This window comes from Eucalyptus grandis, chromosome 4 (genome assembly GCF_016545825.1).
Source record: "Eucalyptus grandis isolate ANBG69807.140 chromosome 4, ASM1654582v1, whole genome shotgun sequence".
Lineage (NCBI taxonomy): Eukaryota > Viridiplantae > Streptophyta > Magnoliopsida > Myrtales > Myrtaceae > Eucalyptus > Eucalyptus grandis.
This window is the reverse complement of record NC_052615.1, coordinates 22323843-22395931: the sequence shown is the minus strand read 5'-3', so window position 1 is coordinate 22395931 and position 72089 is coordinate 22323843. Positions and strand designations below refer to the sequence as shown.

The window sequence follows — 72089 nt, the reverse complement described above, 5'->3', positions numbered from 1 at the left end:
ATTAGAGATTTTTAAAGACTCAACTAAAATTGGATCCAAAAGGTGAGTCTAATTTAAATGGGTCAGAACCCACTTCCAACTAATTTAAAATATCAAGTGGGTTAGAACCCATTTCCAAGTTTCCAACCCAAGCCTCACACTCTATTCCCTCCTTAACTTTATAAAAATATATTTTTTAATAAAAATCGAAATTATAATTATTTATTATATTTCTTTTCTCTTTTTTCCTTTCTTCTTCCTCCTTCCTTAGTCAGTGGCCAACACGGTGATAGCCGATGACCAGCCAAGCAAGGCTAGAGGCAAGGTCACCAACAGTTGGCAAGGCTCGAGTCTCACCGAATCTAGTGAGACTCGAGCTTGCCGACTACTAGTGAGGCCAAGCTTGCCCGATGTATGGATCAGCGAGACTCGAGCCTTGCCAATCTAGAGAGACTCAAGCTTATTGGCGTCAAGTGAGCTCGATCTCATTGAGGCCAAGGCCTCACCAATGACTAGCGAGGCTTGAGCTTGCCGGCGTCAGGTGAGCTCGAGCTTCGTTGATTTGGCGAGCCTCGAGCTCGTTGGCATCAAGCAAGCTCGAACTCACCTATGGCCGATCACTAGTAGTCGTCATGGCTGGCCGTTGGCCAAAGAAGAACAAAAAAAGAAAAAAAAAAAAAAGTAATTAAAACTTATATTTTAAAATAAAAATAATTAAAATTTCGATTTTTAAAAATATTTAAAAAAAAAATTATAAGAATTGTCCATTAAATTTGTATCTTATGAAAGTGTTCTAGAAATACCATTTTTTTTATAAATATCATAAGAAATAAGCTTTCTTAGGTTTAGTAAAAGGTTTTTCACATTTTTTATTTTATTTACTAATTTTTTTATTGTTTAATTTACATTTTAAATTTGATGTGAAGTTTTTATGCAAGTAACATGTATGTGAAGAGCTTAAAGTAAATCAAGTGGGTGGGAGTGGATTAGCCTAAATTAAGTTAAATATTAATGTGTTTCGACAATATGAGTTGGGTCGGGTATGGGTCGAGTATGAGTCAAATCAAGTATGGATCGTCAAATTTACATTGAATTAAAAGGTGTCAAAACGGATTAAATGGGTTAATATGATTTGAACCATTTTCAACCCGACCCAACCCACTCATTTGATGGCCCTAGTAATCACGAAACAAGCACTTGTGGATAGAAAATATTTTATTATGATTTGTCTAACCTCTTACATGCATCTTCGAAAGTCAAGGTCTTTGTTTAATTTTTTTTTGTAGGTGAAAGTCTTGGTCTTTGTTTCAAAGATATTTGATTTCTATGCAAATGATCATGAAACGAATCTTTTTTAATGCTTTTTATGGAAAGAAATTAAACTCATATTGTTTGTTTGAGTGGATTATCGGAAGGTCATTCCAAATAAATAAAGCAAACATATAAATATTCAATCTAGATAAAATATACACAATAGTACGTGTGCCCTACTAAAATGATTCAAATATATATAAAATATATATATATATATATATATCTAATTTATAATATATAAAAAAAGGACAATCGTGTGCACAAGTATAAAACTTCAAAATCCAAATTTAAAGTTCTAAAGTGTCAAGGCCCACATGGAAAATTTAAGGGAAAATCTTAAATAAGGATCCAAAGTGCCATCCTTTTCTCGAAAGAGGATCTGAAGTGAAGTTTGTCTCAAAGAAGAACCCAAAGTGGTCATTTAGTCTCAAAAAGGACCTCACTCACCGGCCGGTGAATAGATGCATCTCCGATGCATATTTCGGTGGCCTAATTAGGGTATTTTCATCTTCTTCTTTTTCATTTTTGGTTGCCTCGTTCATCTTCTTCTTCATCCTTGTTCACTTCTTCTTACTCAGATCAAGAACACTGGACTTAGGGAAAGGCCGGCGAGCACTGACTGTTGATAAGGTTCAATAAGGGCTCGAAGCCCATCATTAGTAGTGAGAGAGGGCTCAACGCCCATTGTTGACAGCAGGCGAGGGCCATCGAGCCCTCGTTGGCCGTGGGGGAGGGGGGCCGTCCAAATTGAGGCCTTATAAGGAGGTCCTCGAGGGCAAAAGGGGTAGCTGTAGAAGTCATCGATTTGGGAGTGGTGGTGAGAGGAAGGGATGAAGAAGGCGACGTGGGCATCCCAATCGTAGTCTTGGCAAAAGATGAGGTTGTTGGTGGAGCGGCGGGCGGAGGCGGGGGACGTCACCCCTCACCGGCCCTGGGCGAGGGCTTGCCCACCTCACTGGCCACTAATAAGGGCCAACGAGGGCCTATAAGCCCTTGCCCGCAACCGATGAGGGCTCGACAACCCTCACTGGCTACAGCTAAGGCCACCCTTGCCCACGGCCAATGAGGGCTTGGCAGCCCTCGCCTATTGCTGGCGATGGACGTCCAACCCTCACCAACAGTCGGCACTTGCCGGCCCTTTCCAAGTTCGATGTTCTTGGTAAGAAGATGAACAGGGGATGAAGAAAATGATGAACAACGCCACCATTGACCCAAAAAATAATAATAATAATAATAATAATAATAATAATAATAATAATAAAGAACATGACAACCGAAATTTAAAAAAAAAAAATTGGACAAAAATACCCTTGATTAGGCCACTGGAATATGCATCGGAGATGCATCTATTCACCGATGGGCGAAAGAGGTCGTTCTTTGAGGCTAAATGACCACTTTGGGTTCTTATTTGAGACAGATTTCACTCTAGGTCATTTTTTGAGAAAAGGAATGCACTTTTGAGTCGTTATTTGGGATTTTACCAAAATTTAATGCTGTGTGATTTTTCTTTTTGCACAATTTTTCTATTGAACCTGTAGTCTCAATAATGCTATGGGTTGTGTCTATCGATTTTTACCATATCTATTAATTTGTATATGATTTCGGCTAATGTGATGAGATATGTATGTATCATCATACTATTATTTGTTGGCCATTTTATCAATAAGATTGTACGTATATATGATCTTGTATCATTTAATTAATGCAACGTATAATTGATTCTCAAAATTGTTTCCAGGAACAAGAAGCTACTTTTTTCTACTTCTTGTTTCTGTTCCAAATCTAGTCCCGGGAACAAAACAAAAAATTTTACCAAATACATTTCTATTTTTTTTTTGTTCCCGGAACAAAAGAAAAGAAATTTTTGTTCCGGGAACAAAAACAATTTTTAACAAACAAACCCTAATTTACCGTGAGAATAATAATCTATTCTAAATCACAAAAAAAAAAAAAAAACAAATAATTATAAATTATTGTTGGGTCTACTTGTTTCAGAATTTATTACTTACAATAAAATGTTATTCTCATTAGCCCAAAGATCGTAATGCTAGCAAAGCCCAATTTTCTTTCCTTTAATTAAGCTGAACATAGATACATACTTGATTTGTAGCTGATGTTATGAGGCAATTCTTTTCCCAAACTAGCAAAGAAGAAAAGGAAAAGGTAATATGGTTGTGGCAAGCTGGCTATGTCCATATGCTCCATTCTTCGTCCACAAATAGTTGAATGATGTTGATGTTGAAGCAGTCATAGGCCATAATGATGAATTCATCAGCTAAGGTCTTGTTTTTTCTGTTCTTTGCTGCAAACTGGTTGTACAGGAGATGTTTGGGGCAAGACTCATGTTGTGATCCAAAACAAATTACCGGTTATTCATTGCAAATCAAAGGATGACGATCTTGGAATTCATGATATAACGAGCAGTTGGGAATTCTCATTTAAACCCAATTTATTTGAGATGACCTTTTTCTTTTGTGGTTTTGCATGGCGGGTCAATTTCATTGGAACGAACAGACAATATGTAAGATCCAATTTAATTTATGGAAAATTTTTAAGAATTTATAAGATCCATTTTTATAAGAGGAAGAGACTAAATTCGATTTCATCTTTTTTTTTCATGTTGAATAGCCCAATTTGTTCTGGTTCGTTTCATAATCGCCTCAATACCGCTCGATTTATAATTTCCTCAAACAGAACCGAGTAAAGTTAAAACTGATGGGAATCCCTTGACTCGACTTTCTCTCTCGACATGCAGAGCTTTCTCTCTCGACATGCAGAGTTCGAGTTTGGGTATCCCCCTTTATCTGTGGTAAACCCAGATATCACCATACACAACCAGCCTTCATTGCTCTAATCGGCCCTAATTGTACCGATTTCTCTCACTCCTCTGTTATTTTACCTTCCTCTATAACCAAACCCGAACCCTGTTTTCAGCGATTCCCGTCAATATCGTTCACATCTGCGGAGGAAGTCCCTGCTGGTCGGCACTGTTTCCATCGCCAAGGCCAGTTGAAGCTCGCCATCAACTTCTCTTCTATGGCTGAGGTTCGCTATCCACCATCTCAGCACGGATGGGTTGCATGCATGATCTAAGGTGCTTCCTGTCCATCTTTCCTCTTCGGTTTCTGTCTGATCTCTATCAGCTTGCTGCTATTGGTCCGATGGTATGGGTTTTCTTCCGATTATGGTATAGCAACAGCTCCTTCGACTTCGTTCAGTACTCTCTCATCTACGACGTATGGCTTCGGAAAGTCATGAAGAATCGCTCCGCTTGACTGCTTTGTGCCAACGACTTGGCCGGTTATGTTCTGCACATGAAATAGAAGTATGGGAGGAGGAACCAACACCAGCAATTTTAGCAGAATGTAGGCTAACTTTAGTCGGCAAAGTACTAACACAAACCTCTGTTCATTTCCTATCATTACAAAGTACTTTAAAACGTATCTGGAAAATAGACAATGTAGATTTTGCTCAACGAGAAGGAGGCTTATATTTGGCTAAATTTCGATCTGAAAGTGAGAAGCAACGAGTCTTGGATGGTGGTCCTTGGCTTTTTTCTGGTAACTTAGTCTGGTTCAAGCCTTGGGTCCCTCACACGCCCTTACTATGTTATGACTTTACCTGTTGCGCTTTTTGGGTACAAGTCATTGGTCTGCCCTTGGAATGGACTACGGAGCCGATGCTAAGGAAGGCCGTTCATCAGCTTGGCAGGGTATTAGAAGTCCGAGTGGATTTTAAAGAAGGCTCGGCTTTACGGGCAGGGAGGGTTAGAGTGGAGATCAAGTTGGATGAACCTCTCACAAGTGGCAAACTAGTGCGGATTGAAGGGAGGATGTTATGGCTAGACTTTCGCTATGAAAGGCTGTCTTATTATTGCTACTCATGTGGCAAAATTGGCCATTATGCTACATATTGTACAGAGTATCCTTTTGATGAAGCCAAAATGGATGGGAAAGAGAAGATGGCGTTTGGTCCTTGGCTAAGAGCGGAAGTTCGCCAATCTAGCCCTTATTGGACTGCATTCTATAACCCCAACTCCATCAATCAGGAACAGAATGAAGAGGCTATACCTGAGACACCTCCAGCTTTATTGCTACCTGCTCCCCTCTTGCCCACTACATCTACTGGAATTGCAGTTCACATGGACCCACCTGTGCAGCCTCATCCTAACTCCACTACGACAGCAGGGTCACCACAGCATTCACTTCATAGGAGAGGTCCCACCATTACCACAGCTCTGATCCCTGCACAAGACAAACAGAAAGCTCCGATCAGCAATCTCCTGGAGGATCCTCTACTGAAACCAAAGCAAGCTACTAGACTAATTCCTAGGGTGGCACCAGCGAAGAAACAGAAAAGATATGCCCCATATGAACTGAAAATTGTCCTTCTCGACAACTTTGATGATGCTAATTTGATGGAAACACCGGTAGTTGACGCCTCACAAGAGAATCAATGGGCTTTAGTGGCTGGCCCCAAACAGCCACCGCCTTACAAATGAAGATGGTTTGCTGGAACTGTCAGGGTTTGGGCAATCCCCTGACAGTTCAAGCTTTAAAGGCCTTGACGGCCAAAGAAAAGCCCGATTTTTTGTTCCTCATGGAGACTAAAAACCCTGAGTTAGTTCTTCAGCGTGTACAAAGACGCTTACGTTTCAGTCACTTGTTTGTGAAAAATCCTAGTGGTTTGGCAGGAGGTATGTCAGTTTTTTGGAATGACAATGTGTCCGTCGACATCATGAGTTCCTCGGCGGATTTTTTTGATATGATCTGTCGGGATGTACAGGAAGATAAGCTTCTGAGGTTCACCTGTCTCCATGCCCCATCCTCCTACCAGCATAGACAGATGCTATGGGATCAGCTACGCTCCATCAGCACACTTAACACTCTCCCCTGGATCTGCGCCGGGGACTTCAATGAGATCCTATATGATTGGGAGAAAGTAGGCGGGCGATCCCCAGACAGGTATAGACTTCAATCCTTTCGAGATGTCCTCAATGACTGTGCTTTTATGGAGATTGCAAGTAAGGGATGCAAGTTCACGTGGTCAAATAATCGAGAGGGTCCAGGATCGGATTAAGGAAAGGTTGGATCGTGTGTGCACACCGGAGTGGCGTCTCCTATACCCTCACGCCCAAGTTTTTGCGCTGCCTCCCACGGGTTCGATCATAGCCCCATTATCATCTCCACATCACCATCTTATCCGAGGGCCAACGTAATTTTGTCTTTGAGGCTTATTGGAACAATGACCCGGAGTGTCGCGAGCTCATTGCTAATACCTGGAATTCAGCCGACTTGCGCAGCTCCAATTTACTATGCAAACTCAGGATTCTCTCTTACCGGCTACAAAAATGGAGTAGATCCAAGTTTGACAATGTTCAGTTGATGGTACCGGCACTACAGCAACAGCTCCAATCGATAATTAATAAGCCTTCTAGCTCCAATACTGACGCTGCAGAAATTGCCTCTCTACGTGAGAAAATCAGGAACCTTTGGCAGCAGGAAGAACAGTTTTGGGCTATGCGCTCCCGGGTCAACTGGCTACAGTGGGGTGATAAAAATAGCAAGTTTTTTCATGCCACCACCGTACAACGGAGACAGCGTAATAGAATCGGCATGTTAAAGGATGACAATCTCAACTGGGTCAGAGAACTCCCGATTCTAAAGGAGATGACACTTGATTTTTTCTGCCGATTATACACTTCCGTGGGTTCCCGTGCTTATAGTCCGATTCTTGCTCAATGTCGAGCCATAGTAACGACGAGATGAATGCCCATTAGCTGAGGTTACAATGGAGGAGGTCGAGTTGCAACGTTCCGGTTAGGTGCGACTAAGGCTCCGTGTCCCGATGGTCTCAATGGACTTTTTTACCAGACACATTGGGATATCACTCAACATGACATTTTCAGGTTAGTTCAGGACTTCTTTACTTCAGGGGTTATGCCTGTTGAGCTTAACAAAACAGTACTTGTTCTAATTCCTAAGATCAACCACCCTGAAAGTCTAGATCAGTTTAGACCGATAAGCCTCTGCAACTTTGTATATAAGATTATCTCTAAGGTATTGGCGAATCGTCTGAAACCTTGGCTAAGCGATCTCATATCTGTAGAGCAAGCTGCGTTTGTGAGTGGGCGTCAGATTCAGGATAATGTGTTAATTGTCCAGGAGCTTATTCATCACTTTAAGACAAGGAAAAGGAAGCGGAACTTTAATGCGTTACTCAAACTAGATATGCAGAAGGCCTACGACAAAGTTGAATGGGATTTCTTATTGGACTATCTCCTTACTTTGGGTTTTCACCCCTCCTGGGTTAGACTGGTGATGCAATGCATAACTACTACTTCCTTCAGTGTTCGATTTAATGGGGAACAACTGACATATTTTCGACCATCGAGGGGGCTACGACAGGGCGACCCGCTATCGCCTTATATCTTCATTCTAGTGACAAATCTATTATCCACCCTTCTGCATCAAGCCCTCAATATGGGCAACCTCCGTGGTATTCAACTAAACAGGTTCTGTCCTACACTTTCCCATCTTTTCTTTGCTGATGATTCCGTGTTTTTCCTCAGAGGTACACTTACTGAATGTCAAAATCTGGCAAACCTGTTGAATCAGTATTGTCTAGCAACTGGCCAAGTAATTAATAGAAATAAATCTGGAATGTTTTTTCCGAAATTCTGCCCCTTTAGTCTTCAGCATAATCTTGCGGCTGAGTTTCGAGTACCAGTCTTGCAGAAATTTGGCAAATACTTAGGTATGCCTTCTGATTGGGGAAGATCTAAACATGACATGTTTGGTTGGATATTAGGGAAGGTGAATGCAAAACTTGAGGGTTGGAAAGAGCTTTTATTGTCGAAGGGGGGAAAATAGATCCTACTCAAGTCAGTTATACAGGCTATTCCGCATTACGCTATGTCAATGTTTAAGCTTCCTATATCCTTATGTCGCAAAATTGAACAGAAGATCTCCAATTTTTGGTGGCGGAATACTACAAGAAAGACTGGTGTTCATTGGCAAAACTGGGAATTACTCAAAACCAGTAAGTTGAATGGTGGATTAGGTTTTCGTGATTTGATCGCTTTTAATGAAGCCCTGCTTGGTAAAGCGTGCTTGGCGCCTTCTACAACAACCTCAACTTGTTATGGTGTAGGCTGTTCAAGGGTCTTTATTTCCAAACCAAGGAATTTTTGTTTGCTTTGAGAATGGTACAAGACCCTCTTGGGGCTGGCGCAGTCTTATATGTGGAAGGGATGCCATCTTACCTAAGGTAAGATGGTCGGTGGGGGATGGCAGAAATATTCATATCCGCAATCACCGCTGGCTGCCAACGGCACCATTGGCGGTCCACCTAGAAGACACGAACCAGAGTGGGTGGGAAGTCTTATTGACCAAGTACACCACACCTGGAATGTTCCTCTTATTTCAGAACTATTTGATAGCAGCACTATGACTGAAATTCTTAAACTCCCAATCAGACCATTACATGCCAATGATCAATTAATTTGGACAGCCACCAAGAATGGACAGTATACAGTTAAAAGCAATTATCAGATTCTAGCAAGCAGCAAAACGAAGCAGAGACACCACCAAGCATCAACGTCATATCAACCACCCACCATTCTTTGGCGTAAACTTTGGACACTTAACACAGCTCCGAAGATCCGTCAATTCCTGTGGGCAGCATGTCACAACGCTCTTCCTACCAAAGATCAGCTCTACTCTCGGCATATTACCCCTGATCCCATATGTGACATTTGCAAACAGAACTTACCTGAAACGGTGGAGCACTTATTTTTCTTTTGCTCATGGACATCCGGAATCTGGAATCACTCGCAGCTCAACATCACAATCTCTCCTCAGACTATTACTCGCCTAGATGCGTGGATCACAACAAGAGCAATAGAGTCGAAAGCCGTACCTAGTTTGCAGCAGATCGCCCATGTTCTGTGGAAGATTTGGTGCTCCCGTAACAACTTTATCTTCCGCCGAATTTGTCCCGACCCGGTGCGTGCATGTGCGATGCTCTAACACAGGCAAGAATTCAGACCCTTTCCTCCCAACACGACCAGCGAACTAATCATTCCCGAACAGGGGACTTCTCCGCACACCCGTCACCACAAATCTGGACACCTCCACAACGTGGAGTCCTCAAATGTAACATAGATGCCTCCCACTTTCCAGGTAATTCTCATGGCACTATGGCCTGTATCAGCAGAAATCACCAAGGAATTCTTACCGATGTCTATACACAAGAAATCACAGCAGCTTCAGCATTTCAGGCAGAGGTTCAGTCACTTACCCTCACTCTGCAACGTCTGCTACACCAAGGAATCCATAAGGAGAACATCATTATAGAGAGTGACTGCTTGGCTTTGATTGAAATCCTTCAACAGAACTGCACGCCGCCGTGGGAAGAACGAGTCCTCTTTGCGGAAATCGACAACCTCCTCTCTCAGTGCCCTAATGTGCGTCTTCAGCATTGCCGAAGAGAGGCAAACGGAGTTGCTGATTGGGCCGCCAAAGCCCATGGGCGATCTGACTTGGCCCATAATTGGAATATATTTCCTCCCTTTACGTTGCAAAGTTTGGTAGCTGCCGAGGCTATAGCCTCTGGTTGTAATATGCGTTTCCCATGTACTGCTACCTTCCAGTAATGAAATACCTCTGTTTCTGACCAAAAAAAAAAAAAAAAGTTAAAACTGATGTCATGATCGGCACCCTTCCTCACACTTGCGATTTGATCATTCAACGAGGGGTGACGGATGTGGAGCACCTGGTAGTGGGGGTTTACAAAGTAACCATAAAGTTTTAACTTTTAATGTTTGAAATTTTTATTTTTATTTAATATTAAATCATTCCGGCTAAAATTTACATAATGAGCAAAATCAGTCTTAAAAGTTAAAACAATAAAAAATCGCTTGCATAAATTTTCCTAAACTTCACATAATTTCTTGGATTATATATGTAGAAAGACAAATCGGCGGAAGACGGCTTACCTTTTTTCGATGCGCAAATTTTAATTGACCCCGGGAAAGAACGTTGAATTGCGGATGAATCACGAACAATATTACCTCACGTTAGTTTGAATGTAATCACGAGGAAAACATCCGATTTCCACAGTGTAAATGGTGATTGTTCTTGTAAAGAAGAAATGGAACGCCTTCTTCTTCTTTGATGGAAATGGGAAAATAAGGAGAGGAATTTTTAGCATGCGTTTTGCCAAACCTCACCAACAGTTTTCTTCCAAATTTTTTTATACAACTCCCTTCACACCCTTTCAAGAGGTGCCTTTCCATCGTAACATATCAAGACAAAACGGTGTGTTCCAATCACACCCATCATGGACATACCGTTTAAGTACAACAATATATAACGAGAAATAATATATTTTTTACTATTTATGAATTACAAAATACAATGTTTGGTTTCGATATGCTTCAATTTGTTTATTTTACTAAACTTCATTATGAGTTTAAATCAGATTTTTCATGTAATATCACCATTTAAAAGACCCTCGAGCGCTTCTAATTATTTCAATTAAAATATCATTTTATTTTTACGACCGGAAATGCAAATGCCAACGGAACAAAACGACAAGCGGGTTGTTTCCGTCTAGACCGCACGTTCGCTCTTCTTAGCGCCTTGCTTGTTCTTCTTACCGGCTTCTGCTGATGTCAAAACTGATGCTGGTAATGGTGCATTTACGGCGATCTTACCATATATTTTCGTTTCGGAGTCTCGTTTTTTCTCGTTCCGTTGCACGTGAGCTGGTCGGCTTCTGTCTTGAGTGAGAGGCATGTGCTTTTCTTGGGCTTGTTTCTTGAATCTGTAGCGAGGCATTAGCATCTTGAGATGACCCGTCTTCTCAATTCGTTGTTAGAAACGTGGCTTAACCAAATGAATGGAGTGCGGCAAGAGAGTTTGGATGCATTGTCACCTTGCTAGGGCGTTCGCCTACCCGGAGAAGAAACTCGAGTTTTGGCGAGGTTTTACGTAACTGGTCGCATCTCAGATTCATGACAACCAGCAAGAGAGTGCAAAATAGGAGCAAGAACAAGGGGGTGCATGATCTCGAAATCACCGCCGAGAAGCATAAAATGATGTCTAAGGTGTTGGTTCTGATGGAAATGTTTAAGAAGGAACCCAAGATTTTAATCCTGTGAGGTTGGTAGATCGATACCGGAAATCAATTGATTTGCCCAAGCCACACGGTAAAGTGGATTTTATTCGGAAGTCACCGAAACTGTTTGAGTTATATAAAGATCAGAAGGGTGTATTGACTATAGAAAGAAGAGGAGAGATTGATTAGGGAACACTCTGGCAGCTGCTCAATACGTGACCAGGATGTCGATGATGTTGGTCGATAAACAGCTTCCACTGGACAAAATTGCTCATTTAAGGAGAGAGTTTGGTTTGCCAGCTGATTTAAGGAGCAAATGGGTACACAAGTATCCGCAGCACTTCAAGGTGGTTAAATCTTCATATGAAGTTAATTATCTCGAGCTCGTAGAGTGGATTCCTGCTTAGGCTATCACAGAGTTGGAGAAAGCCGGATTGTGGGTATCAGATTCTGCCCCTCATACTCCAGGGTTGCTTTCCCTGTCTTTCCCTTGAAGTTTGCTGCCAGTTACAAGAAGGCGTATAGATATGGGGGGAAGATTGATCACTTTCACAAAAGGTCTTACTTATCTCCTTATGCTGAGGCACGTGGCTTCCAAGCTGGGTCGAAAGAATTCGATAAGAGGGCCATTGCAGTGATACATGATTTACTTAGCTTCACAATGGAAAAGAGGTTGGTAACCGATCACCTCACCTGCTTTTGAGGAGAATTCATGATGCCTCAGAAGCTGATGAGACTCCTGTTGAAAATTTTTGGTATTTTCTATGTCTCTGAGAGGGGGAAGAGGTTTAGCATCTTCTCTAGAGGAGCTTATGAAGGTGTGGAGTTGATTCAGAAAGGTCTGCTGGTTATTTGGAACGAAAAGGTCCTAAGCGTTATTGGTTATAGAGGGAGGAAGAGAAAGATAGAAACTTTTGTGGAGTCATCGGATATGGAAGATAATGATTTTCTAGAGGGTTGCTATGTGGATGGAGCCATTGCTATGCATCTTGACCAAGATGAAGCCATTAGTGAATTGGAGGATATTGCAGGTAGAGACCGCTCCTTCATGGATATTAGTGAAATTGACAACGCATACAAGCCTCATGATTCAATTTAAGGTCAAATGTTCTTGTTTGAGCTGTCAAGATAAATGCTTTTTTAGTCTTTTTCTTCACGAGTTTTTAAGTTTTGAATACCTGCTTATAGATTTAATTAGATAAGCTCTGCTTACATCTATAAACCAAGTCAACCAATAGCAAATTAATCCATCTCATTCCTCGTTAGTCCTAAACATTGCCACCAGAACACCTGAAATTAATAATTCAGAAAGAATGTGCGGATAATGCTTTTGGCAATTGTTAGCTTGCCTTGCTGCTAGCAAAGACATCTGAAGCAGTCTATGTACAGTGACGGGTTCATTCTTAGTTATTGGTCCGACTTAATGAGTGCTGCCATACTAATCTTCTATTATGAAGATGAACTTGCCACCTTGCATTTGAATCTCAATTGTTAGGTCAAAGAGATGATTATTTAATAGCAATTATGGAGAACATACCCTCTGCCGCTATGATGATTGACATTCTCTCTCTTGTTGTTACAAAGTAGATGCCGAGCTCACCCTGCAGTAGTGCCTTGTTCATCACTGTGCACGGATATTCAGGACCACAATATGTGAGACTGCCTTTTGCAACATGCTTTCATTTGCTTTCTAGCCGATTGCCTGTTCCGCAGGTCTTGTAATTTCTCTTCACAATCTCCATCAAACTATTGCAAACTTTTCTTTTTTGGGTTCTACTAGAGAACTTCTTTTTGTTGGATCTTAGAACCCAACACCAAACAGAAAGTAGTTTTTGTTACTCCTTGTTTATGTTGGGCTGTGTTTTAAGGTCGATTCATTTTAGTAGCTCACTGTTTTGTTTTGAAGAAAGAAATAGGAGAGGCGCTGAAAATAGCAAAACAGTTTTTCAATTTGAATGATAGATGGCTTTCCACAGCTTTTGGTTGTGTGAAAATGACATTACTAATGTGCATTCTTTCTTATACCTCATAGCTTGAATTGCATTTATGATTTGTTACATGGGCTAGCATATGCTTGATGCCATTGTGCAGTAAATTTCTTTTGCTTATCAAAAGAAAATTCTTAGCAAACTCACTGGAGATGATGTCAAGTAATTTGCTTCCAAATGTTGTGACTAGATTTTTTCTCATGCTCATAAAAATCATGATATCCAAAACTGTATGTGATAAATCAAACTGCCACTGTGTAGCTAAATATATTGCACTGCATCATTTTCTGGTTTTTGCTTTATAACAAAATCCAATGGTTGATATATTTCACTTCTTTTGATTGCGGCGATCAGATCTCTACTTAAGCCTGACAAAGTCCTAAGACCTCTCAAAAGCATGTCATGCTTTTCTTAAGACTTACCGTTGAATACGAAAATTTAAAGGGAAAGGTCAAGCATTTGTCATAGTTTCAACCAGAGCAACGACAGGAGTAATGTATCGTGGAGGTTGAGCATCAACCCCATTTGGAGCACCATGAAGGTTTTCCAGATCTCATTAGATCAAGGAGCATCAATGTTTATCAGTTATAATCACTTTGCTATCATCTTCCTTCACGTTGCAAAAGTATGGCGTGCATTTCATATAGTCATATCTACTTGTTTTAAGAAGGGATTGGAACTGTGAATCAATGTTTCAAACTTGGGCCGGTCAGAGAACTATTTAGGTTGCCAGTTTGGTATCCAAGAGGTTGGACTAGGGGTGAACTGGTGATGATGTCATGAGCAAATGATTATGGGTATGAATGTTGTTGATTGAACCCATGAGTCGTTTGGCCTAGGTGAAATGCCAGTGATCCGCGGAGTTGAGTGCTCGAGTTCCTCCATGTGCAACACAATAGCCTAAAGCCCAGTTCTGTACCTGTGAGACTCTAAATCTGGGTGGATCCAATTTTGAAGATCGAATTGTTTCGCTGGTTTAGTGAGTGAACTAGTGTTCAGACTAGTTTGATTTGACTTTTGCCAAACTGCCTGCACATACTTTTTAAGTTTTGGGTGAATAGATCTAAGGGAAAAATAATGGAATTGGCCAAGAAAATGGGCAAAAGCAACGCTTTATGATCAAGTGAATGCAGAAAGTCCAAAGGAAATCAACATTGAAGACTTTATAGTCTCCGAATGGGCTTGACATATAGCCATTGCAATCCTTTTGACATATAGCATCTAAATATATTTGGCTGAGGTATATTAGACACTACAATCGTTTAAGTCAACACTTTTTTCTTTTTGCATCACCCAATCTATAAGGCGAGCAAATCCTATTGGCAAAAATATATGACATGACAATTCATTTAACGAATAAGTCAAATTTGAAAGAAAAAAAAAATGAGGAACTTGATTAAAAAAAGAAAAGTTTAGCTACTAGATTATAAACTGAATAAATGTTTTGATAATTTCAATGTCATTATCCTCAATTTCTAAAAGAAAAATGTTGTCTACTATAAGGTGGCAAAGTTGGAAATAGTCACCGTAGTGGCAGTGCTAATGGCAACAACATGGACGTGGCTGTGCTTTGATGGTGCTCTATCTCGCTCCTTTCCTTTTTTATTTTCCTTTTGAACTTTTTGCTGTTTCTTCTTTTTAATTTTTCTCTTTGTTTTTTTTTCCTCTTTTGTTGACCTCAAATTTGAAAAGATACAATAGAGATTAATGAATGAAAAAAAACCCAAAATGTTTAAAACCCGAAAGTTGGAGGAAAATTATGGTATTGATAATTTTAAGCGAGACTTGTAACGCTTAGAAATTCTACTAGCAATGACAAGAAGGACGTACAATTCGTCTTCCTAGCATTCTGTTAAAGTTTCTTTCCCACCAATAAAAGACATGTGCAAAAGTCTTGGTCTTCTTGGAATCTATTATAATTTTTTCCACCATCAAAAGTCTTGGTCTTCTTGGAATCTATTAGTTTCCTTCTCACCATCACTCTTTCGCTTTTGCCTCACTTTCCAAAAGAAAGGAAAATGATAACTTCAGCCGGTGAAAGTCATAGTCCAAAGATTAGTAGGTGAAAGTCTTATCTTCTTGGACTTTATGTTTCTCTCTCTCCATTTGCTCGTCGTCACTTTGCTTCGTCATAACTTCTAAAGTGAACTGATTCGCTCATGGCCGCTGGAGATCTTTCCCTGTTCCTTCTTTTGAGTTCTATACGACAAGGTGGAGTTCTCTGGCATTGGACTCTCTGCAAAATGATGGAATCAACATCGCTTTGCTTCGTATATGTATATCAATAATTTTGTTATATTCTCTCATGTATTTCAATCTTAAATATTTGCATTTTTTCTGTCTTATAAAATAAAATTTACCAAAAAAAATTCAAACCTTGATATGTTTCTCTGTTTCTACGTAAATGTACATGGTTAAAATTTCCTCATATTGTATAAATAACTTTCTATTAATTAATAATTTGAATTTTGCAAAATCTTTTGGATGTAAATATTTACAAGCAAATAGTACGCACTTTTGCTAGTTTTATTAAATAAAGCTATCTTCTAATCCATTTACATGAAAAATGATCAATGTTCTTCTTCTAATAATTTAAGTTTAGAGACAATTCAATGACTAAATTGAACATATGCAAAAAGTTTAGGGACCAAATTGAACAAATTAAAAGTTCAATGACGAAATTACACATCGGGCTAAAATTCAAGAAACATGTTGCATATTGAGCTAAACTTCATGAACCATCTGCATAATTTTCCTAAGAAAATAGAGCTAACACCTCTAATAAAGTGACATTCAACATTATTAGGACATGTTCCAGCCTCTTGAGAGAGCACTCCAACAAAGTGCTAATGATTTGGATTTGGCCATCAACAAGGATCTGCTGATCATTGTTTCTGAAAGTTGCCATACCATTGCAACATCACATTTATTTCGTGAACTGTTCTAGCAAATAAGCAGAAGCAACATCATTACTTGACATATTTGGTATAGCTTCGCTATAAGGAAGATCCTCCTCCACTGGAGCAAAAGGTAACAGAACTAGGACATCATCTGTTATCTTCCTCGTACCATTAGTAATGCGACATTCGTTGTTTCTTCCTACCGAGGCAAGGTACAGGAAATATGTTTTGCCAGAGGTCCAGCATCGTTTCTTGCTCTATCTCTAAGGAAAGGTATGTAAATAGAATGCTGGTTCGGAAGCATCTACCGTCGAGGAACTTCAGCCTTTTTATCTGGTTTGGGTTGCCTTTGGTGTGTAGATGGAAAGACCCCTTTCCCAATTCTAATGCAAAAAGGGCGAAATTATTCCGAATTTCGGGTCCTCTTCCTCACCATCTCCATCTCCATCAAGCTTGCGCGCTTCACCTTTATTTTGTTTTCTTCTTATCTCCTTCTACTAATAATGGCAGACAAGGGGCCCATTCCTTTTTTAAAAGTTGTTCTAGCGACATTAAAGCAAAGTGGGTTGAGCAACAAAACTGTGTTTGTGGAGCCAAAGGGAAAAAAGGAAGGCTTGAACTTTGCGGTCGTCGCTTAAAGTTAAGCCCTCGCTGAAATTTCCAATGACAAGTCGTTGATGAAGCTAACTCTTGTTCTAAATAAGATGGAACTAAGCAAAAAGATAGAAAAAATTCAATACGTTCTGGAAATTTTCAATTATTACTTACGAATTCCTAAAATGAAAGATTTAGAAGTAAATACATGATGATTATATGCTCATGCATAAATGGGTATCAATGCATTCATGTGTGTGTGTGTGTACTCATTAACAAGCCCTATTAATTATTTCTTTTTCCTTTTTCCAAAATTTATGAATAAAAAACAGAAAGAGAATTAGTAAGTGAGTAAACATCTTGTTTATTATATCTAAAATATATTTGAATTCGACCCCAATTAATGAGGTCCTTTAATTATGAAATTCAAAATCTATGAAAATTACTAATGTCTCTATCTGTGCTACGCACAGACCTAGACATATGAGTATTGTGCACATATTTTTAGATCACATGTAATTAAAAATAAGGAATTAGCATAAAATGAACTGTTTTTATGGTTAATTGTTTTCAAATGTCACTCAAACCTCATAACTTGGCATGCTTGGACCAAACATAAGTGCTTACATAAATAAATTAAAATTGAAAAATGCACTAATCTAATTTGGTACGTGGAGGCCTCAACCACAAGCAATATCGATTTTCCGTTTTTCTTTTTTCACAAAATAAAAAATTATTGAATTCGTGAAGTTATTGACTATTAAAAGAGAAGAAAATATATAAAATATTGACCATAATGCTAGTGAAGAGCACCAAAATTAATGGATGACAGAGTATTTCAATACCGTGGAAATATTTGTAAAACTTTATGAGTTTACAACTATCATTAACAATTGCGTTGTATATATATATAAAAAATATTTTTTGCTATAATTTGATTTTGCTTTATTTCAGGCATTTGGGATCTGGCTGAATAGGGAAAAGAGAAAGACATTCAGAGGAGGCGCTTATTCAATTTTACATGCGAGTGGTTGAAGCAAAAACTCCTTAATAGGAACATCATCAATTTCATTCTACATATATGGCTTCCAAAAATATTCAAATTTACCGAAATAAAACCAGATCGCGAGGTGCATGAAATTTCTTACCTATGTGCTGGTAATCAAGTGTCTAAAGTTTTTTTTTTCATTCAATCAATTACCTTGACATTTCGAATATGGGTCAACACGAGACCTCCATTGAATCACGAACAAAAAATGTCTGTATGACACCAACACTATCAAGTAGTTGTTAACTGTTTACGTTGGCCTCCGATATATTCTTTGTGGTATCAATTTTATCTCTTGCAGGTTAGACATGTGATGATAATCTTATTAATATGATGTCCAACCGAAAGAAAATGAAGTAGAAAGAAGAATTTTTTCTTCAATCAAATGTTTGATAATCCACTATAAATGATCATATGATTCGAGAAGAAAATCTAAAGGAAATTGACATTGAGAACTTTGTAGTCTCCCAATGTGCTTGACATTTAGCCATTGAAATCTTTTGGCACGTGAAATTAAGAAAACTATCTCCTATTTTCTTTCCCATGAAAGAATGAATAATCTCACAAAAGAAAATTATTAGAGGGAGACCAAGCAATGAATGGAGAGGATGAGTTTGTGGAACAAATACTGTGTAAAAAAAAGTATATTTGAGATTTGACCTAGACCAATGATTGTATAATAAACCCGTTGGGACAATGACATCATAAGTACTTGAATTATTACCCATTTCGTGATCACTTCCTAAAGTTTTTTCATTCAATCAATTATCTCAATTTTTCACATGGGTCAACATGAGGCCTTCGTTAATATTGCGGATGGAAAATTTTTACATGATGCTAACGCTATTAAATAGTTGTTAAATGTCCATATTGGTGTCCAATATAGCATCTTGAGGTGTTGCCAAGTCAGTGGAGACATTGGATGCTAAGATTGTCTAAGCCAACACAAACTCTCTCCACATCACCCAATTCGCAGGGTAAGTGAATCATGTCAATAAAATTATTACCACGTGGCAATTTTTTAATGGACGCCTCAAATTGAGGCAAATTTGCAAAAAGAAAAAATATTAGAAATTAATCCAGACATAACGCATGGAAGTCTTACTAGTAATGGAAACAAAGGGGCGTTCTCATGGGGATAGGTAAGGAGGGATGAGAAAAGAAAGTGAACCAACAAACTTCAATTTGCGTCCGGGAAAGTCTTGGTGAAATCTATTAAAGTTTCTTTCCCGTTAACTCTTTCTCACTTTTGCTTTACTTTCCAGACTAAAAAGCACACGGTATCCAGTAAAGTCTGGGATAGTGGGATGTTCTCCGAATATCATGAAAGGAGCACTTGTGGACAAAAAGTACTGATGTGCATCTGAAAGGCACCCAAAATTGAATGATTGCCAGAGTGCTGTAGCCTTATCCCAGATAGCATCATTACTTTAATACTTTTGACATATGGACATGACTATACGAAAAATCATTCAAAAATGCATAAATCTATTGTACATCCATTGATTCAACCCTAAACTTTTCTAAACCTTTGGAGGATTTGGTTGGAAACGCTTAATTGGCGGCCAGCCATGTTAAAACTAAATTGACTAAATTAAAAAAATTAAAATTAAATTAACCGATATATAATAGGTTTATAAATTTTTGGACAATTATCTCCTGGCTTTACAACTATCGTTAATGATCGACTTGTAGTAATCCATGATGAAGAAAATCAGGGAATATTTTTTGGCTAAAAAAAATGTACAAATTATTATTTACAAAAAAGACTAGTTAGGCAAGTTAGCTTTAATTGGTAGAACCAACAAATAAATAAGGAACATATAAATGTGCCAGTTTCTTCAATTGAATAAAAGAAAACTTAGTAAAGTTTTAAAAATTTGTGTTCCCGAATGATTGCATGTGATAATAATATTATAGATTAACATAATGTCCATCCGACAGAAAATCAAGTACATAGAAAGAATCTATATTCAATCAAATGTTTGATAATCCACAAAAATATTTCGATGTCATTATCCTCAACTTCTAAACTACGCTAAGAAAAACATCTCAAGAAAAATGTTATCTATGAAGGTCACTGTAAGGTGGTGAAGTTGGAAATAGTCACCGTAGTGGTAGTGCTAATGGCAACAACACGGCCATGGCCATGCTTCAATGGTGCTCTATCTTGCCCATTTCCTTCTTTATTTCCTTTTTTAAAGATTTTTGCTAACACAAAAAAATTCTAAACATTAGTTAGCAATATTGAACCCAGGCAACAGAATAGATTAACTTTGAAAGAAAACTAGCATTAAGGGCAAATTTGCCATTGCAAAGAATGAGAAAATAATCTAAGAGTCAAAAGGATAGAAGAAACATAAGTTTTAGAAAATTGAGAAGTTCAACAAGAACAACTAAATTGTACTATGTCTTATTCACACACAGCATCCCATGACAACTGCAACCCACAGTTCCAAATGTCTTCAAGACTACAACATCATTTCTCTAAAAATAAATTTAGAAGCAATCCTAAAGGAATTCTGATTCATGGTGCTCAACCTGGCAACAGTGCTTGCATAAGGGTAAAGCTGACCAAATCTCCACAGAGTTCTCTGCTAGTTTTCTGCAAAGCTGGGGCTGCAAAGCATATAAAGTACAGCAAAAATGACAACTGAGATCCACAGACCAAAAGCACAATAAATAATGGATTTCATGAAAAGAGAAGCATTGTATGCCTAAAACCCAATTGACCTGTGACGCACAGGCATAAAGCACATGCATAATTCCTTCTTCCACTGCCCATATATCCAAAATGCTGAGGTAGCTAGAATCTGATTGATCATCAGGCATCTGGAATTCCTCTCCAAATAAGCTACAGAAATCAGTTAAGGAAAAGGATTGCCAAATGCAGGCATTGCATTATCCTCCAAACCCGGTGCTTCATCACGTGAAGGATTAAGTGTCTCTTGCCCTACAGCAGGCTCAATGAACTTCTGCAGAATCACAGAAGCCTGCAAAATTTGAACAAGAAAATCATACAAATTACAACAGGTTTAGGGTTGGGACCAAATATTGAAAATAAGTACGAGCAGAGGATGATGTTATTACTGCTTTGCAGACAGTTCCTAAGTCCAATCTTTATCGGCCTTCCTAAGAAGCACACAAAACTGCATCCGACCGGAAAACAGTACAGCTGGATGTAAATAATGGTGATGCACTCCGAAATCGCCGAGGCTCCACAGGAAGAAAAAAGAGAAATTATGTTGCCCGCAATCAGTACCATAAGATGATAACAGTGTTTTCTGAATAAAGAATTCAAAAGGAAAAGTGTGTCCTACCTTGAATTTGGAAGATGACCAAAAATATAGGGACCTTAGCTCACAAAGCAGGAGAGAAATGAAGTTTTCAGCAAGTAACACTCTACATACAACAATTATGTATTGTTGTGATAGGTGGATGTTACAAAATAATAAAGGTGTTCATTTTCGCCCACAGATTGTGTCTGTTTTATCAACTTAAGGGCATATTATTAAGTAGGTCAACCCAAACACAACTTATATCTAGTTAAACTTGTTGAAAACTCCTCCGAACAAGATCCACATATTAAGTAGGAAAATCAAATATGACTCACAAAACCTGTTTATTTAAATAGGTCAAATTGGGTCAGTCCAACTCACCGAGACCCAAACAACCCTACAGCTTCTGATACAATTTATTTTTATTGCCTTTATTTATGAAATTGACAAAGCTTAATATGATTATTTATCAAAACCATATAAATTCAGAAAAAACCAACAAAACTGTGGAATAATTTCTTATTTGGTTTAATTTTCAAAAAGAATTCAGCAGTAATCCTTATTTACAAGAAAAAGTTTTCAACTATCAAACTTATTGAAATTTAGCAATCATTAGCACCAATATTCACTTTTAACGTATCCATTAATAGTAACAGGATACCAAAGATTAACCTTATTGAAACTAAATAGGTTATGGTAGGTCATTAAACCGTTTATCAAATTGGCACAATATATTTCACTGAAGAAGTCGGACTACACTTCTGGTATGCAAGTTCAACCCACAAATGACCCAGTTTATTTATTTTTGTCAAACAGGTTCACGCAATTATGACACGAACAAAATGACACCCCTACATATCACTAATATGTCACTCATCCTCACTTTCTGTTCAAGAGTTATGTAATGTAATGATTATGGTAGACAATCTATCCATATGTATCACTATGGGATAATTCTCTCGCTAAAGGATCCCAAAACCTTGCCAATGACAAAAATATGATAATCATGAAGCCACCTAAGAAAGCAAACCAGAAAAGAGATGAATGCCATGCATGTTTTCGCTAATAAGTATAGGAGAGGACAGGGACTGGGCCTGGGCAGGGGAAGAGGGTGCTAAGAGACAGTCTTTCAGGGAAAGCAATCAGTGAGGTTATGAGGCTGAAATCAAAAATAGTCTAGAAAGGAAAAAGTACCTCAAAATTTGAGGAGACAGTTATCACCAAGACAAGTTGGTTATTTTTAGGAACTTCAGCATCCGTGACATTTGACAAAGACTGCCATTTCACTGCATCACAATATCACCCTCCACAGCTCAGTTCATAATTCATCTATAGCAGATAAAATTACACATGCAACTTTAGCATAACTCTAGTTAAATCACAGATCCATACGATACAGATAATTTTAAAGCAGCAAAATACAATATGTTCAGCTTTTCAGGACAGGATTTTTCTATTTTTAACTAAGGTAATTGCAGGACCAGAGCAGTTTCCAAAGCAGAATCTCTATGGTTGCGTATCTTCAATCTCTTCAATCAAGCTGGTTTAAACCTGATCAACATGTATCTAAGTTGCCCATCTCTAAATTCACCTCCATCTTCTTAACATGCCTTCTGTTATGTCCATGTAGCTTTATAGAACAGTTTTCATATAATAAAATTCTGGTTGATGATTATATCACTGCACAGCATTCTCATGCATTAGTCTTTCTGGTTTAAGAAACCATAGCATTATGCAAACATTCTTTCACTGATTCAACTTGTAGGATCTATTTTATAGTAGATCCATTTGGTGGGTATGTTTAGTTCGCCACATCAACAAACTATAAGTATTGTTTAATGTTGAAGACTATTTTCACTGAATGCGTACTAAGTGGGTAACACCCTTGTACAAAGCTAGATACAAGATAGAAGAGACGTTTTATCAATTCCAAGAAGAAAAGGTGTCACTTTAGTGATTTTTGTGTGGGCCAGAAACTAAATAACTTTACCCATCTATTTTACACAATCAACACTAGACCCTTTTGTTTTTGAAGCCCTATGATTTCATTCCCTCAAAATTGTCCAAAAAATAGCTGAGGGATGGTGGAAAGCATTACACTCTTCCTTAACTTGGTGAAAAAGCAGACGATTCCACACCCACATTTCCTCTTGCTACTCAGCATATTCAACTCCGAGATATAGGACCCATTTGGTTCGGGTTTTGGGGAATGCATTTGCGTATATGCAAATACTTTGGGTGAAGGGGGTTTTCAAATGCAAATGTCGCTGTAAAATTTTATTGAGAAATAACTTTGGCCAAAATACCGCTTAGAAAATTTGCATTTTTAATTAACTTTATTAAATTAAAAAGCAAAAATCTATTTATATTTTTTTTTTTTTTTAAGTCTCGGCCACCGACCGCCAAATCCGGTGGCGAACCGCTGAATAAAAAAATGTAAAAATATAAACATAAAATATATTTATTAAACATAAAATATATATATAAAAAGATATGTTTATATAAATATATATTTATATAAAAATCGGAGAAAAAAAGATATGTTTATATTTATAAATTTGTTTTATTTATTTATTTATTAAACATAAAATATATTTATATAAAAAAATCGGAGAAAAAAATAGATATGTTTATATTTATAAATATATATTTATTTATTAAACACAAAATATATTTATATAAAAAAATAGATATGTTTATATCTATATAAAATATATTTTATATAAAAATATAAACATACTTATTTTTATATTTATTTTTATTCAGTAAAATGTGATCGATTTCTCCACCGAGAGATGAACACACTCTGGAAGTTGAATTCTAAAGATGCAACTTTCCAAAGGACTCAAGAGCCGCATTGGGCTAAAGGCCCTTAGAGCAACTTGGAGATGCAATTGCATCTCGCCAAAGTCACGCAAAACGAACTAAACACCTTTGCATTTGGTCAAAAACTTTAGAGCCCAAATGAGCATTCCAAATGCTAAACCAAACAGGCCATACACCCCATTGCCAAGGTAGAATGCCAAAATCACCTCATCCAATTACAGCGTAGAAGAAGGTGACAAAATGACTCACCAGGGTATTTACATAAAAACACCTATTCACCAAGTTGAAGTCTCTCCATCACACATTGTCAATGATCAAGATATTCCACCACATAGCCTCCCAAATAGAAAAGCGACTCTAGAGAGGACATCTTCTTTCCATACTAAATCACCTGGGAAAGCTCCACTTGGAGATGTTGAGGAAATGCATGGTAGAAAGATTTAGTAGTTCCCACCCTTTAATAATCTCCAACAAACCACATCATCTCCCTGTCCCAGTTTATCAAACTGAAAATCTCAAGAAAAGCCCTGAAGTCTTTTGATATCTGCATCATTAGCCCATCTTCTAAGAAGCATTGCAGATAACACCCCATCAGAAAGGAAACAGAATAAGCTACTAGCTTTTTCCAGCAGGAAGCTATTCTGAACAAATCCGAAAAGCCGTCTTCAAGGAAGGTTCGTGGACCAACCTCTCATACCTGTGACGGAGGTCAAGGAGCCATTTCCCACTTTGAACTCAATAAATGCACAAAACTAGGCCTTGACCATCTCCAAACTCCAATGCCATAAGTTTCATTATTCAGTTGAGTCACCAATAAGAAGTTGATGACATATATAATAGTCAGGTAATTCTCACCCTAGTTGGCCTGTTAACATTAAGTTTCTCCACAGCCACTTTCCAAGGAGATCCTTTGAAGAGACATTTCCTGCAGCCTTCATTGAACAGAAGGACATTTGACCTTGGCCCAAATTACTATGTGAAAATTTCTTGTCTTTCTGAACTTTCCCACAAGAATCTTTTTTGCAACATCTCAATTCTTTTTGGTTCTTTTTACCACTGAAGAAGGAAGGAAATAAACAAAAGGCAGGGTAGGTTTGAAAGGGTACTCTTTGAATAAAGTAATTCTCTTTCCTTAGACAGATATTTCCCTTCCAACCAGTTAACATCCTCTCATCTTCTGAATTACTGGATTCTATATAGCTGAGTAATTCAATTTAGCCCCCAAAAGGAAGCCCTAAATACATAATCTGCAAAGTACTTTACTCTGCAACCAAGTAGTTGTGCCAGCATCTGCCTTCTTCAACATTTGCCACTGTGCCAGGCATACCGTTATTAGGCCACTTTTGATAAGTTAAAACTTCAAACCTGATACAGCTACAAAGCAGAGCAAAGTTCTAATATTCACAAGATCCTCCTCACATGAGCCAAAGAAAACCATAGTATCACCAGCAAAAAGAGGTGTGAGATATTAATGTGACCATCTTTAGTCCAAACATCTTAACAAACCTGACCGACTGCTTGCTCCTCTAGCAAGCATTTTATTCAAGACCTCCATTCCAATAAATAAAATAAATGGGGAAGTGGATGCCCTTGCCTAAGAACATAAGACTTCAAAAATAAAAATAAAAAATTAGCTTCCACTCATCAACACATAAAAGAAGAAGAGGAAAATGCAATCTTGAATCCAAATCGATAATGCCATAACAAGCCGATCCCATTTTCTCCGAGACATGGAGCAAAATACGACAAGACATGTCACCATAGACTTTAGATGTCTCATTTGCACATCAAGCCTTTCTTAGTGTACAAACAAACACCCAAAAATTGAAAACAAATGGTGCTTTCATGAATGGTCATGGTCAGTTTTCTAAATAGAAAGTCTTCCACTTAATTCATGCATCTTTCTTGCAAATTAGTTCTTAATGGTAAGCACAGCTCGTGCCAAATTATTGAGACTTCCTTATGAACCAACAATAAGCAGCAGCAGCTTAACAAGAATGCCATTTCAAGTTAAGCAGTGTCACCAAAATCAACACTTTGCACCACTTCCTAATGTACTTGTCCACATCTTCAGAGACCTCCACTTAATATCTTTTAATTATCCAACAGAAAATCTTCATCACTAATTTGATCGGTCAGTGATCCTTGTATATCAATCTGAAAAGACAGGTAATTTCAAGTGAACTAACCGTTCATTGACAATGAAGTATAGGGTAAAATGGACCCGCAACCATAGCAAGAAAACGCAGGCTAGGCTCAGGAGCACGGGAAAGCTGCTCAGGTCTCCCTGGAATTAAAACTCCATGTTACCCAACATCAGGATAAAAAGGAGATGATTTATAATAAAATATGATCAATAAATCACCTCAAGTTGGGGAAGGAAAGGAAGCAATCTGCATGTCATGTATTGAAGTAGCTACAGATCAACAAGCATCAGATACAAAATTAAACAATTTAAAACAAGACACCAAGTAAAATATTAGGTGGCAGAATATGCCATCCACCTGAAGGTGCAGATCGTGAGCGTCTTGCTTGTGGGCTACGATGTGTGGCAACAAGTGACTGACAACTGGTTGGAACTCTGGTTCGAGACCAGGCACAGGAACTCCAATTAACTGCAAAATATGGTTAATTATATAATCAGTGATCAGTCATGAAATAGATGCTAACTCATTCATAAGACTTTTAAGCGCATTTAAGGATAACAAACAATGAGGAGAGACCACAATAATAAAAAGACACCATATAAGAACAAGCAGTTCAAAATCTGGAGAAAAAAATTCTCCTAAATAGATAATTGTCGGATTCAGAATCTTGAATATCCAACTGTAGTTAAATCAAGTGAATTTCAAAAGGGCAAGTGCCAGGTGGATCTTCACAACTAAACCTTGAAGATTCACTTACTAGGCTTTTCATCCTGAACTGTTTCAACATTTCCTTTTAGAGTGAGAAATGATGCTGACTTTTCTGGCCATGTCAATATGGTAGAGGGACGATTTTCCTTTGCATTTCATCAGTAAGCACTCCACTAGGCCTTTTCTGGATCTAGGCAGACACAACCATATACCATTGTGTACAAAGGACATACTACCCAATACATGAGGGAACTGTGGAATCCTCTGTTTTTAGTAACTTTCCACCATCAGACTTCGTGGATATAACGGACTTTAAGTAGCTCTATTGAACTTCACTATGTACTAACTGATTCATGATTATGTTGTTTTTGGTCTTGACTCTTGTGCTTCTGTTTTGGAAGGGGGATTATGGGTGGAAAGGATAAAGAGAGGAAGATGAGGGGAGAAGAAAAGTACAATCCTTGTTTGGAACGAAAAAAGAAAATGAAAAAGTGATATTAAAAAAAAAAAAAATCCCCTGGGTCCATCAATCTCTTCCTTCCCATTTTGGAGAGGAAGTGGGGCGAATGTAATTGAAACTCCACAATTATCTTTGTGACAAACGAAAATGACCCATTAGAAAGGGAAAAAGGTAATAAATTATTGTTAACTAATTTGCAAACAACTTTCTTTTCAATTTCTTTCCCTTCTTCCAAACAACAATTATACCTTTTGATTCTCTCTCCTTCCAGCTTTCATCTCCTCCAATATCTCCTTTTATTTTCTTTGCCCTCTAACTTTTTACCCCAAACATAGTGTTATAGTGGTCAGTGGGATGAAAGCTCTTTGAGAAATCTATCCTAGAAACCCATGGCACTAAGCGTCAAAGGAAATAGTGTTAAATGAACTTGCCTTCCTTATGGTCTGGTGTTGCTAATAACTTGTATGTTACATGCCAAGCTCAATCAAAAGACCCTTGCAAATTAGGAATTCAGAGTACTGAGAACTCCAAGATCTCACTGCATTAGCCCAATTTCACAGGACCTTAGCTCTTCGGTTGATAATAAATTAATAACAAATAATGATAGCATAGAGTAACCCACCAAGCACTTAAAATTAAGGGTGTTACAGCTACAAGCATTTAAAATTTCTTCCATACTTATGCAATTCCATGATATGAACATGGCTAAATGATTTGTTGAATGCTAAACCTTATAATTTCATAAGGTCTTAAGGGGAATCTACCCCACACAAAATTACAGATGAAGGGAATTCATAAAGTACAACAAACTATTCAAATTGAAAAGTGGTCTTTCACTAACCCAGAAACTCAAAATCCGTAACTATTTACCCTTAACACAAAGAAATTATACACTATACTCTCCAATAGAAAACACGATGAACAATGTTTCAGTCAAATAGAAAACAAAAAACTACTTACTCAGTTGGCTGAAATTTTACCACCAAATAACACTAACTATATCATGTCACTTACCTGAATAAAAAATATAGCAATTGGATTTCCTCTCAAACACGATATCCGAACATAGCGGGATGGTGTATAATTCATAAGGTATGTCATTTCCTGCGTGGTGCTTCACAACGAGGACGCACTTTTGCAAATGTCTCCGGCTGGTACAAAATCATAACAGGTCAGATTACCATTCAAAATTTATCTTCCACAAACACCTGACAAGAATTCCCATTCCAAACAAGATATTAAATAGCTAGAAACCACCAAAAAGTCATATATAAACAGCATAATCAAATGCCAAGTTATCTAAAATAACCATAAATGATAAATGAGTAATGTCTTGAAAGCTGTAGATATACTAGGACCAATAAATCCACTTTAACAAACACAACTACTAGATTAGAGGACACTAAGGACTGAACGATGCACAGATTTAGGAATATCACCTAAATTCCTTATGCTTCAAAAAAAATTAGTTTTTCAAATTTTAATCAGAAAAGGGTAGAAATTAGATGTGACTAAGTGTTCCACAGAAATTGAATATAGAACCATCCGACTTAGAGGGCATACTATCATAACCAGATTATATTAGAATATTATCATGTGCATTCTGCAGATAGGATAACTCATTATACATAAGTAGAACAAAGAACCTTATTGAAAAAATTAAACAAAGGAATAATAGAGAAACCAGAAAAAACCACAATAATGCAAAGATACATCAAAAGTCAGTTAATAAGTTTTGGGTTAATACACAGAAAACCCCAAACTGTGCCCATCATGACAAATACCTCAACTTTTCTTGGTGTCACTAAAAACCCTAAACTTGCCATTGTGACACAATACCCCAAACTTTTTTTTTTTTCGTGTCATAAAGCCCGGAACTTATACCAGTGTGACATGTATAAGTTTAGGCTTTTTTGTGACACAAAAAAAAAAAGTTGGGGGTATTTGTATCACAGTGAGATAAGCTTAGGGTTTTTGGTGACGCAAAAAAAAGTTAAGGGTAATAGTGTCACAGTGGACATAGTTTGGGGTTTTTTGTAGTATTTGCCCATAGTTTTTCAGGAACAGCATCAATGACTTAAAAGAAGTTCAACACTAATGTAAGCCAAAGCATGTAACCTTGTATCTTAAGCCGGCTGCAATCTCCCACTCAAGAACAGACTTATTGTAGATCCTTACATGTGACAAAAGACAAGGTTCCTGAAAATGAACATAAAAGATCAAAATAAGTATAACTGGAGAGAGAGAGAGAGAGAGAGACCACTCCTTGCCAGATTCTGATAATTGACATGTACATTTCCTCATTCAAAACAGAAAATCAAGCTTTTATATCGATGCAATATCTACGGTTCCATGATTTCTTCAACTTATGGGAACCTTTTTCTGTTTTCATTTCTTACGGGACTCACATGATACCAAAATGTAAAAAACAAAATGAAGTCAGCTGCACTGCAGGAACTAGTTGAAGGGAAGAGACTAACTGATCTCTTGAAGGAGGCATTAGAAGCCTGTCTTTTATTTGCAAGGTTAACGAACTAAAATAGAAAGCCATATTCTTGTTTTTCTTCTTCTAATAAATAATTTAAAATTTGCTAAGGGCAGGGGGGAGTGGCCAACCTGTTACATGCAAATAACAAGGAAAAAGATCCAATTACTCTAGAAAAAGTGTATCAAATGACTTGCCACTACAAGACCAACATAAAGTGTGGAGAACCATCTATCCTTCACAACACTCTGGGGGCTTTTTCATTCTCAAATCCCTTCTACCCCAAATGATCCAAATATGGACGAAGGAATTGAAACAAAAGTATTTCGTCCTTCTTGCAAACCACTTACACAGAAGAAGCTTTAAGTATTTTCCTAACGCAGAACTGGCCAACACCCAATCGAATCATATGAGAGCTAGAGATGAGTGTTCCATAGTGTGCAGAAGCCCAAAAAGAAGATGATTCATAGTCTCAGCATCCCATTTGCAGAGACAAGACTTCTAGCAGGCATCAAACCCCCTTTTGTTAAATTAAAGTAGTTAGAATCTCCTTCCAAGCACATTCCCACATTAAAAACCCACTCTAGCAAGCAACTTAGATTTCAGTAGATTTTCCTATAGAATCAAATACAGGATGTGTCAGTGCTAATAGCCCACTGCCCTATCACTAAGCTCGAGCACACCCGAGAACTATGCACTTAATCAAACAAGTCAAATAAATGTTCCAATGCTCAATCTTTTGCAGATTTTAAGAACTATACATATTATTTATCCTTCCAAAAGTACATTGATTCTTAATGTTGGCAGACACAAAATAGTCCAAGTTCCTATCTATCCACTTCCAAAGGCTAGTTCCAGTGCCACCACTTAGTATATGAAATCATTACGGGAGTACCATATTTGGCAGCTATTATAGTCCATAAGAAACCGCCCCTCTTAACATGAGGTGCCACTGCCATCTGCAAAGAGAGCTTTCTGAAAATTGTAATAGTCTTCCCTTATTGTACATCTGTTAGGCACTTCGCCAGGTTATATTTGAACTCTATATGTATGACCACTTGAAATCTTGACGGATTGCTTTCCAATCTTCTTGATCCAAAGCAAGGAATAACAGGTGGTAACGTACAATCAAGATAAGATTAGAAAAAGTACTCCTAATGAGTGCCATTCTACCAGCCTTTGATAATTACCCGTGTATCTAAATAGTTAGCTTTAAGAACTCTACAGCTCCGCTATATGTTCCTATACCTCATTCCAGAAACCAGAGAATAAACATGAAACTAAATAGAGAAGGACCCAAAATAACAGCCCAAAAGATCAGCAATGGTTTAAATGCCCAGCATTCTCCTAAAGGGATGTGCACTTTAGCAAGGTTAACTTTAGGATCCAAAGTAACCTAAAACAAAGAACAATGCATCCTTGGTTCGAAACATGCGCGACGTCTCTTCCCCAAAATTAATTGCATCCTCAACAAAAAGAACAGTAGAGGTATTTGGCAGATACTTAAGACCACTCAGTAAACAGCAATCTGCCAGTACACATTACACATATGCCGAACCCTTTGTCAAACAAACATCACAAAACGAAATCGCATTACGCATATGACTAGTTCGCAAAGACCGTTGGCTAGTGATAGCTGCCAGCTGCTCGGGCACTATTTTACTACCATTCGCCATAATCAGTAAAATATTTCATGTAAAATTCGTATGTCTCGCCCCCAAAGTCGAGATTTTTCCGCCCAAAGGTCTTAGCTTTCCCCTCCCCCGAGCTCAAATTTCCGGGTCCGCGACCGGCGACAACGCGGGCACGGCGCGCAATCTCAGCAGAAAAGCACCAAGGCACGGAAAACGCATATCGAGTCCAACGGGTGTGTGCGGGCGGGTGAGAGAGAGAGAGAGAGAGAGAGAGATACATCGAGTTCGAGCAAGATCCACTCCTTGGTGTTGGTGCCGGTGGACCAGTGAGTGCGGAGGTCGGGGTCGAGGATGTGGGCTGCCTTCTGCGACGGCGATTCCCTCGAGGTCGCCTTCACTTTGTACCCCAGCGGCTTCACCCGCGGCTCCAACTCCACCTCCATCCCTCCACTCCTCCTCCCTCTGGCTCGGTCGTATCCGCGACCAGCCTGAGATTTGAGGATTCAGGTCTTCAAACGAGGACGAGGATGGGGGGAATTCGGACTGTCTTCTTCTTCTTCTTCACTGGAACTCGATGGTGATGATTGAGCTCCTTCTGTTCCCTTCCACGGTTTGACGCGGAGCCGCTGCTCAGGCTTTTCACAGCGCGTGTGGGCTCTTGGGTTTGGGTTTGGGTTTGGGATTGGGGTCGTAATTACGAAAAGGTCCATCTCGTTTTGCCTTTTTTTCCAATTTAACTCGCCAAATGGACGTATTTGTCCATCAATTCTTAGGTTGCATTTTGGGAAAATGTTACAAATGATCCTTACACTTTTACTCAATGTACAATCTCATCCCTCAACTTTTGATTGGCTCAATTTAGTCTTTGAACTATCAATAAATGTCCGATCTAATCCTTAACTAATTGAAAATTGACCAATTTCGTCATTCTAATTAACGGAATTGATATTCCGTTAGTTAAAGATAACGAAATTGGGCATTTTGGTATTTTTCTTTTTCTTCTTCTTCTTCTCTCTTCCCTTCGCCAGCCATAGCGAAGCCGGCGAAGGGAAGTCGGCATCCGGCGATGGTCACCCTTGCCTGGGCTAGGCAAGGGTTGTCCTTGCTAGACACAAGCGAGGGCAGCCCTTGCCGACATCAAGCAAGGGGCTCCCTCTCCAAATCGCGTTAGGCGAGGGGCTCCCTTGCGCCCAACGCCAGATACAGCAAGGGCCATCCTCGCCGAACAAGGGCGAGGGCCTCCCTCGCCAGATCTAGTGTCAAGCGAGGGGTGCCCTCTCCAGAGATCCGCAAGGGCCGTCCTTGCCCGATGTAGGCGAGGGCCGCCCCTGCCGCATTGGAGCAAGGGGTGCCTCGCCGATGTGGCAAGGGCCATCCTCACCCAATGCGCAAGGGCAGCCCCTATTGGCGTCAAGCGAGGGGTGCCCTCGCCAGATCTGGCGAGGGCCATCCTCGCTCGATGCCAGCGAGGGCAGCCCTAGCCAGCCAAGGCAAGGGCAACCCTTGCCTAACACCGGCTTTCCTCCGCCATGGCCGTTGAAGGGAAGAGAGAAGAAGAAAAGAAAAAGAAAAAAAAAGGAAAAACAAGAACAAAATAACTAAATCGGACATTTATCAATATTTCAAGAACTAAATTGAGCCAATCGAAAGTTCAAGGATGAGATTACACATTGAGTAAAAGTATAGGGACCATTTGTAACATTTTCCCTTACATTTTTAAATAGGTATGTGAAATGGGCTCGAGGACCTCCAAAGGCCTTTATGCCAAAGCGAAGGCGTCCGAGCCAAGGCTTCCGAGCCAAGGCTTCCGAGCCAAGGCTTTTGAGCCCAAGTCAGCATTTCTGACTCTTACCCCAATGCAAGTCATATCCGATTTTGATTTTGAGCATTTTTGGAATACTAAAAGAAAAAAAAATTCCCTTGTAACTTTAGCCTCACTTAACTATCTAAATTTCAGTTTTTCCCTCACATTTTTGCCATGTAAGCATTGTCGATGACCCAAATCTAGTGTGAGTGAGCCAAATCTAACAATTGGGAGCATTGTTTAAGGTTGCTGACCTCTAATGGCCTATGACATGACAGAACTTTCAATTTTTGAAATTGGATTTAAATTCGCAGTTAATTTCACTCCAGCGCGTTTTTAGCGTAACCTAGGCTAACAGGTACTTTTCAAAAAAATTTAGTGCAAATGACCCGTGGTCGATTTTCTTCGAGCCATAATGAACCCCTTCGACACATTGGCGACTCTCGCTGTCATAAAAATTTCGAGATTTTAAATACGGACACAAGATACCAAAACGATAAAAATCAAATTAGTGCCGCCGATGAGAATTTTGCAATTTAGTGGAATCACCTACATTTAACTATTCATCTCAAATGAACCAATCTATCTCTAATCTCTAATCAATTTACATATGTGCCGTAATGATCTCGACAGATAAACACGGTCGAGCAACCGATTTCTGGTCGAATCCTCAAATCTATTTGCCTTAAAATCCTTAATGGCTTCTATAGGTAGTCTAGTTATCTCACAAGTGATCAACTATAAGAATAGCACTATTGGCACATCAATGACATCCTAGAACTTGCTATTTTCTATCCACGATTTGAGCCAGACTTTCAACGTATGACACTCGATCATCCACGTCCAATTCTTTGAAATTGAGCACGTGGATCGGGTTAAGCTCATACTTTCTTAACATCGACACGTAAAAGACGTCGTGCACTTGCGCCAATCTCGGCAGTAATGCTAGATGATACACTAGAATCTTGATTTTCAATTCTGAGGGTGGCCATAAGACTCGAAAGGTGGCTTACCTCAAACTTGAATACTGAATCTCGAGCTCTCTCGATTAAGTTCAATTCCTTAATCAGTATATGAGCAACTGAAGACTCTTGACTTAAAGTATCGGCGACCTTGTTCACCTTTCCCAAGTGATATAGAATATCACAGTCATAGTCCTTCAACAATTCCATCCATCGGCGCTGTCTCATATTTAACTCCTTTTGAGAGAACAGGTACTTGAGACTTTAATGGTTCGTGAAGATCTAGAATCTTTCCCCACACAAATAGTGTCTCCAAATCTTCAGCGCAAAGATAATCGCTGCGAGTTCTAAGTCATGCGTCGGGTAGTTCTGTTCATGAGGCCTCAACTGAAGGGAGGCGTATGCAACAACTCAGCCATGTTGTATCAACATGCAACCCAATCCTCTAAACGACGTATCACTATAAATCTCGAATTCTCCAAAACTAGATGGAATGGTTAGCACATGCATAGTAGTTAGCTTTTCCTTCAGCTCTTGGAAACTACTATCGCACTTGTCTAACCAGACAAATTTCTCATCTTTCTTCAGGAGTCTTGTCAAAGGCGATGCTAGTGATGAGAACTCTTCCACAAACCGTCTGTAATAACCTGCCAAACTAAAAAAACTTCTTATCTCTATCACTGTAGTCGGTCTTAGCTAGTTGATCACGGCTTCAATCTTGCTCGGGTCCACAAAGATTCATTCGCTTAAAATCACGTGACCTAGGAAAGCAACACGAGTTAACCAAAATTCACACTTGCTGAACTTGACATATAGCTGATGGACTCTCGTGTCTCTGGAGCACTAATCTCAATTGATTCTCATGATCTTCATCACTTCTCGAATACACCAGAATATCATCGATGAACACAATCACAAACTGATCTAAATATTCCTTGAATATTTGATTCATCAAATCCATGAAGGCAGCTGGAGCATTCGTCAACTCGAATGGCATCACTGTGAACTCATAGTGACCATACCGAGTACGAAATGCTGACTTAGGAATGTCCTCCTTCCTAATTCTCAGCTGATGATATCCTGTCCTTAAGTCGATCTTCAAGAAAATCGATGCTCTTTGCAATTGGTCAAACAAGTCATCAATCCTCATGAATGGATACTTCTTCTTGATCGTTACTTGATTGAGTTGCCGATAGTCGATGCATAAGCGCAACGAACCATCTTTCTTCTTCACAAACAAAACTGGTGCTCCCCAAGGTGATGCACTAGGACAAATGAATCCCTTATCCAGTAGCTCTTGCATCTGCACCTTTAGTTCTTTCAACTTAGATAATGTCATCCGGTAAGGAACCTTAAAGATTGGCTCTGTCCCTGGTGCTAGCTCAATCACGAATTCAATTTCTTTCTCTAGTGATAATCCTAGCAATTCCTTTGGAAAAATATCTTGAAATTATTGCACCACGGTAATGTCTTCCACCTTGCTCCTCAACCGTCGTATCCACGACGCTGCTAGGTAACATTGGCAACCCTCGTCTAACAAACAAGTTGCCTCGGGTGACGAGATTAAGATAATCGAGGGTCTTCCTCGATTCCCGACAAACTCAAAGCTCTCACCTCTAACGGATCAAACCAATCGCCTTGCGATAATAATCTATCTTAGCTTATTGCTTGGTGAGCCAGTCCATGCCAATTATCAAATCAAAGTCATACATGGCTAGGACTAACAAGTCTATTTTCCTCACTCGCTCACCAATCGCTAACTTGCAACCAGAACAACCTAAAGCAGCTATCACTTTATTCTTCAATGGTGTAGATATGCTAACTGCCAACTCCAACAATTTTGGACTTAATCATAACAACTTAACATATTGCTCGACAACAAAAGAATGGGTTGCTCCTGAGTCGAATAAAGCGTAAGCAGGATGGTCATTTAGCGAAACCATACATGTGATCACGTCAGGCGTAGCCTCTGCTTGACCTCGTGTGATGGCATACATCGTGCCTTGGATTGGTGGTCTCAGCTATCCTCCTTACGGTGTGTTCTGTGGTGCATACCGCCTAATCTGACCCATAAGTGGCGGCAGTGGCAACTACGGTTGTCCTCTTGGTTTCTTAGGACAATCTCTGGCCATATGACCCTGCTAGCCATATTCAAAATAGGCGCCTGTTCTTTGAGGGCATTGGTTTACACCATGTCACTTTCCATAAGCGTGACACAAATCATTCCTTCTTGGCCTAAACTTGCCAACTCCATCCTTCCTATTGGGCGGGATCTAAAATTTATCTCCAGGCATAAACCTCTTTCCCTGACGGATCGCATCTCTATTGGAATTAAACCTTGACCCAGACGAGGCAGCTCTCTCATTCCGATCTCTCTCGATCATTAGGGCCCACTCATAAAGGTCATTGTAATTTCTCAGATTCAATGAAATCAATGTACTCCTCAAGTTCAGCCTAAATCCGTCCCTGAATCTTCTCACTCGGCTCACTTGGATTCTAATCTAGTTTAGGAGCATAATGATATAATTCAGCGAATTTCGCTTCATATTGGTCTACAGTCATGGAGCCTTGGCGAAGGCGCTAAAATTCTGCCATTTTCATCTCTTTAGCAGTCTCTAAAAAGTATGTACCATTGAAAGCCTTAAGGAAAACGTTCCACTTCGGGGCGACACCTTTTGGGAATATCGCTCCTTGGATAGTTTTTCGCCAAATATTTGCAACTCCTTCTAGCCGGTAGGTTGCAAGAACAACTTTCTCGGTCTCATTGCACATTAGTAGTGCAAAGGTCTTTTCTAGTCCTTGGATCCATAAAGCGGCGGCCTCGGGGTCTCCTGCCCTAGTAAACTTAAGTGGATTCAGCTTCAAAAACTATTCCACCAACTTATGAATTGGTCTCCTAGCGACCACGATTCCTAGCGAGACTTCGCAGGTGCGGCGAGATGCGGCAACAAAGCAACAACAATAGCAACGGCAATAACGGTGGTTGCAACGGCGGTGGTAAAGGCGGCTGCCGCTTGGTTCAAGGCTTGTTGCCCTATCATCTCTCGCATGGCATCCAAAGCTTGGGTAATCCCAATGGTTCCTTGATCACCTGGGGCTACTACTCCAACACCAACAGGACGTGGTACTACGCCACTTGCGCTAGCCTGTGCTAGCGCTCGACCTCAGCCTCCTTGGGTACCGACCCCGGCATTCTACCCCGAGTCACGGCCCTAACGATCCTCTTAGTATGAGTTCACTGCTCCTAATTACTCATGACTTAGCTTTATCTACTGAAGCCTACTTCCAATTCCATACCGAATTAGAAACAGAGTGATCTAAACCACAAGCAAATCTACTAATCAACTCTCATAGACATGCACCAGTATAAATTTCAATGTCATTCCTACCATTATCCCATGAATCATCGCATCTTATCACTCAACTCCCTAACCATTGCTCTGATACCACTTAAACGGAGATGTCACACTTCGATCCTCGGGCACGCACCCATTCCTCACCTGGTTGATTAAATAGCGACGTCCTAGGACGCATCGCTGACCCTTTCATATTAATATGCATGCGGAAGTAGATATAAAATCCCTGACCAATAAAATAATGGAATAGAAAAGTATGACCAATTTTTCACAAAAGACCTTTTATAAACACACGGGTTTATATACAGAAGCCTACAAAAAGGGAATCGACTTTCACCAAAATAGAATTGTCCTATAACTAGCTAGTCGACAAGGATGCCAATTCTTCGGGCCACCTTCTAACTTCGGGCCTCGGGTCCTCCACCGATGTTAACTAGGAACTTGGAAATTATTATATAATAACCAGTGAGATAATGTATCCGCAAGTTTAACCTCCTAAGACCCGATTATGAAGCAAATACGCCCTAGGGGCTGCCTAAGCACAAATAGGCATAAAAGAACTTACCTTGGCCTCAGATCCTCCCTACAAGTCAGTTCAATTTGTAATTACTGATAATCATATCATCCAATCAATCAGATCAACTCATCAATTAATCAACCCAAATCAATTACATGTCACCATGACCATCTCTTGGTCGGCCCATTCAATATTATCTATGAATCCAATCAACATCCAAGACTACTCACCCTAGGCGATATATAGGTAGCAACTTGCCCCAAAGGCTAATAAATAGTATATCGTTCATTCTCTAAGATGACATACAATTTATCAAGTTAATATAGTATACTATTCTTTCTCAAGATGACATATAGAGTCACCGAGCCATTGTATCATACTGTCCTTTCTCCATTATGATTTATAGAGCCATCGAGCCGGTATACATGTTATTCATTCTTAAGATAACATATAGAGCTATCGAGCTGTTAAATCATATCGTCATTTCTCCAAGATGACATACAGAGCCATCGAGCCGGTATACATGCTATTCCAATCGTACAATAAATTTATCATTTTTATTATACCCGATAAAAATACACGTGTGTGAATACATGACCGACTTTAGTCAAAATATAATGTTTTCACTTTTGAACCTCCCACTATTTTTAGCAGCCCCAAAATAGATATTTGACACTATAGACCGACGTCCGGTAATTCTCCAATTAATTACCAAAATTATCCAATTTATGAATAAAATTCTAAAATCACAATCAGGCAAAGTTAGCACAAATTAAAACTCAAATAAATAAACAGATGGTACTACAATAACCAACATAAAATTCCTTACTAGCTATCTTGGTCTAATTTCTAGAAAATAAATAAATAATTAAATAATTATGGAAAATATTAAATAAATGCAATAAATGCATACTTAGGCCCGTAATGCCTAATTATATGCCGAAATGGGCCCGCAAAATTTTCGAGACTCGTTAAATAAATATTAGAGTTAATTTACTCGTTAATTGCACTAACTAACCACATAACATGCATCAGGAATTATCTAAATTCACTAATCTAATTTAATCTAACCACTAATACATCTTAACCTAAACTAATCAACCCCTAAACGTGATTAACCTACTAAGCAAGGATTAGTGAGTTAAACTTACTTGTTCAATGATCTGATCGGCTCAAATCGTCGAGGACGTAACGGGACTCACTTTTCTCCAAAGTGAGTCTAACTTTCAGGCTCGGGAATGATTTCAAAACAGGCCACGAACACTGTTGGGAACCCACTCTATTTGCTTCTGTTCTTGGCTGGTTGGTGGTTGAAAAGGTGAGGTGGTTGCTCAATTGAGGCGGAAACGGATCGACGGAGCAAAATCGGACCTAGGCGAGACTCGGCGGAGCTCGAACGGCAGCCGGCAGTAGCTCATGGCGGTCCAAGTGTCCACAATAGCTCGCTGGGCTCGAGCAGGGGCGGTGCGGCGACGTGGCTAGATGGAGGGCACGCGGATGGGCGATGGTGGCACGCGAGGATGGTAATGGCGACTGTGGGTCCGACAGCTGGCAGGTCTGCTCCGACGTGTTGGTCAACTTTTCTGAGTTGCTAAAGGTGTTGAACAACAGGGAAAGGAGGGGGAAAGGGGGCTGCCGACAGTCTTGAGGAAGAAGAAGAGATGAGGGGGCAATGGGGGGCCACCAAGGCTTATTTTCTCACAATTTGTCCCCCAACCTTGGCCCACCACACCAATTGTAGTCCTCAGCCACTCCTCAACCATTTCTAGCCTTCTAGAAGCCTTTTTAAGGTGGTCCAAAAGTCATGGCAATGGGGCTACGAATTTGCATTGATCTTGCTTCAATTAGACATTAAATCCTTCTTAATTTAATTCAATTTGGCATCTATAAATTCACTTAACCCACCATCGATCATTTTGGTATTTTTCCTCACCAATACAACTCACTTGATTTTCAGATTTGCGATAAATAAAAAAAAAAAATCCCCATTTTTCGGATAAAAACAGTCCTAGGACGACTTTTTCCTAAAAAGTCTTGGTTTGCAGAAAAATCTTCTGAGACTGAGTCGACGTTCCTAAAATGACCTATGACATGACAGAACTTTCAATTTCTAAAATTGGATTCAAATTCACGGTTAATTTCACTCTGGCGTGTTTTTAGTGTGATCTAGGCTATTTGATAGTTTTCAGAACTTTTTAGTGCAAATGACCCATAGTCAATTTTTTTCGAGCCACAATGAACCCCTTCAACACATTGGCGACTCTAGGTTGTCGTGAAAGTCTCGAGATTTCAAATACGAACACAATGTACCAAAACAATAGAAAAATCAAACTAGTGACAGTCGATGAGAATTTTGCAATTTAGTGGGATCACCCACTTTTAACCACTTATCTTAGTCGAACTGACCTATCTCTAATCTCTAATCAATTTACGTCTGTGCTGTAATGATCTCGGCAGATGAACTCAGTCAAGTAGCCGATTTCTAGTCGAATCCTCAAGTCTATTTACCTTAAAATCCTTAATGGCTTCTATAGGTAGTCTAGTTATCTCACGAGTGATCAGTTTGGAGAATAACACTATAGGCGCGTCGATGAAATGCTCGATTTATTCAATTGAAAGAAGTATCGAAAATTTAGGATGTCACATGATATGTGTCCTCCTATTCTACTCTGTCCAATATCACACTTGTTGTTGTACACGATGAAACTCTATTAAATTTAGAATGAGAAAGAGCACATTACAACATGTTAATGACTTTAGCAATCAAGGCAAGTTGTCTTGTCTGCTATTCGGGAAATGGCTATAGAAGGTGGGACTGCAGTTGGCTTTGCAACATCAGCTAATGTTGCAGGAGCCATAAGCACTAGGATTCTTTGTGGTGGTGCTTATGGTCCTCTCTTGATGACATTCCACATCTATGGATTGTACAAAGACTTATCTGGCATTTCTAGTATATATAATAAATATTGTCTAACACTGGCAACTTGGAAATTGATTGGTATTCACTAAATGACGCACCAATGATGTTAGCCATTAAGATCGTTATGCTCTAAAATATAACACTTCAAAAACTAAGCAACTGTTGAAAAGGACATTCCAAGCAGATTTATAATGGTTCAGCATTCCACTTAACCTCCATCCACTTTCCTAAACTAACAATCGCAAACCAAGACTAGAACCCACTATTTTAGAGATGTTACAGCTTGTAGATGACGTTGCTTCTACACTAAGAAGTAGCTCGATATATATAAGCACCACTTCCACTATAAACCACTCTCTATTCCCAAATTACAATAAATACAACCATCTTAGATAATTGTTGACACCTATTTTTAGCAAATCTAGAAAAATAAAGAAAATAAAAATTGCATTGGAACAAGTAAAAGGAAAAAATGAAAAAAAAAATGAGGGAAATTGATTTGATTGATTATGCATAGAAATTTGAAATTCTGATGAGCATTCGGATTTCGTTAAATGCAGAAATAATTTAAAAATCAAGTGAATAAGAGGCAAGAATTTTGCAAAATTGAAGAAATCTGAACAGGATCGAGCTGATTGCGAAATCATGCTCTGATTTACAGATCTGATTTAATGCGACAAAAGATGGAAACTCGAAAAATGCCATACAAAGTGGCCGTTCGGAATTAGTATAAAAGAGAGCTTCATTTTTCGTAACTAGGGGCGAAAAAAATTGGGGTGAATTCAAAAAAATTGGAGGGAAAATTTTTGCGATCATCCATCTTAGTCAAAGGAAAACCATTTTCCCCTCCTTTCTCTGACAAGAAAAAGTCAAAAAGAAAAGACAACAAAGAAAAGAGACAGAGAGAGGAGACGTAGGAAGTGACGTGAGGGAGAGAAAAAGAAAAGAAAAGAAGAGGAAACGCTACAGTGTCGTCTTCTCCAAAGGGGCCTCCCGATCATTCCAGGCGTGCTCGCACCATCCAGCGCGCCGGTGCCACCTCCGTGTCTCCGCCGTTACCGCTCCGACGCACTGCACCCCCAACCTCCGCTGCATCTCCGCCACCGCACCTCTCCCCCAGTGATCCCTGCTGCCCAGCCCGACGCCGGAGCTCCAAAGCTTGCCACTCCCGACCTCGCCGCGCCACCACGCCGCTCACCTCAACCCAGCACCCGACACCTTTGCATCCCTGCCTTGACCGCCCATTGCAGCAACCTGCATTGACCCCCTCTGCTCCGCCTGCAGCTGCACCACTGCCCGGTAGCTCGAGGCATTGCTGCTGTTCTCCGCCAGACAACCCAACGACGTTGCCTCCTGCTCGCTTGTCACCGCGCCAGAGTGCTGCCCGATTTGACGCACCCGTGCCGGAGCTCGACGCCGTCGCCGCCCAGCAGTCTGCGACGCCCCAACACCAGCCGAGCCCCGTACCGCTGCCGACGTCGCCACCCAGTGACCCACGGTCCAGCTCCACCTCCGCCGCTGCTCCGAGCTCGAGCCCCTCATTGTCGCCGTCCGCCAGCTCCCGCCAGAGTCCCGACGCCGGCCACCGTCCGTCCGGCGCCCATCAACGCTACAACAAGCCCTCTTTCTTTAGGTGGTTTAGTTTTTTCTTTTTATTTATTTTGTTTTATTTTATCTCATTTTAGTTTATCTATTTAAGTTGTAATATTTGATGTCAATAAATTTTGTAGGCTTATCTGTTAGGATTTTGTCCGGAATTAATATAATTATTAATTTAATCCGAGAGACATCGGATTATTTTTTTAATTATACTAATTTTAGTGCTTTTTGGTAGAATTTTAATTGTTAAATCATTATATTATTAATTTGATCCGTAAGACTTCGGATCAGATTTTTAATTATTTTGATCTCTTTGTCGTGATAATTAGGATTAAGATAATCGCTAATTTGACTTGTAAGACAACATGTTATTTTTTCGATTATTTTAATCATTTATTTTGTTGATAGCTTAGGTATAATATTTATTTAATAATTACTTATCTTTTAAAAAAACTAAAAATCATCAAAAAATAAAAAAAAAAAAAAATTTCTGCATGAGCATATAGGTTTAGTAAATCAGACATTGTAGGTTTAGTAAATTGGAATTTTCTTAGGATTACATTTTTAGGATTGCATTTTTTAGGAATAAGTTAGGGTTGAGCCTAAATATTTTTTTAGGGTTCTAGATAATGTTCGCATATTCTAATTATCTCATTTTTCCAAAAAAATAGTTTTCTAAGATAGGATAGGGTTTAAGTCAAATTAATCCCTAGAATAAATTAGAAAATTATCATTTTTAGATAGATTAATTAAGGTTTTCATGAATTCTGAATTTCAATAAAAAAATTCAAAAATACTAGGTGCATGTTAACTAGTTTGCATAATAGGATTATTTAATCAGAACTTGTTAATTAGTGAAGTTAGGTCATGAGGTGCATAATAATTAGTTTGCATAATAGGCCCATTTAATTAGAATTTGCATATTAATAAGATTAAGTCATTTAGTTTAAAAATGCATTTTTATAAAAGAATTCTAATTTTTAAGAAAATCCAAAAAATGATTGCTTGCTTTGTGTGATGCAATTTATTTATTATTTTTATTTGAATGTTTTAATAATGGATGAGCACCCCGTGTGGTCATCACATTTGCATGATAGTAATTCAGGTTAAAATAAATCAACCGCCCGCAAAAATATCTTGAAAATTAAAAGAAATGGTATCGAAAAAAGGCATTAGAAAATTTAGTGTAACCAAGTCCCCATACCCTTAGTTTCTGATTCGTGGGAGTAAAATAAATCTCCCTTTATTTTACTTAGGTATCTAATCGACCTACCCTAAACCGATTAGTGGCGACTCCTAGAGAATAACCTCTTGCATGTTAAAAAACTTAAACCTTAAGTCGCGAATTGGAATGGGCTTGGGAGAGCCCGAGCTAAGTTAAAAAGCTTAGTAGTCCATTAACCTAGTTTTAGGTGGTGCACCCAAAAAAATAGGTCGCGACAATAATAAGTATAAGTGCGAGAGTATGATTGACGGAGAGAAAATAGAAGTTCTTCATTTCCATCCAAGTCCTAAGCCATCCTTTTTTACTTTGATTAGCCTTCCAATCTTCAAACTAACCTTTGAAACCCATCTCGAGGTCAAAAGAACCTTGGGACCAATTTATGTGTTCGAGACCTAAAAATGGTATGTCTAGTCTCCTGTTCCTAGGCAAAGCAAAACTTTTTCACAAATAGAGGCTTTTGCTTCTACAGGTTGTTTGACTCTCTGACTGCTTGGACAAAAAAGGAAAAACTATAATGATCTTCTCCAGTTTGCTTTTTGTGGATTCCGGACCTTAAAAGTAGTTGCTAGATAATTTGAATTCAAACCAGTTTGGAAGAAGATTGGGTCTTTTTATCCAGGAATGTAGAAGCACTTAAACACATCTTATACTCTATCTATAGCAGGAGCTGCTTTCGCAACCCCTCCCTTCCAGCCTTTTAATACTTCACATTGAGTTGACTGTTTACCTTCTACACTTTGGTCCTTCCGAACATAGTAATGATTTCTAATTCTACGCAACTGTTCACATTATACACAGGTCCATCTAACTTTAGAAACCCTTTGCTTTCGATATTTTATTCAAATTTTGTAGAAGCAGTTTTGTTGAATCAAAGCATCACTGGCCTTTAGATCTTCCTGGTCCATACACCAATTGTACATTGGTTTGTGCATCTATAAGTTGGTTCTTATACAACTAGGAGATGCAGTAGTAACCTTTGATTATTTGGTCAATCTTTAAAATAATACAAGGGATTCTCTCCACACATGACATAATGGAACTTTGATGATTAGATGAGGGGGCAATTTAAATAGCACAAGTAAAATGCCGCATGCCATGAGGAGAATCTTTTAAACCACCGCAACATACCACAAGAGCATGGAAATCACTTTAGATGTTTCTCATGCGCAAACACATTACTTTACCAAAGACTGAAGATGGGAAGAGTGGTGACGAACTGAGTATTATGCCAACAAATAAATTTTACTCATGACTGAAATTGAAGTATGGTGGTGAATGGATCATTTTTGTAAGAGTTTACTAATTGTTTAAAAAACTAAAATCACAAAATGAAGTGAATTTTGTAGCAATATTACAGTTGGGGCTCAACATTATCCATTGCGAGGAAGATGATTAGCGTAGTTAATGACTCATAGGTAAAAGTCGGTCAAGAAAAGGAGTTTGAAGTCACATTGTAGAGACTCCGAGGCAAAAGCATCGACATTTCCCAAGAAGTAGCAGAAATAAAAGTAATATCTCCATTTAACATATCAGAATTTTCCCTTTTCCTATCACTTTCTAATATTTCCATTCATATTGTCTTACGGGACTATACAGAAACCTTTGAACGGCAATCCCAGTCTAGGATTCTCGATTTGTTTCAACAAAGATACGCTCACTCCCTGATAGTAAGCCTTTCTAAAAAAATATTCGAATGGCTTGCCATTTTTCGCTCTTAATTTTCTATTTCCTAATGTTTGCAAAGCTTAGATAGGAGTCGGATTGATGATGCTACAACAATTTGAAGGGGCGAATGCATTTGATTATTATGCAAGCGCTATATTTAAATCAGCTGGTAAAGATCGTGCTATTAATTTATTACTTAATCATAAAGAATGAAGACTTGGTAATCACAACTTATTATCCTAATAGACTTTTCAAGCAGCATTGGTACCAGAAGGCTGAAGCATAGCTATTGTCCAAGTAATCGATTAACAAGAATCGTGCTGGAAGATAATTTCGTTTGTCCCATTTTCAAGATTCCTCACCTGTTTTGCAGATCCCAGCAAGCGCTCTTAGTGTAATCTTGACAGATAAAGTTGGAAGAAGACCACTTCTATTGGTGACTAAATTAATACATATTGACGTAGCCTCTAAAGTTGCTCATAAGCATAACCAAATCTGACCTTCGTTTGCAGGTTTCATCCGCTGGAATGGGCTTCAGTTGCTTTCTTCTGGGATTCTCATTCTTCATGCAGGTATTCAAACACTAGCTAAGCCTACTCATTCTTCTTGATGTCATCAAGTGGCCATATCCTTTGTTTTAATACCTTGCTGTTAAACCAGGACCTGCAGTATTAGAAGAAAGTCACTCCCATTTTGGCCTATGTATGCATTTTGGTAAGCATCTATAACAAATACTTTCTACTTTCTTGTTTTTCAACTCTTATACGACTAGCTCCTATAATTGAGAGCATAACAAGTTGCGGCTCAGTTCTACTTCTCCAGGCAATAATACATTGCCAGAGCACACTTCGACAAAAGAGAAACAAGATTGTTTTGCGCTTGATTGTTTTTGTTCAGTTTTAGAAAAATCTATTGGAATGAATTTCGTTTTCAACTCATTTCTCAATCTGTCTGGGACAAGATGGGGAAAGAAAATGAAAAATGTTTGACCATGTTCTCTTTCAACATGGAAGCAACAATTAGCTGAATTCTTCATTCAATATTACTGCTTCTAAGTCGTCAGCCGTCTTTCCAGGACTAGTTGTGTTGAAGTTGCTGACAGATGATTATTGCAATTAGGTGTATTCCATAACTTACTCACTAGGCATTTCAGGGTTACCGTGGGTTATAATGTCTGAGGTAAATAGATACCTTCAGTCTAACATTACACTCTATAATCTCTATTTCAAGACCACGTATAGGATTAGAAAACTATCTATTCTGATGGACGTGTTCCCAATAGGTATTCCCAATAAATGTTAAAGGGTCAGCTGGAAGCGTGGTGACCTTCTCCAGGTGGTCCTGTTCTTGGATTGTTACCTACACCTTCAACTTCATGCTCGAATGGAGTGCACCTGGTAAGTAATTCTCCTTTTGTTTCCTTCTTGTTTGGTAGTTTTCATCGGGCTATGCTTCTATGGAGCTTAAATACCTGAACCGCATGTGTTCTATGTCGGTTGTATGTACTAACAAATCTATGCATTGACTATGCTGCTTGCAGGAACCTTTCTGATTTTCGCATGCGTTTGCGGTTTGTCTGTTGTATTCGCTGCGAAGCTAAGGCCGGAGACCAAGGGGCGAACATTAGAAGAATTACAAGCATCACTTGCCCATATCCTGCATTGATTTGTACTTTGTTGAAATCTGAATCGGGTGGGTCAAAGCCTTGGCGACCACAGAACGCATTGTGAGTCAGACAAAACGCAATGTTTTCGTGGGGCCCAACAAGGTCACTTAAGGAGTACGACCACATGAGACATTGAGAATACGGAACGAGTATGGTACAATTCCTCCAACAATAGTTGAGAAGATGCGATATTTAGGAATTTAAGTTATAATTCATAGATGGGAAAATTGTCCAAAAAGTTCAAAACATATTGTATTTTTACTAATTCAATCATAAACTTTTTACTTTTATCAATTTAGTCATAACATTTTCACTTCTTACCAATTGAGTCCATCCGACTAATTTTTGCCGGAAAATACTGACTTGGATGTCGACAGTGCCACATAGGACCGATAGCGTTGACGTGGACAAATTTGAATAATATTTTAATATTTTTTTGAATTTTTTCTGATTTTTTTTCTTTCTTTTCTTTTCTTTTTGGCTTTTTGCTTTTCCTTTTGCCGCGCAGCAAAATAATGTTAAAAAATATTAAAATATTATTCAGATTTGTCTACGCGCCGATGGTCCCCACCGGCATCCACGTCAACATTTTCTAACCAAAATTAGTCAAATTGACTTAATTGGCAAAAATTGAAAAATATGACTGAATTAGCAAAATTATAGGGTTTATGACTGAATTAGCAAATGTATAATAGGTTTAGGGCTTTTTGGACAATTTTCTCATTACTAGAATCATAAGATTGATGCATTTATTTAAGAAAATACGTGATGGCTCTCTACACATTTAATACCATTGTCTACTATGATGAGTTTAAATCAGATTAAGTTGTTCGTATATTAAGGCTAGTTTGGATTGCGTAGCTGTAAGATAGGTTCTTTCGAATAAGCTGTCAATTTTTAATAAAAAGTTACGATCATACAAACAAGAAATTGGGATTCTGAGGAATGGGTTACGATTCTAGTAATATGTACGAAATAGAAGGTCTCCTAGTGAGGTATTTGAATCTTTAGGGGGGAGTTCTAGTGAGATGAGAATGGATCTTAGAAAACTAAGTTTGAAATACTAAGCTTGAACTTTAAATTGGGAGTTAAAGTTCAAAGAGTAAGTTATAGGTATGGTCTTGCTAATTATGTAATCGGTGTTATTAGCTTGCTTAAGATGTGCTTTTCTTAAGAATGATTTAAGGTGAGTAGTTAAGTTATTGATCTAAGAAGTTTGTAAGTGTTGAATCTTAAGTGAAGATCCTTTGAATGACGACACTCTTTTGGAATTCTGGAATTTTTGTTGATCTTAGGGAGAATTTTTGTTAAATGTCTTGGGATATAGTTGATATGGAAATTGAGGCACTAGATTTCTATGTTAGTTCAAAAATTGAAGCAATTAAATTAGCTTTGGCGATTTATGATGGGATATTATTGAGGAGCTAGGGTGATCGCAAAAAGGAATTTAAGGATTTTTACAGATCTCCTGAGAATTTGATTTACAAAAATCATAAGGCAGATGATCTTTCTCAATTGATGCTGCAAATTGAGGGGTAGAAATCACATACAAATCATTCCTTCTCAATCGTTGCTGCAAAAGCCTCGGTCACGTTACTTGTTAAGGTTCTTCAGGACTTTGCCCATTAGGTAGTTGTCAAGTCAAAATGGTGCCACAAGAGTGGCCGCCAGTAGTCTCTGTAAGGAGCGAAGATGAAGCTCTAATCCTCGTAGGCCATTACCTCCCAAGATGGAAAGTGGCTTTTGAGCGAATATGAGCTCTTGCATCTTTACGGTCTTTCCAACAACTTGAGTCGTAAGTAAGGGTGAGTATCGGTCGAAGGTCAACCCTATAGTGATGGGGATTTTTCAAATAAAAATTTTAAATTGTTGCTTCCATCATTCTAATTTGCTTCTCTAGTACATCTTTCTTTTTTCACTCTAACGCATGATGATGGAATATCAATCACACAAAAGTAAACAACTGCCTCGAGCTTAGCATGTCATGTTAAACAAAAACAAGAGTAGTTGTATTGTCAGCATCTAGCACGCCATGTTTGACATTTTAAATGTCCCAACAATTAAAGGTTGGCAATTTTATAGGCGGATATGGCGGCTTGACGATCCCTTTAATTGTTCTCCATCTTTTCTTTGAGGCAACGCAACTCGTTGTGCTTCGCTTGTAGTTGCGCAGAAGCGACACCAAGCCCATGACCTGGCGCTTTCCAGCGGTCCTCCCGAAACAAGTACTTGAGAAAATACTCGCCGTGCAGGATGGCTCAAGTAAAGCTTCTTTCCACTGCTCCCCACTTTTTCGGCACTTTGTTTGCTGCATTTACCGAGGACACACAAGCTCATGGTTGCCTGCATAAGCGGCAATAATGCGTAAGGAATTGAAAGAAAAATGACCATTTTTAATCAACTGTGATAATAACAATCTATTTTGACTTAAAAAAATTAAATAATAAATAATTATAATTTTTTTTTTTGACACATTATCACAGTTTATTTTGGGAAAATAATAAAACAATTAAATAATAAATTATTATAAATTATTATTGTTTATTATTTTAAGAATTTGTGGTTCACAATAAATTATTATTCTCACAATAACTCAAATATTATTACGCTAGTAAAATCCAAATTTGAAAAGCCTTTCAAGTCGAGCCACAACCTCCGAGTAAGGACTTTGATTTGGTTTCTCCTATGCATAACTTCAGAGAACCTTCTGATGGTTGACTGGGAACCCATCAAGAGCGCCGGGGCTGAAGCTGAACAACACGTGCATTGCGCGATTCCCTCTCAAGTCAGGGATACGTTCGGCCCTGTGCAGGTCAAAACTTTAAAAGGAAAGGAATGGGTTAAGAGCTAGAATGGTCGCCAGCTATTTCAAGCCCACTTCTGACAAATTTTGGAGTGACGTCCAGACTTCTAATATTGAAAACATGGCTCCCCGTTGCTTCCATCGGATGAGCACCCTTACTAAAATCATAAAAGAAAATGTTAATAGCTGGTAGCGCGTGGTACGTAATCTATCTATTGAGAAAGAAATATGATGAAATATGTGCATTATATGCGCTCCGATTTAAAAAAAAAAAAAAAGAAGAAAAAGAAGGGAAGTGAAGAGAATGTGAACATTTCATTAAACAACTATAACTGAATGTTTAAATCGATGTTGTAAGTATTTTCGTCGTAGCTAATCCTACCTAACATCTCTACTTAAGAAACAGATCAAGGGGCAAATCTCTAGTTAAAATAAATTAAGATGATCATGATGTTTCGTTTGACTTTCATATTCTAGTAATATGAAACTTACCCATCTCAAAACAGATTATCCTAATCATAGGAATATGAATAAACTTATTATATACAATAATTCATCTACTTAAGAGGAAATATCGCATGGTGTGATGAAATTACGGCTAACCAAATATGGATAATATTTTTTTGGTGGAGAAAATATTGATAAATAAGTACATAAATTGCAAAGACACATGAGCGAAAGCCAAAAGGAAGGTGACAACACAACAGCCAAAAAAGTAAGGCGCACCAGGACGCATCAATAAAGCCCAAGACAGACATCAAAGAAGACCAAAACCTAGAGGACTGGAAAAGTTCAATGCGTCGCGCGGCGACGGCCGCCCATGTTGGCTTGAGCGCCGACGAGCTGCAAGGTGAGATAGATGAGATATGTAACAGGATGCGTAGATAGATACGCAGATGAAATAATTTTTTGAGCGACCTTATGTAGATCTATTACTTACAACACCTCAACTGCACCGGCAGCTTCCTTCTCAAGTTACCTCATGATTTTGCCTGAATTAATAAGGTATTATGTAATTATTTATATTTAAGCATGACTGTTATAGATTTTTCACAATACCTACATGAACCGATGCTATAAAATAAAAAAGTCTAGTGATTCTCATGGCACGCTGAATTTAAAACTCGGTGTTTTCAATTCTAACTTTATGTAACAGGTTAGATAGGTGACTACTGAGAAAAAAAAAACAGTTAATATGTGTCAATATGCATCTTTAGGATGTAGCCTCATATGGAGTTTTCTATTTGAAATTTGTCAAAAGACTATCGCCGCCTCTCATGAAGCGACTAACTCCTCTAGTCATTGGAATAAAACTTCATGGCACCGCACACTGCGTATTGTTAGATAAACATCAACCTTCAACTAATAAGATCATAGTAACAAGTTTATAAAGTTTTGTTCAAGCATATTCAAATCATTACCACACAAAGTGTAATAATTGATTGATTTTAGGGATTACAAGTCAAGCCATATCCATTGTGAGATCTTTAGCTAGCTTGTGTTGGATTTTTTTTTTTTTTTAATGACTCAGGAACCGCTGTACAGCCAAAAACTAGCGATATAAACTCGGGGCGACGCTAGCGTGGGGACCCACCTCCCACAGCGCCGCACTTAAGTCGCGCAAATGTGACTGCGGTGACTCGAACCTCCCCCCAACCGGAAGAGAGGGAACGTCCGAACCAACGCATCCACAACGGGGTGGGTGCATTGGATGTTTGTAAAACAAACAAAATGTGTTTTTCATTGTCCCACATAAGAAAGTTGAGAGAAGATTGACTAATTTATAAGTGTGAGCATTTTCTAATGTGTTTCAATAAAATGTAGGGGTGTGAGCTAGGCCCTACAATATCTGCATGTGGATGCATGAATAATTGTGTGATTTTAGCATGATTATTAGGTGCACTTAGCAATTTGCATGCTTGCATGCCTACGGTTTAATTAGTACTAACTCCTTTATTTTTATTTTTATTTGCACGATTATCTTATTAACATTTATTAGTTGAAAGGTTGTTTTTTGTTTATTAAGTATTTTTGGACATTATGAAAATTTGGAATTTTATTTATTAAAAAATATTATTTTTTATTATTTTTATTATTCCGAATTTTTATATGTGAATTTTCAAGATAACTTTTGGAAATTATACTTGTTCAGTTTGCTACCTTTCTTGAAGGGTTGCATTTGTTTATTTTGCAACTTCTTCCAAATGAATACCTTTGTTCATTTTATAACTTCTTCTGAAAGGATATCTTAGTTTACTTTGCAACATTTCACAAAGAATTGCCTATGTTCTTTAAGATTGATATTGCCATATTCTTAAAGATTGATATATATATTTAGCATGAATGAATACGAAATCATTTTCAAGTTTTCATTCCAAAAGTATAGTCATTTTTCAATTGTTTGCTAGATAAACTTTGAAGAAATACTAGAATTGCAATCTAGTATTCTTATTTGAGAATTTGTTATATTTGGAGGATATTTACCGGTAACTATTAGCAATATTACGGGGCAAATAAATCATTAAATAAAGTACTATAACACTTTAAAATTCGACTAACCTTTTGGCATATATATATGGACAGAATAGTTATAGCTCAAAATGAATATTGTGTAATGATAACTATCAAATGAGTTATTTAATTAGGTCGTTGTCACCACCCATCATGTTGCATTTGAAAAGATATACATATATAATCATCTATCATTGCAAGAAACACTATATATATAAAGGGCAATCGCCCCCTATTGCCACACAAAAGCCTTGCCAAGAGTTTCTCTCATAATATCCCCCACAATGCTTCTTTTTATCCTCTCTTCTCTCCTCTTCCTGTTCTTTCTCAAAATATTTTCCAGTAAAAATGCAACCAAAAGCTCACGCACGAAGCATCTCCCACCGGGTCCCAAAAAGCTGCCATTCATTGGGAATTTACACCATTTCATTGGCTCACTACCTCACCTTCGCTTGAGTGACCTGGCCAAAACATATGGACCCATCTTCCATCTCCAGCTCGGTGAGCTCTCGGTCGTGACGGTTTCTAATCCTAAACTGGCGAACAAGTCCTCAAGACCCATGAGCTCACCTTCGCACAACGCCCGACATTCGTGTTCATGGAGATGGCCATTTACCCGAACATGATCTTCTCGCCCTACGGCGAATATTGGAGGCAAATGCGCAAGATTTGCGTCACAGAGCTCCTGAGCGCACCCCGCGTCCGGTCTTTTAAATCCATTAGAGAAGAGGAGGCGCGTGGTTTGGTTGATAACATGCGGTCATTGTCCTGTTCGCCATTCAATCTAAGCGAGAAAATCTTCGCTTTCTCGAATAGCATAATTTCCAAGGCGGCTGTCGGCAGAAGGTGCAAGCAACAAGAGGCATTCATCGCGTTGCTTAAAGAGTCGGTCGCGTTGACCGGTGGCTTTGGCGTGGCTGAGATTTTTCCGTCGCTCAAAATTCTAACCCGCCTGAGCAGGATGAAATCGAAACTAGATATGTTGGTGGGGAAGATGGACAAGATCTTCGATAGCATCATCGAAGAACATAAGATGGAAATAGATCGATCCTCGAGAATTAACGAGGATGATGCGTTGGGCGGAGGAGAAGATATTCTTGATGTGCTCTTGAGACTTGAGCAGTCCAAGGAGGTCGGGTTTCATCCGACTGTCGATGATATTAAAGGTCTCATTCTGGTGAGTTTATACGGTAATGGCTTTTATATCTTCTTCTTTTTTTGTCAAAATTATACACGGTGCTAGCAGCAATTGAGAAATTTAGGGTACACTAATATTATTTTGTTAAGTGATATGTCCAACCTTGAACATGTGTTTCATCAAGTATGACCATGCATATAGAGTTGGTTGGTGTGCTTGAACACCGGAATTGATTTTTTCACCCCACTTGATAATCGAACTTATATGGTAGTGACAGGTTTTGTTATTATATTGGGTGTTGTTGCTTTTGTGAATACCATAAGATAAACTCCCGTAAAGAAACACTACAAAGAGACTCATATGCATGTACGTGTGGTAAAAAAAGAGAAAAGGAACATTCATGAAGAAATAGAGATTTCAAAGATTTGCTCTGCTTGGGGAAACGAGTGTAAGTTGACGTAATATCACGAGAGAGATTTAACTAACTAAAGACAAAATGAAAGATAAATTAGATGGCCCGATAGTTGCGTTGACCTTTCCTAAGTTACAAATTTTACTGCTTAAGTAACACAGTTAATTATCTCAACAATATGTACGACTCTCATGAAATTTCTTTTTCTGAAAAACAAAAATAAAGTTTGATTCAAAATACATCGGAATTGGGTTTCCCTTTTTCTATGAATGAATTCATGGGTTAATACAATGGACAATCCAAAGTAATACACCTATGGCAAATTTATCTTCTATTAGATTCCATTAAATTTTATCGTCAAATTGTTATATTAGATTACATATGGCAGTTGATGGGTATACTAGTTTGAGATTTACCCTCCGTTTATTATAAGTGTATTGGTTTGTGATTTTTTGTAGTATTAATTTAATTTAGTAGAAAGTAAAATTGTCACAAATGTACCGGTTTTGGATTTTTTTTTGTAGTAAAAAAATTAGTTTGAGGTAAATTTGTCATAAATAAATTAGTTTGGAGTTTTTAGTGGTTAAAAAATTAGTTTTGAGTCAATTTATCATAAGTATACTAATTTAAGGTTTTTTGTGGTATTATCCTTAAATAAATCAAACAGAACTTACAATGTTAGAGGTTTTCTTACATATGGATTGCACATGAAAAAAAATGCAATTACGCTTGGACCTAAATGCCTACAATATGCCTATAGAGGCGCCGCTATTGGTGCCGCTTGTGACCATCTCATGGTGGCTACACACCTCAAGCAACCCGTCGTGGCGGTCGGAAAACTGATGCGACCACCATCGAGGTTTTGGTGCCAGATTTGAGTTGACCACTGTGCTTTTTCCCCTCTCCTGTTTTGTTCAGCGGTGGGCCTTTCCCGCTGAACATTTTTCTTTGACTTTCCATTTGAATTTTTAATCTTTTTAACACACATAATTTTTTTTTTAATTTTTATGACCACGTATGTAACAATAAAAACACATTATGTGTACTCAGATTGTCACCTTGACTTTCTTGCCGCCAACTCGTTACTAGCGGTCAAATATAACTGATGGACAAATTGTCACACTTTTTAAAATGTTCAAAAACAATTTTGAACTTAGAAAAATAAAGATACAATTTTGAGTTTCAAGTAAAACTTGTGGGGATCACTGGAGACTATCCTTTATTTTTATATGGAGTATAGATATTATTTTCGAGATTGTTTATGGTATCACACACTCTCACTAATTAACACAGGCAAAAATCGTTGGCTCTCCAATGTAAGTAAATTTCACTTACAAAATTTTCTAATTCTAGGAATTATTTGGGGCTGGGAGCTACAGTTCATCGGCAACCGTGGAGTGGACGATGTCAGAACTAATCCGAAACCCGGAAGTGATGGCCAAGGCACAGGCCGAGGTGAGACAAGCCCTAAAAGGAAAGCATCATGTAGAAGAATCGGACCTCAATGAGCTCAAGTACTTGAAATCGATCATCAAAGAAACCCTGAGGCTCCACCCTCCGGCCCCTTTGATTCCTAGGGAAGCGATTGAAGAAGCCGAAATCGATGGGTACAGAGTACCTGTAAATTCCCGGATCATCGTCAATGCGCTGACGCTAGGAAGAGACCCCGATTACTGGACCGACTCAGAGAAGTACGAGCCGGAGAGGTTCCTCGAGTCCTCGGTGGACTTCAAAGGGACGGACTTCCAATTTCTTCCTTTTGGGTCCGGTAGGAGGTCGTGCCCTGGCACTGCATTCGCCTATGCGAACATAGAGCTCCTGTTGGCGTCGTTTTTGTACCATTTTGACTGGAAGCTGCCCAATGGGAAGGCCCCAGAGGAGCTCGACATGACGGAGACTTTCGGGATGGTGGTCAAGAGAAAGAACGACTTGAATGTGATTGCCATTCCATATACTCCCGAGCTTGCGGCTTGAAAAGAGTATGTGTGTTGTGATGGAAGAACGCAGTGTGAAGTTATGCTAGTGGGAGCTTTCGTTTTATGGTTAAGTGAATTTGCCTTTGGTCATTCTTTCCTTGCTTTTTCCATGGAAGAAACTGGAAAAGAACTTCTGGAGGGATGGTCAATGATGTTTTTGTTATTGAAGGCAACGACCCTCGTTAGGTTTAAAACGTACTGTGCTAGTTTGTGGTGGTGCTTGTCTACTAATACGACCGCTTATCCATGGGTAATGTAGAATTAAAGACACATCCCTAAGTTGCCGTCGAAGTTCTAATACCATTGATAAACCGCCGAAGTTGACCAGGCCAATCATCCTCGGACAATTGCATTTTTGTGAAACATGAGTCTCAAGCGACAAATGAATGAATTTACTGATCTTGATATCCTTACTTCACCGTCATGTTATCTCCGTCACTAACCACTTCATAGCCGTGCGATTCAGTTAAACTTGTTTGAATTACGTTACAGCCAGGGTTGTGCAGATGCTGTCGCTCTCTTCTTCTTCTTCTTCTTCTTCTTCTTCTTCTTCTTCTTCTTCTTCTTCTTCTTCTTCTTCTTCGTTACAGCCGGGGTTGTGCAGAGCGATTGTGCAGATGCTGTCGCTCTCTTCTTCTTCTTCTTAGAAAAATTCTATTTCCATTCCCTGGACGAGTTTTTCTGAGCATTTGACTATGTTTAATAATGACACAAAATTTTTGTTCCCAGATTGAAAATTCATTTGATAACAACATAAAATTGCCGACCCCATCCTCCTTGATCTCACCGCCGCCTTTTTTGCTGGACCCACCCACTCCCGAAACATGTTGTTCTCATCCGCCTTGCCACATAGCCGAGGCAGCCCTATGGAAAATCTTGGCTTTGAATGATAGGTGCGTCACTGCGATGCTGCTGCTCTTGATGCGATTGTAAATGAGGATCTTGTGGAGGCCAATGTTATTGTGAATGTAATCGAGGCCATGTGCGACGTTGGTGGCGAACTGCATCCTCGACATTTAGGTCCCATGGATAATGAAATTGGGCATTTTAGGGTTCTCGCAGGCAATTGGAGAGGCCGGTGCCGTCGACGAACTCGTAGATCATGAAGATGCTATCACCAAAGATGTAGGTGGCGAATAGCTTCGTGAGGCTAACTAGGTGGCTTCAATATGTCATCCTAAGGATGTCCTTGAAGAGGCGCACGTTGATCTTGCGCCTGAACTTATTTTGGAAGATGATGACGTCCTCGCCATGGAAGGAGCAACTCCAGGGGGAGGAGCAGCAGGGCTTGGCAATGAAGTTCTTGGTGGCGAGCAAAGTTTGGAAAAATTGCAAATGATGGAATTGTTCGAGAAGGAGGGGCGAAAGTTGGAGAAGAAGGTGTTGTTAGAGAGGGTATTGATATTGCTAGTATGAGTACCTAGAGGGGGGTGAATAGGTATATAAAGAATTTTTCTCAATCAATTGCACAATACTAGACAGATGGAGGAAACGATAATCAAAGTAAGACTGAGAGAAGAGAGAATTTAACACGCGGTTTATAGTGGTTCGGCTTATATCAAGCCTACGTCCACTCTTCTTCACCGATTGCCTATTGGCCGGATTCCACTATGAATAAGAGAGGTTACACACGCTTTGCCTTGATTCCACAGTGTAGATGTTCTACAACACCTCCTCAAGATTTCTCACAAATATAGACTCTCTCTTTCGTATACAAGTATTCGCTCAAAGGATTTGTCTAAACAAATAGGAGCTTCAGACTTTGGAATTCTTCTATCGCGCACACCTTGAACAACTAAGACAGTCTTCCTTATATACTCCTTTATGCCATCATACCCGTTGGCACTTACCAAAGAATTCCTCCAATCTACCCGTTGGACGGAATCAATTAGGAAGATTGTTCAAGATATGAAAGGAATGTGTTGATAGCCCATCAATCATGTTCGCCCATACAATTAGGATCTCGGTTTCCATAAGCAGAACCTTCCAATAATATTTAGGCAATCACCGGATCTTCAATTATCGGATCAATCTTCGATCAATCAAAGGACTCCGTTTATGTCTTCTCCAGCCATGAGATCTTCTCCAGTTGATAAGGTTAGATCCTCAACGAAACATACAGTTCTGGATAACCTTTCTTCAACGGATTAGTGACTGTTAATGAGGATAGACTTTGAGTCTTGAGTCTGACTGTCCCAAGGTCTTCAGACTTTAAATAGCGTAGCCCGCAAGCCTTCGACTAGACGATAGAAACGATTTGTCAACTTCAAAACACTTCAAGAAGATTTCTCCAACAATCTCCCCATTTTGATGGTGACAAAACTTTCCCTGCAGATTTGGATATCTTTGACTGCAAAACATTTCTCAAACACATATGCATATCTTATAGAGGTAAATGGCTTAACGAATAACACTAGAATCTGCAACCACATAAAATAGTTAGTCCAAAGTATATGATGAAGCCATCCATAAGATATCAATATTAGTTAATAGAAGTAGTCAAGTCCAAGTTTAGTTCAGTTCTCATCCAGACACAAACCAAAGTCAAACAGATTCAAACCACAAAACAATCCAACAAACAATTAAAAGTTGAATGAAAGGTTTTTGATCAAATCTTGCATCTCTCCCCCTTTTTGTCATCATTAAAAAGGATGAGATGAAGTTAAGATTGCTTGGGAACGCGGACAAGTTGGAAATCTTCCATAGACTCGAACGATGCCTTCCGGCCTTTTAAAGTCTTCCTTTAGCAGTGCAATCTCCTCACTCTTGGCATTGGCCTGATTACGAATAGAGAGGGGCTTGCATTTTATCATTCAATGAACGGAAGAAGCTTGACCTTCATTCTTCAAGCTTTGAACTTCGCATCCCAATGCATAAATCTGACCTCTCATCTCCAAAAGAATATCTATGATTCTGCGAAAATCTGCTCCATTATCGGTTTGAGTACTTGCTTCGGCTCGATCGATGGAGTAAATGCGGATGATGGTAGATCAGCATAATCTTGCGCTTTGGCGATGAAACTTCATGACCTTCTTCCGGAAATTGAGATGCATAAACATCCTCTGGGTCCGGGTGAGCGATCGACTCCTTCACTTGCATCGGGACATGAAGACTTCACTCCTTTCTCCCGATCTCCCCCGTTTCCATGCCTTCGGTGGAGAAGAGTGTTCTTCAGGTTCTCCTTCTTCTTTCTTTCTTCTTCGAGGTCTTTCCTCCTCTCGTTTCTTTTTCAGCTTCTATTTCTTCTTCTTCCTTCTCCTCTGCTTCTTTCGACATTTGCTCCGATTCTTTCGTGGAACAGACGACTTAAATTCTTCAAAGCCAATGCGAGAGATGGTGATGTCTTCCTCATCATCTTCATCTTCAACAAGGAGAGCTCTTCTTCTCTTGGATGGAGCAACCATGGGCTCCTTCCCTTTTCTTTTGGCTGCGAAGATATTTGATGAGATTTTGCAGAGTCTTCTCCTTGAATTTCTCCAACTCCTTGCTCGGTTCCTTCGGACGCATTTTGGTCACCATTTTCAGACCTACCACCATATGATCGCATGGTCGAACACAAAAGATTTGTGGAGGCTGAATATTCGGATGTCCGAATAACTTCATAACAAGGCTTGGGTAAGGGAGTTGACCTCTCGTCCTTCATCATTGCTCTATACATGTGAAACATCACGGTGTGAGGGAGAGAAAACCTTTTTCCAAAGAGAATGTCATACATCGCCTTGGCCTCCGAACTTGAAACATCGGTCTTGGAAGTTGATTTCGGTCGGAGGCAATTAATCACAATCTTGTGAAGCAAGATGTTGAATGCACCCATCCTTAAGTAGGTGATCTTTTCATCTATTCTCCCGTCCTTCACCGGTTCAAGAGTGGCTCGAGCAATGGAAACTTTGATTGGCCGATATCTTCCTCTTTCGACTTTTAACACATCTCGCCAAAGATATTCATATCCACAACATAATCTTGGTCTTTAACGCTGAACGAGAATCTATTCGCATCCAAAAGCTTAGATTTGAATAGAAATATGCAGATTAATTCAGCATAGGCCTCTCGTAGAGTCGGAGCGAACTTTTCAAGTTGAAGATAACTGAACTTTTCCCTCAAGTTCATATTCACGGTATCCGAAAATCAAAATCCACACTCCTAGGGTTTATTACCCCACGCTTCAGCAATTTCGAGTACGATCCTTTTGCTCCTTTGATCTGAACAAATCTCCCCTTTTCCTTGATTATCAACCGCAACACCCATTTTCGGTTGCAATTGACTATATAATTTATCATCATCATTCCCATCTACAGATTTGGCTCCCGATCCACGAGGATCACTTGGGATATTTGCAAGGGTTTCCTCACCACCCCTTTTCAGCAATTCCCAATCTTTCCATTTTTTTCAGAAAGATATATTCGTTCCCATGTCCTTTGTCTTTGAGAAAATCATCAATGTAGTTCAAAGGAGTACGAATTCCTTTTAGGGCACGATATAACTGATAAATATAAGCGGGCTTTTGAACTCTTACAAGGTCTGCATCTTCGATGATTTCTTCCTGTTGTTGATGATCAACGCCTTGAGGACTAGATGGAGGAGAATGACGATGTTGAGAATGTTGTGGGCTCGCTTGCTGATCTGGAGTCACTTCATCTTCAGTAAGATCGAAGTGCGTAGGCCCCTCACTCATCCGCCGTGGTCCCCTGCTTGCAATTCTCGAAGACTTTCTTGAAGATGACATCTTTCTCGGTTTATGGAAGATTCCTTGCTTGACTTTCCCAGAAAGATGACAACTTTTGAGAATTAAACGAAGAAGACAAACGGGAATGGAGGATCGATGCTTTCTAGGGTTTTTGAGAGAAAAGTGAAGAGGAATCGACGGTTCACGATCGGTTAAAAAGAGGGATAAATGAACCGTCATAAAGGAAATAAAAATATGCCTTTTCAAAATAACTGTCTTTTTCCGCAAAATAGCCATTTCAAAATAACTTCCTTTTGAAAATGAAATGATGCAATATTTACGTCAATTAAATATAGCAATAATTCAAACATAGTCTGACGATCGTACCTTTTCAAGATGAGATTCAAGAGAGAAAGACTTACAGTCTGACGGACGTACCAAGTTTGTCTTTCAGATAAAGTCTTGTAAGTCTGAGTCTGAAAGTCTTTAGACTTTGATATCCTCATACCTCAAAATATTGAGTCTGGAACGTATAGACTCAAATTGATTTTTCTCCAAAGGCTTTGTGAATATATCCGCCAGTTGATTCTTTGAGTCAACAAATTGAATTGAAACATCTCCATTTTGAACATGGTCTCTTATAAAGTGATGTCGAATCTTTATATGCTTTGCTCTTGAGTGGAGAATTGGATTTTTGGTGAGGTTGATAGCGCTGTGTTGTCGCAATTAATCTCCGTGCATGAGTCTTCAATTTCAAAGTCTCTTAGCTGTTGTTTTATCCATAGAATTTGCGAACAGCAGCTTCCCGTGGCTACATACTCGCTTCATTGTTGAAAGAGACACGGTGCTTTGTTTCCTTGAAAACCAAGACACTATCCCGTTCCAAGCAACGGCAAGTTCCCAAAGTGCTCTTTCTATCAACTCGCAACCGGCCGGATCTGCGTCGAATATCCCCGGAAGATTAAAGTCTCCTTCTTAGGATACCAAAGACCGATGCTTAATGATGAAGCAACGTATTTAATGATGCGTTTCGCAGACCGAGATGGGATTCTCTAGGATCTGATTGAAACCTAGCACATATGCAAACACTCAACAAGATGTCGGGTCTAGAAGCGAAGATAAAGGAGTGAACCAATGATGCTCTGTACGCTTTTGATCAACTTTCTTCCTTCTTCATCTTTGTCTATCTTCAAAGAACTTGACATTGGTATGTCGGTCTTTTTGCACTTTTCAGTCCAAATCTTTTGACAAGATCATTAACATATTTTTCTTGATAAATAAAAGTTCCTTCCTTCAATTGTTTTACTTGAAGACCAAGAAAGAATGTTAACTCTCCCATCATACTCATTTCAAATTCATCTTGCATAGACTTAGAAAATTTCTTGCACATATTTTCATTAGAAGATCCGAAAATAATGTCGTCCACATATATTTGAACAAGTAAGAAACTTTTGTTCTCCTTTTTGATAAATAAAGTAGTATCCACTTTACCTTTGACAAAACCATTTTGTATTAAAAACTTACTTAATCTGTCGTACCAAGCTCGAGGTGCTTGCTTTAAACCATACAGAGCCTTCTTTAGTCTGAAGACTGAGTCTGGCTTCTTTGGGTCTTCAAACCCCAGGTGGTTGTTCCACATAAACTTCCTCTTGGATGACTCCATTTAGGAAGGCGCTTTTGACGTCCATTTGGAATAACCTGAAATTCTTATAACAAGCAAACGCAAGTAATAGTCGAATAGCTTCTAACCTTGCTCTTTGGAGCGTAAGTCTCATCATAGTCTATTCATTCTTCTTGCGTATATCCCTTGGCCACGAGTCTTGCTTTGTTTCGTATGACTTTTCCTTTCTCATTCATCTTGTTTCGAACACCCATTTAGCTCCAATAACAGGTTTTACCTTTTGGTTTGGATGTCAATTTCCGGACATCATTAATGCTAAACTGCGAGCTCTTCTTACATAGCTTCAATCCAGCTTTCATCGGATAAAGCTTCTTCTATGCTTTTGGTTCAATTTCAAAAACGAGAGCCACGGACTAGACTCTTCTCGCCTTTTGGATATGGTGCGAATTCCTTCATTCATTTCGCCGATTATAAGATCTTTGGGATGACCGGACTTATGCTTCCAGTTACTCGTTGATCTGTCGGTTGATGATCTCTTTCTTTGTTTGGATCTTCACGAACATCTTTAAGCTGGTTTTCCGAGTCGAGATGCTTCTTGAGTTGTAAGCTTTGGAAGATGCGGAGCGAGTTCGGACTCTTCTTGATGAGTCGACTTGATTCATCTTGCGTTGAGTCTTGAAATTTGACATTCATTGACTCCTCCACGGTGGCTCTTCTTGTTATAGACTCAAGGCTTTGCTTGATGTAGAATATCCAAGGAAGATACCTTCATCGATCTTTCTTTAAACTTACCAATTCGATCTTTTGCATTTTTCAATATAAAACATTTGCAACCGAATACATGAAAGTATAAAACAATAGGCTTCTTATCTTTGAACAATTCGTAAGGGGTTTTCTTTAGAATAGGTCTTAAGAAGACTCTATTAATGATATAACATGCTTTGTTGAAACAGACTTCAGCCCAAAATCGTGAAGAAATCTTGCTTTCAATTAAAAGAGTTCTAGCCATTTCTGAAGAGATCTGTTCTTTCTTTCCACAACTCCATTTTTTGAGGAGTATATGGAGAGGAGAACACATGATTAAAGCCGAGATTCATCACAAAATTTTGTAAAATCTTGATTTTCAAATTCACCTCCATGATCTGTTCTTATACTTGAGATAACACATCCTTTTTCATTTTGAATCTTTTTAGCAAACTTTTCAAAATACGAGAAGGTTTCGACTTACTTGCAAGGAAATATACCCAAGTAAAACAGAGTAATCGTCCACAATTACTAGGCAATATTTATTACCTCCAATACTCGTGTTCTGGTTGGTCCGAAGAGATCCATATGCAGCAAGCGTAGTACATGATTAGTAGAGACATGATTTATTGGCTTGAATGAATTTCTTACCTTTCCCCGAAATACATGGAGTGCATGGATCAGTCTTTTGATAAGGTAATTTGGGTAGACCTCGAACAAGCTGCTTTAATGAGATTTTGGCTAATTGCTTCATGTTGACATGACCAAGCTTTCTGTGCCATAAGCTTGCTTCGTCTTGAATTGAGATAAAACATTGCGATTCATTTGGTTTCACATCCGGAAGATAAATGTTTCCATGTCTACGACCCATGAAAGACTCGAGTAGAGTCTTTGCGATTCCGAACATATTCCTTCTTGAAAAAAGATCTTGAAACCAATATCACACAATTGACTAATGTTGAGAAGATTATAATTGAGTCCTTCCACTAAGGAAACATTACTTATTGTGAGATTTCCAATTTTCACAGTTCCAAATCCCACAATACTCCCTTTGCTGTTTCCTCCAAATTAAACTTTTCCACCATTTACTTGAGCAATCTTTATAAAACAATTTGAGTCTCTGTCATGTGTCTTGAGCATCCACTTTGTCAAGATACCACTTTACCTTTTTCTTGACGGTGACCTGCATTAAAAAAGAGTCTCAAGCTTTCTTTGGTACCCAAACTTTCTTGGGTCCTTTTGTGTTAGTAACATAAGCGATTAGCCCATATTCTCTTAACAGGTTTCCAAACCATAGGACACTCTTTTTCAAAGTGATCCTGACTTTGCATTTTGAACATTTTAGAGCATTTCTACCTACAGATTTTACAAAAACTTTCTTGAAGTGATTTTTGTAAACCTCTCTCGAGAGTCTTTTCTTAATTCTTTCTTTTACTTTAGGAAAATCAATCGGGGAATTGTTTCTTCGTCATACCTAGACCGGACTTATTGAAGTAAGGTTTTTGAGTGAAAAGAATTTTCTCAAGTTTTTCGGACCCTATTGAAAATTTCTTTGAGATATTTGATAAATCTGTTTTTAAAAAAGCATTTTCTTTAAAAGATTATCTTCATTTTCTTTAAGAGAGGAAACAAGTCTAGACTTTTAACTCTTTCTACTAAAACATTTTCCTTTTGTTTTAGAGCTGAGTTTTCCTTTTTCAGTTCGGAAATTCTTTTGAGAGAAGTCTTAAGACTAAAACATAATTCATCAATATATTTAGAAACTTTGACAGGAATTTTAATATTACTTACCTCAAATTCACCGTGCGAGTCGATCCAGTTTGAGTCGATGTGCCATCGACATAGATTGGCATATTTATTATCACTTTCTTCACACTCGTGTCACCTCCGAGTTTCGGCTTTGAGAGCTTTTCGAAATCTTTCAGCTTTTCCTTTCTTCTTCTTCGAAGAGGACAGTTAGATCTGATGTGTCCCTTTTTCTTACATTCAAAGCAGACTATGTCTTTGTTTGGTTCCTCATCATCAACAGACTTGGTCTGCTGTCTTTGAAAGCTTTGTTTCTTTGAGTTGAACCTTCTTCCTTTTCTATTCAGTTTTATGAATCTTCTTATCATGAGAGCAAGCTCCTCATCGTCCATATCTTCTTCAGAATCTGTATCATCGAATCATAATTTGATTTTAATGTAATGGATTTCTTACCTTTAGGATCTTCATCTTCATTGATCCGTTCCACTTCATAAGACGAAGAGTTCCCGAATTAGCTCGTCGACGGATAGTGGCATAATTCTTTGCGTCTCTCTTATCGAAGTCTTTATGTGATTCCAATCCTGGAGAGTCCACGCAGTAGCTTGTTTACCTTCATGGGATCAGAGTTGGTTGACCTTGATTTTCAAGACCATTCATAATATCGTAAAACGACTAAACATGTCGATATAGATTCTCCGGTTTCATTACGAAGGCTTTGTATTGACCGAGAAGAATGTTGATTCTTGTTTCCTTCACTCGACCTGTTCCTTCATAGGTGATATGCAATCTGTCCCAAACTTCTTTTGCTTTGTACCACAAGAAGATATTTTATTATATTCGTTGGTGATAAAGCACAATATAAGGAGTAAATTGCTTTTGCATCGAGTGCTTGTCTCTTGATTATTTCTTCCCGAGACATTCCGTTGGTTTCATCGGTTTCTTTTCCTCTTTCGGAGACGATGCGTGGTAGGAGTAATTCCTTTTTCTACAACGTCCCATTCCGAGAGGATCCTTTGATCGAAGGAAAGCTTTCATCTTGTTCTTCTAGATGTTGTAATCCTTTCCATCAAAGTAGGGTGGTCCGGTATTGCTTTGCCCTTCCATCAGCCTAGTGCTAGCATACTAGCCATGGATCTTTTACTACGAAGTAAAACACTTCAAATAAAGTAAGTACACGAGCTCGATACCAATTGATATTGCTAGTATGAGTACCTAGAGGGGGGTGAATAGGTATATAAAGAATTTTTCTCAATCAATTACACAATACTAGACAGATTGAGGAAACGATAATCAAAGTAAGACTGAGAGAAGAGAGAATTTAACACGCGGTTTATAGTGGTTCGGCTTATATCAAGCCTACGTCCACTCTTCTTCACTGACAGCCTATTGGCTGGATTCCACTATGAACAAGAGAGAGGTTACAGCACGCTTTGCCTTGATTCCACAAAGTGTAGATGTTCTACCACACCTCCTTAAGATTTCTCACAAATATAGACTCTCTCTTTCGTATACAAGTATTCGCTCAAAGGATTTGTCTAAACAAATAGGAGCTTCAGACTTTGGAATTCTTCTATCGCGCACACCTTGAACAACTAAGACAGTCTTCCTTATATACTCCTTTATGCCATCATACCCGTTGGCACTTACAAAGGAATTCCTCCAATCTACCCGTTGGACGGAATCAATTAGGAAGATTGTTCAAGCTATGAAAGAAACGTGTTGATAGCCCATCAATCCCATTCGCCCATACAATCGGGATCTCGGTTTCCATAAGCGGACCTTCCAATAATATTTAGGCAATCACCGGATCTTCAATTATCGAATCAATCTTCGATCAATCAAAGGACTCCGTTTATGTCTTCTCCAGCCATGAGATCTTCTCCAGTTGATAAGGTTAGATCCTTAACGAAACATACGGTTCTAGATAACCTTTCTTCAACGGATTAGTGACTTTGTCAATGAGGATAGACTTTGAGTCTTGAGTCTGGCTGTCCCAAGGTCTTTAGACTTTAAATAGCAGAGTCTGCAAGCCTTCAGACTAGACTGATAGAAACGATTTGTCAACTTCAAAACACTTCAAGAAGATTTCTCCAACAGGTATTAGGATACATGTGTGAGTTATGTTAGAGAAGTCTCATATCATATCGGAGAATTAATGTCGTATGAGTAGTTAATATATCTTAGTTAACCCATAACTCATTAGCTTAAGCTTTTGAATTAAAATAGTTCTAATTAGATATGTTGATGGGCTTGGATTTGAACTCTCTCTTGGTAATCTCCCCGGATGAAGGTATTAGGCTTCTACTTTATGTTTCTAACAAATGAAATCGGAGTTGATGATTGATTGGTGACCCACTCCTAATATACATAGGAGAATTGATGTCATGTAGAATAATTAATATATCATAGTTGGCCTATAACTCATTGATTTCAGTTTTTGAGTGAAGGTAGGTCCAATTGGACATGTTGATAGGGTTGGATTTGGGTTCCCTCTTGGCGATCTCCCAAGTAAAGGTATTGGCTTTATGTTATACGCTCCCAACAAATGAGTCAAATTCGATGGTTGATTGATAACCCACTCCCAATATATATTGGTGTTTGGTGAATATCTCAAAGAGGAATCTTGTAACCAATGTGGTCCCTGCTAGTGGATGCGATGTAGCAAGGTAGGCTCAATGACAGACTTCATGGTTCGGTCTCGAAAAAGAGACCAATGATGAAGTTGGGCGTTGGAGATTCAAGTTGAGATAAGTTAATGCAACAAGATATCCAAATTAATGAAGAGAAAATCTAAGACTGGAGCTAACATGTGAGAGGGAGATAGATATGATACATATGTAAGTTGTGTTAGAGAAGCCCACACCGATGAATTGATGTGGTGTGGAGCAGTTAATAAATCATAGTTTTTCTATGACTCATTGACTTAAACTTTTAAGTGAAGATAGGTCTAACTAGATATATTAACGGGCTTAGATTTAAGCTCCTCTTGGTGATTTTTTTCAAGTAAAGGTATCGAGTTTCTATTGTGCCATCTCAATAGAGGGAGAAGGTGCCACCAATGTCGAAGAGATCTTAGGGAAGGAGGTGGCAGTGTAGTAGCCATCGTTGGAAGAGGTGGAGGCAAAAGGGATTGGAAGGGGTGAGGGCAGCAAATCTAGGGGTTTAGGTCGGGAGAGTCACGGGGAGGAGGATGAAGTTAGTCTTCTCATGGGAAATTGCACGAGAGAAAGCAAGTGAGTGATGAGAATAATTTTTATTGTTATTTTTATTCTAGAAATAGAAAAGTAGAAAATTTTTACTTTTAATTTATGTTCCAAACTCATTTCTAGATGCAAAATTTGTCCGTAAATTAAAAAAAAATGAAATTTTTGTACTAAGCAAATTTATATTCCAAATTTATTTCAGAAAAAAATATATAAAAAGAAAAAGAAAAAAGAAAGAGAATAGTTATCATGCGCATCTTTCAAATAATAGTTTCAGGAGTTTCTCAAATGTTTTGTCTTCAAAGTGCTATGGTATTTTTCATCTGGTGGCTCCGTATCTGAGATAACCTTCTTTTATCTTTTCTTTTGTTGATGAAATAAGTATGTCAGCAAAGAGAAATAATTTATTTTATATTGATCAAATTGATCTTTGGTAGAGGAACATGGGAAAAGGTTGATTGGGAAAATAAATGGGGGAAACAAAATAGAAGTGAGGAAGTGGAGGTGGAGAACAAATGAGGTTATTTTGGTTTTGTGGAAAGGAGGTAGAGTAACGGAATGAAGATAGTGGTAATGGTAATTAATCAGGAGAAATCTGATGTATTTCATATTACCATCACGACCTTCAAATATGGTTTCACTTTTATGAGGGAGAACAGTGATTTCAATTAATATCCGCCAACTCCCTCCCCTAAAATAATGGGGAAGGATCAAAGGGCTGAAGAGAAAAACACTTCTTCCTACTTTCTGCTTTGTGTCCATCATTTCGTCTTTCCCAAACCATAGAAATTGTCAATCTTCCTCACTCATTACGGTCTCTTCACTGGTATTGAGATTCTGGTGCTATGGACTTGAAATGCACTCGTGAATCCAAATATATATATGCTGCTATAGAGACGATTCTTTGAGGATAATCGGTTCATTTCCGATAGAGACATAAGACACATTTTACGGAGAAAATAGTTTTTATATTGACAGTATCTATAAATAAATAAAAAGAACAGTGAGTAGACTAATTAAGCTATCCCATATGGTTCTTGTAAGTCCCTCTAAAGTTTCAACATTTGGTCAAATTTAGGTGGGGCCAGTTGTGTCAAAATTAAGGGGTAAATGATATTAAAAGTGTTAAAGTTGTGTACCACACTCACTTTAGTATTAAAAGTTTTCATTGGATCACTTAAGTTTTCACTTGTCGCAACCTCGATGTGCACCACCTAAGAGTTTACCAGTAGATTACTAAGCATAAATTTAGTTTGGGCTCTCCCAAGTCCATACTAATTCACAACTTACGTTCAAGTTCTTAGCATATAAATGATTTCAATTAGAAGTTGTCACTAATCTATTTTTGTAAGGTCAATTAGAAACTCAAGTAAAGTTTTTAGAGAATTACTTTACTTCTATGAACCAAAGAGTATAAATTTGGGGACTTGATTGTGCTAGATTACTTTAGCGCCCTTTTCGGTACCTTCTGTTTTATTCAAAAAAATATTTAGCAGCTAGCTTGAATTGATGTTAACTTAGTTACTAACATATGAGGTGATTATGTGGGTACGTAATAATTTCTGTAATACTTAATAATCAAAAGTAGTAAATAAATTGCAAAGAAAGGGAGGAATTATTTACCTTGAAGCAACGTAAGCACCTACAATGTTACTTAGGAAAAACATATTCAACCTTAATATGTTTTCTAATTAGCATGAAGTTCTACTCAAATCTTTTCAAGGGTTTTCTCTTATTTAATGAAAACTAAGCTATATGCAATACATGCTATTAATCTAATATGACATGCGACATATGACTTATTTAAATGATTGCAAAGAAAACCTAATACAACCCAATCAAAATCAAAAGATGTATTTGTTTCGTTAAAAATTAATAATTTAAAGAACAATTTCTCAAAGATTGTCGTATGTATCGTATACTCATCATTAACAAAAATGTTTAGGCATGACACTTTATGTTGACTAGCATTTTAAAAAAAAATATTGATAACTGAGTTTATGCATATGTTTTCATGTCAATGCAACTTTGCGGTATAATAGACGCACTATGGCTACGTTTGATCGTTAGGATTTTTAATTAGGATAAGACTGAATATGATTATATATATATATATATGAGATTTTGTTATATCATATTCACTATTTGATAATTGTAATAATAAAACTGGATATATTCACATTGTATAATATATATTTTTAGTTAAAACAACATATCAATATAAATTAATCACAAATTTTACTGGATACAGATGGTAAAAATCTCTAATAATACTTTTGTCAACTTTATTTTTATTTTTATTTTATTTTCCTCTCTTTTTAATTAATTTTTTATTTCTTTCTTCTTTTCCATCATTCTTTAATAAAATTTTATTAATAGAAAATTGTATTAATATACCTAAAATACTAAAATACCTAAGATAAATAATTAATATAAATATATATCTATGTATTGAATTTTATATTATAAGATATAATTAAATTCAAATATATAAATAAAAATAAGATTAATTTTAAAAAAAATTATTTTGAATTTCTTATATCAGAATTAAAATATTATTTATATTGAAATGTAATTTTAAATTTGTTAATTTAAGAAGTTTTTATTTGAAAAAAAAAAATTCCTATTATAAATATTAAAAATCCTATTTACATTTATCCCACTTCACATTGGGATAATTTTATTCTGCCTATATCCGATTTATATCCGACTTTATCCTATCTTGAGCAGGTACCAAAAGTAGGATAATATAAATTTTATCATATCCTAAATTCTATCCTAACCACTAATACAGTCTATATGTACAAAAGATTCATTTTCTAAGCATAATGTTTCTAAAAAAAACCTTATAAACCTTGAAGAATTTCGATTTGTACTGTCTAGAGAAATCTATTGGAAGAATTGCATACCATTGCACAAAACTTGTAGCATCACCCACACAATGTGAGCACAATACATACACGGTCATTCCAGAAATAAACTATAATGCATGTGCACCCAATGCAATTCGGGCCATTCAACCATGGAATGCCAAAGCAAATGGCCAAGATGCAATAAAGTGCACATATGCAGATTTTGAATAATGTATCTTCACGATCCGCGCCTTGCATTTTGGAATAGTTTATATATACTTTGATACTTGAAATTGGGAAAATTATCCAAAAGACCTAAACTCATTACATTTTTGTCAATTTAATTTTAAACCTTTTTAATTTTGTGGATTTAGTCTTAAACCCTTTCATATTTTACCAATTGAATCAATTTGATCGATTTTAATAGAAAATCACTAATGTAGACGTCGGTTAGCCACCTAAGACGGTCTCGTGGACTTTGGATAAACTGAATACACATGTCCATCTATGAAGCCCGACTACTTTAGTTCCATTTTAACCCAGCCCATACACCGGACCGAGAAAACCCAAATCATCAAATTCAATTGAACAAGCCTATCAAATTATAAAGATGGCCCATCATTCGAGTTTAGAGAACCTATATAGGAAGATCAAGCCCACTATCCATAGCCCCTATCGTAGAGCCCGGCGTCTCGTTCTCTTAGGGACTCCTGCCACTTCGCCGGAATTCCGCCGTCCGTTCATCCGCCGACGGTCGTCCTTCTCATCTCATGCTCGCCTCATCTTTGCGGACAGATGAAGCAAACGATTTTGAATCTCGTGCCTCGAGTTAATGCCTTTCATCGAGCTTCTTTTTTTTTCCTTCTGGAATCGGAGCTCGTCTTGTGACCGAGCTTCTTCATCGTTATATTCTCTCGGTCATGCGCCGCTCGGTTCCACCACTCCGGATATCGGTAGCGGACGAAGGTGCTGCGGTTGATTTTGCCATCGGACGAATCGTCAAGCATAATCCCCACAGCCCACGAATATCGATGGCGGTTAGGATTTGTCCCTTCAAATTGATTATTCTCCAACGAAGCGACGAAATCATAGAGCAATAATGAATGAAAAAGGCGAACCCCTTTGCTTTTTGTCCTTTGCAAGCCTTTATTTTGTTGGCTTTCCGGATTGGGAACAAAAGTTTGAACAGCCAGCGGCCCAAAAATGAACCCACATGTTGTGCT

At 38.4% G+C, this 72089-nt stretch overlaps 2 protein-coding genes and 3 long non-coding RNA genes across 5 annotated transcripts; 3 read left to right on the top strand and 2 right to left on the bottom strand.

Moving 5' to 3' along the window:
- Positions 1–20824: 20824 nt before the first annotated feature.
- On the bottom strand, positions 20825–22467 carry LOC120292432. Its single transcript, XR_005550258.1, has 3 exons — positions 22418–22467; positions 21036–21161; positions 20825–20938 (listed from the first exon to the last, which is right to left on the bottom strand). It is a non-coding gene; the product is annotated as an uncharacterized LOC120292432 (long non-coding RNA).
- A 2841-nt stretch (positions 22468–25308) lies between these two features.
- Positions 25309–28465, bottom strand: LOC120292563. The gene is made up of 5 exons (XM_039310812.1): positions 28379–28465; positions 26554–26664; positions 26415–26465; positions 26239–26336; positions 25309–25414 (listed from the first exon to the last, which is right to left on the bottom strand). Exons 1-5 carry the CDS (start codon positions 28463–28465, stop codon positions 25309–25311), a joined length of 453 nt encoding a protein of 150 aa, XP_039166746.1.
- Positions 28466–45901: 17436 nt separating this feature from the next.
- On the top strand, positions 45902–46678 carry LOC120292807. The gene is made up of 4 exons (XR_005550417.1): positions 45902–45967; positions 46044–46103; positions 46192–46245; positions 46651–46678. It is a non-coding gene; the product is annotated as an uncharacterized LOC120292807 (long non-coding RNA).
- A 3-nt stretch (positions 46679–46681) lies between these two features.
- LOC120292808 lies at positions 46682–47139 on the top strand. Its single transcript, XR_005550418.1, has 3 exons — positions 46682–46710; positions 46814–46928; positions 47072–47139. It is a non-coding gene; the product is annotated as an uncharacterized LOC120292808 (long non-coding RNA).
- Positions 47140–52772: 5633 nt separating this feature from the next.
- Positions 52773–57453, top strand: LOC104441274 (cytochrome P450 CYP71D312). Its single transcript, XM_010054333.2, has 5 exons — positions 52773–53688; positions 55415–55996; positions 56931–57005; positions 57100–57162; positions 57220–57453. Exons 1-5 carry the CDS (start codon positions 53110–53112, stop codon positions 57451–57453), a joined length of 1533 nt encoding a protein of 510 aa, XP_010052635.2. The 5' UTR covers positions 52773–53109.
- Positions 57454–72089: the final 14636 nt, after the last annotated feature.

What these genes read in the sequence shown, in the direction of transcription:
- LOC120292563 (XM_039310812.1), bottom strand. Translation starts at nt 28,465, where the DNA reads ATGACATACCTTATGAATTATACACCATCCCGCTATGTTCGGATATCG. An exon ending in CTCACGATCTGCACCTTCAG is followed by an intron (nt 26,466 to 26,553) that starts GTGGATGGCATA and finishes GTTGATCTGTAG; the next exon opens with CTACTTCAATACATGACATG. An exon ending in TACTTCATTGTCAATGAACG is followed by an intron (nt 25,415 to 26,238) that starts GTTAGTTCACTT and finishes TAGCTGTATCAG; the next exon opens with GTTTGAAGTTTTAACTTATC.
- LOC104441274 (XM_010054333.2), top strand. Translation starts at nt 53,110, where the DNA reads ATGGAGATGGCCATTTACCCGAACATGATCTTCTCGCCCTACGGCGAA. An exon ending in AGAGAAAGAACGACTTGAAT is followed by an intron (nt 55,997 to 56,930) that starts GTGATTGCCATT and finishes TTTGAATGATAG; the next exon opens with GTGCGTCACTGCGATGCTGC. An exon ending in AAGATGCTATCACCAAAGAT is followed by an intron (nt 57,163 to 57,219) that starts GTAGGTGGCGAA and finishes TGTCATCCTAAG; the next exon opens with GATGTCCTTGAAGAGGCGCA.